A 72,089-nucleotide genomic window follows, 5' to 3' on the forward strand; every position below is an offset into this window, starting at 1 on the left:
CGCCTTCAGACTGACAGACTGAGGATGAAACCATTCTTGCCCCCCCCCCCCCCCCCCTCCCCCCTTCCTCACATGTGCTCCACCAGCAGCGCAAAACACTCCCACTTTGGTGTCAGCGGCTTTGGGATGTAATCAGTAGAATTGGAAGCAGCTTACCAAGCCTCTCTCTAACAACTGCGGACTTTCAGGACTACTTTACATGTCCCCTGCCCTGGGATGGATGTGGCAAACCCGGACTTGGACACGCTCACCTTCAGCGAAGAAGTAGGCAGTTTTGGAGTGTTGTGTTGCAGTGTTCTGTAGTCCAGGGTACCGGATCCTCATCAGGTTGTGCAGGACCATACAAGCTTTGACGATGAGTTTGATGGTGGACGGGACACACTGCATGGTAATCAGCAAAACTTGGAATCTGTTGGCAAGGATGCCGAAGGCATTTTCTACTACCCTCCTGGCTCGGGAAAGCCTGTAGCTGAATGAAGTCTTCGTTACGGAGTTCCACCAGAAGTTGGTCATACAAGCCAAACTGCCGTCGCCTCCCGATCCATGGTCTGACCCAGACCCTCCTCCGTTGACCTCGTCTCCTCCTCCTATTTTCACGTATCTGGTAAAGTGTCAATTGGAGGATATCATGCTGATGTTGGAGAATGGCTATTTCGTCTTGGTGCAGTCTCTCAGAATCCTTCACCTCCATCTTCTATGATGTCTCCATCAGAAGTGATGAGGAGGTACTGATCGGGACCCAATATGTACAACGCCCCCCCCCCACCCCCCCACCCCCCCCCCCCCCCACCCCACCCCAATGCCTGTACTACGCTAGCTGAACGTTAGAAACACGTTTAATAAGTTATACTGTCGTCAGACATACGTCTAATATGCCATATACTTTGGATGCATACGTTAGTCATGCGTTAGAAGTAAGTTACGCATACGTTATCAATACGTTAGGTGTACAGTACACCTCATCCAACTTATGTCGACGTATATCAGCGTATGGGTTACGTATATCTGGCGTATGTAAAAGCATGTAGAGCGTACCTCTAACGTATGCCTAACGTATAATTCATCCGTTCGCTTACGCCGAAAATGTTGTGCATGCACAAAAATGTTTTTAACCCTCGACGTACCACAACGTATACCAGCGTGCTTTTAACTTACACCTAACTTAACCATAGCGTGTTTCAGCGTTGCCGGCGTTTTAGCAAAAAATCTCATACGTCGCCATACGTGACTGCCTTACGTTTAGTGTGACAGGGCAATAAGGGCCATTACTGTTTTATATTTTCTTGTTATTTCTAGATATTAATTTGAAATTTCAAGATCCCATGTTAAAATTCCAAGATACTGAATTGAAAGTTCAAGGTATATACAAAGTCGAACTTTTAAGATAATGATCTTGAAATTTCAAGACAAGAAGTTGAATTTTAAGATTTTAACTTGAAAGTACAACGTATGGATCTTGAAATTTCAACTAAGTATTTTAAAATTTCAGCAGAGCATCTTTAAATTTCAACTTACTATCTATAAATTTCAAGGAAAAAGGAACCCAAACAAGAGGCCCTAAAATGCTTCCATAGGTCATGTGTTTGGTTGAAAGCCACTTTGAACAGTATTTCAGTGAGATCATAGATTCCTATACAGTTTACACGAAGAAGGTTTCCCTAGTGCCGCCAAGTACTGCTGGTGTAAGATTATGATATTCGACGTGCAGAGTTGCGTCCCTTAAGAAGTGTCAGGATCCAGTTGTTCCTTCGAAGATTCAATCGAAGATTATCAGGGCGGCTCTAATATTCGAACCCACGATCATCGGATTCTGGCACGACTAAGGGACGCAACTCTGCGAATTGCGGCGTCTTACACGTCACTCATGCCCCCAGCTCTAAATAATTTGCAGTGCACGCTGTAGAGTAGACTGTTACGTCTTTTAGGGTTAAGTCATGGGACTCACAGCAGGATCGCCTCCGTGGTCTGGTGGTAGAGCGTCCGCCCGGAGAGCGGAAGGTCCGGGGTTCGATCCCCGGCCGCGTCATACGAAAAGACGTTAAAAGATGGTACTTGTTGTTATCCTGTCTGGAGCTCGGCATTAAGGGGCTAAAACAAGGACTGGTCGGCTCGGAGTCAGTACACTGTGTCTGAGTGGGGTATTCATGTTAAACTGCGGCATGGTATCTCAGTGGGCTAGCACTAAACATCGGCATCAGTCCGGACTAGTAAAAGCAGCCAGACACACACACACACACACACACACACACACACACACATGTACATGCACGTCGCTATAGAAGTGCAATAATCTTGGACGCGACGTTAAACCCTATTTCACCTCGCCTCGCAGTGCAGATAATAGTACCTAGTATTATCTCCGTCAATTTACTATCTTCTTCTTGTTCAGTCGACGGTAAGGTTGTCACGCTCCAAGGTCTGGAATCTTCATTGGCGGCGCTGGAGAACCAGGTGACGGGCTACAACAGTAAGTTTTAATTCATTCTATTCCTGTTTGAAGACAAAATGAACAAATGTAAGAGAACGGGTTCTTACTGACTCGAAAATAAAACAAGGCATTAATAGTCTGTGAGTATGGTTTTACGCCGCTTTAAGCAATATTCCAGTAATGTCACGACGATGGCTTCATACATTGAACCCATGTGGGATATTAAACCCGGGTCTTCGGCGTGACGAGCGGACCACAAGAACCACAAGAACCGCAGCTGCTTTGATCAAGTCTACCCAAACTATTTTCTTTCCCGATTGCCAAATAGCGAAAAAGCCGCTTTGTCAAAAAGAAAATTGCATTTTATTGGACAACAGACCACCGAACAGTGTTCCAACTTTTACTGGCTTTGTTTTCGTTTCAGCTCAGATCAATGACCTATCCAACAGCATAGCCAGCGCGGCCTTATCATCAGATCTTGTAGAGCTAGAAACTAGCATCGGCAACCTGGAAGGACGAATTGCTTCAGCTGAAGGTATGGATTCTCACATGTTGCCACACACATTATATAAACGTGAAATCTCTGAATAAACTCTGATTAGTAATGTGTAGATACATAACTAGACCGCAACCCAAACCCACCATTTTCCTGAATTGCCACAATATTCCCACTAGAGTCATGTATACATGAGTCCTATGCCTCTAGGTAACTTAAAATGATGTTAGGGGCACTGTGCAGAGTTGCGTCCTTTGTGCTCGCCTGAAATCTATGGTTGTGGGTTCGAATCCCGGTTCGCCCCGATTATGTTTGTAGGTTTGTTAGCACCATACCCGTGCTCGTGGGTTTCACCAAAGCGGTTAACGTCTGAGACCTGCATCACTTCGGGCTTTCCTCCCACATTAAGCTGACGCGCCGTGATATTACTAGACATAACTGGTGCTATTTCCATGACGGTAGTCTGGATTTCCACCAAACTGTTTTAGGTAATATACATATACTGGTTTCTCATTATACCCTGTTTGACAACAGAATGGTGAACTTATTTGTGTATGAGAACAAGGAATATGTTTAGACTATCATAATCGTATAAACAAAAGTGTTCAGTAACTTTAAATGACAGATGTTTGCTACTCATTGTTCAGATTCACATTTGTACTTGACCCGTGAAGATCCGGGATTTATTAGATCTTCAGCAACCAATGCTTGCCATAAAAGGCGACTATGCTTTTCGTAAAAGGCGATTTACGGGATCGGATGGTCAGGCCCACTGACTTGGTTGATGCATGTCATCGATCCTAATTGCATGGATCGATGCTCATGATGTCAATCACGGGATTGTCTGATCCAGACTCGATTATTTACAGACCGCCGTCATATAGCTGGACTATTGCTGAGTGCGGCATTAAACAACAAACAAACAAACAAATTTGCACTTACACTCGCACTTGCACAGACATGTACACTTCAAGACAAGTGCTTGCACGAGGAATACTAGTTGGCTTTTCTGCTAGTGGACTGTCAGAATCGTATTTTCATGGTTTCAAATCCCAGACTTCCTCTTGTTATGCTTCTTGGTTTGTCAGCACTGTAGCCATTTTCTTTGGTTTCAATTAAAACGTAAACACCTTTAAAACATCGGCAGCCCTTTCCCCGAACAAGAAACCGACATGACATATAACTGCAAAAAGTTTCAAAGCAGTGTCAAACCTTATTCCCTCACACAATTGTGTGACTTCACAGCCTTTTTTGGAGATGTCATTGGTAACAAATGTCATCAGCAGGCCGAAACCAGGGTAATATCCCTCTGCAGATAGATGGTTCTATTGGTTTTCAAAACGTATTAATGACTGACGGCTGTCCAGATGTTCACGTTAGAGTACTCGTACATGTTATGTGGGAGGGATCCTCTTGACTGGATTGCCTGGCGCAGACTCGATTATTTATATGTCACTTTGATATAGCTGGACAATGTGTTGTATATGTTGGTGTTCGCTAACACATGGTGTCATCACTGATTTCAGTCAACCATCCGTATAATCTTCATTACTATTTTGACTTTTGCGCCCAATGGAATCTGTTTCGTCGGATAATCGAGACTGATTATTCTCTAGCGTTGACGTTGACACTGACGTTGGCATTGACGTTGACGTTATTTATTAAACAACAAGGAATATCGAATTTCGGTGTTTTATTCATCTTTTTATTCAACAATTAATAACCATTTATAATGTTTTTAGGATGCTATATTGCTTGCAAGGCTACAAAGTTCAGGTTCCAAAACCAATTATTCCACAGACTCTCGTCTGTAACCAATCTGACTTTAATCAACTTTAACAACATTTCACAACTTTTGAGATACGATCAAAACTTGTTTGTTCGTGGTTTCAGCAGCCAAGGCCTCCGTAAGCTTTCAAAGGTTTTATGGTAGAAACTCGTTCTGGTCATTTGACGCATCGGATGACCAGTCTTATATCCGATGCAATCCCCCATCTTGACTTGTTTGTTCATGTGAACACTTAAATTTCCTTTGGATGTGTTGGGGACAAGTGCCACCGGAGGGGTAGGATATGCTCACCTTTTCGCGAACAGCTTCTATCATCACTTTTTGATAGCGAATCATAAACACGCCCTTTTTCTATAATCGGACTCGTACAATGGTCTCAGTTTTAGATTTCTAAATATACTTTTATTACCAGACAGCGCTATTCTATATTATGTGAATCTATGTTTCAGAACAGAATACGGACCAAGTGAGCCAGTCTGTTGTAGATGGCCTGGAAACACGTATTGGTGACTTAGAAAATGCTCTGAGCAGCATAGGTACATCGGGGGTCGAAGGTGAGTGGAGGAGAGGCGGAATGGAGGACCGATAATTTCATAGTGTGTGTGTCTGTGTCTGTGTCTGTGTATGTGTGTGTGTGTGTGTGTGTGTGAGAGAGAGAGAGAGGGAGAGAGAGGTGTATGTGTGCGTGCAGATCCGATAATTTCACAGTCAGGTGAAATTTGAAATGTGTTGACGAAAGTTTCTTTTGAGTCAAAACAAGTGCATTAAAACATTTTCGACACTTCTTTCAGCGTTTTACAGGCCGCGACAGACTATGTCATAGTTAGTTGTGCCCTTCTACACAAGACTGTATCACAAGAGGGATGAATTTCCATTTATGTCGAGCAATATTCCAAGAGCTCCAGCCTGCGGTGTCAACATTTCACAACTATTAAAGAACAATTTTCTTCACATCAGTGTCAAAAGGGACAGCAAATTAATAAAATGATAAAAATGGATTGGACAGGTCTGAGGCTGAATACGGGGCTATTCAAAATAATGTTGTATTAATCATTTTCCATGACGCCCACTACATATACATAGTCGTACCATGGATGGATATCTGTGTCAAAAACACAAGCATGGCGCCCTCTACATACTCTGGGTCGTACCATTGATGGATATCTGTGTCCAAAACACAAGCATGGCGCCCTCTACATACTCTGGGTCGTACCATTGATGGATATCTGTGTCCAAAACACAAGCATGGCGCCCTCTACATACTCTGGGTCGTACCATTGATGGATATCTGTGTCCAAAACACAAGCATGGCGCCCTCTATATACTCTGGGTCGTACCATGGATGAATATCTGTGTCCAAAACACAAGCATGACGCCCTCTACATACTCTGGGTCGTACCATTGATGGATATCTGTGTCCAAAACACAAGCATGGCGCCCACTATATACTCTGGATCGTACCATGGATGGATATCTGTGTCCAAAACACAAGCATGACGCCCTCTATATACTCTGGGTCGTACCATTGATGGATATCTGTGTCCAAAACACAAGCATGGCGCCCTCTATATACTCTGGGTCGTACCATGGATGGATATCTGTGTCCAAAACACAAGCATGACGCCCTCTACATACTCTGGGTCGTACCATGGATGGATATCTGTGTCCAAAACACAAGCATGGCGCCCTCTACATACTCTGGGTCGTACCATGGATGGATATCTGTGTCCAAAACACAAGCATGGCGCCCTCTACATACTCTGGGTCGTACCATGGATGGATATCTGTGTCCAAAACACAAGCATGGCGCCCTCTACATACTCTGGGTCGTACCATGGATGGATATCTGTGTCCAAAACACAAGCATGGCGCCCTCTACATACTCTGGGTCGTACCATGGATGGATATCTGTGTCCAAAACACAAGCATGGCGCCCTCTACATACTCTGGGTCGTACCATGGATGGATATCTGTGTCCAAAACACAAGCATGACGCCCTCTACATACTCTGGGTCGTACCATGGATGGATATCTGTGTCCAAAACACAAGCATGGCGCCCTCTACATACTCTGGGTCGTACCATGGATGGATATCTGTGTCCAAAACACAAGCATGGCGCCCTCTACATACTCTGGGTCGTACCATGGATGGATATCTGTGTCCAAAACACAAGCATGGCGGCGAAATCGGAATTAAGAGGATCGAGCCACTCAATCATGTCGCTGAAGTTACCATGTTTGTGCCAAAATTGGGCATCCCATGAAAATGTGATGGACAGTCTCATTAAGTTCATTGCGTATTCTACATATCATATTTACATTCGGATGCAAAATCACACATTGACGGTTTCAAGTGGGAAGTGACTGGTTCTGAGAAGCAAACAGAAATCCTGTTCCACTTTTCAGGGCAAAATAATTCATCCAAGCGAAGGACTTTCCAAGGTTGCTGTACATCTCAACACTCTGCATATGAACTCGATGCAGTGGTCGTTCAGATAGCCTCTCCTTGAAAAACTGAGCCTGGGCTTATATGATATGGCGCTCCTTTTGGTTGACACTCATTTCCGCACCGTCCAGCAGTACAGAACCATCAACAAACACAACATTGACATTGCGATTATGTCCCACATCTTTGGCTCGTTTCCAAAATCCGTGGAATGCCTTGTTTTCATCATGAGTCTTGTCATGCTTCACAAGAGGATCATATGACAAATAGATGTGTGCACGTTAATCAAACCACGCACTCCAATTATGATTAGTAAAAATAAGCGATTGAGGGAAGAGCGAGGGTGGTGGGATTCATTGTCTGACATGATTCTTCGTGTGAAGGTGTCAATACCGTGAATTTCTTGTTTCGGCCAATGAATGACACTAAAAGAACATGAAAGGACGGATAACATAAGTATTTGTGGCTTTAACTTTATTGCGAGCGTATATATATATATATATATAATTTCTTCTCTCTCCTTCCTTTTCTTCTTCCTCCTCTTCCTCTTCTTAACCATCTCATTTATTATATATTACCTTTGAAAGTCACGATATGGCTGAAAATTTGCCCATGTGATTTAAATTTTAACTCAATCACCCACTCTTAACCATCTCCACAGTTTATAACCTATCAATGTACACAAAACCACCTTCCCCGTCTATAACACTGCACATTAAACCAGAAGAAAGTTGCATGTTGTGAAGCAGATACAAATTAATATCCTGGATCTAACACACACACACAAACCTGTAAAAAATTCAATGGTGAACCCCCAAGAGTTGTGTCTATGAAGCGATTATTAAATCCGTCCTGCAATACAACTTTCTGTGATATGCTCATTTCTTTCATCTCACAGCTCATAAAGGTTTTTAACATTGATGTTGCAGACACCAGCTGTGAATCGCCATGGTCGTACCGGAGCGGTCCTGCCACTTGTATATACGCTGCACATGATGTCAAAGCTTTATGGATCGAGGCCAAAGCTTGGTGTGAGGCCATTGGTCCACAGTATCGTTTCTACATTGTCAACGCATTTCAGAAGCACAACGACCTGAACTCTTATATAAACTTTGAATTGTGTAAGAACCTGTTCTGATTCTCTGGCAGACAAAGTTGTCTTTCAAAGTTTGTTTCTCCTTGTATTGTACGGCTATACGTTTAACGGAACTCAACGAAAACGTATGGCAAGGGTGTGGTAACCTCAAAGGAACTGACGATAAATTGTGTAGCGCTTACTCTGACTAACCAGACAGAATAGGGCCTCAGGTCTTCTGTGTCCTTAGGCGGGCGGTCGGGTAGCCTGGTGGTTAAAGCGTTCGCTCGTCACGCTGAAAACCCGGGTTCGATTCCCGACATGGGTACAATGTGTGAAGCCCATTTCTGGTGTCCCCCGCCGTGATATTGCTGGAATATTGCTAAAAGCAGCGTAAAATCAAACTCACTCACTCACTCACTGTGTCCTTAGAAGTGACTACACTCACTGGACGCCGAGTGCTGTTGCTGGCTTCTTGTCAACCAGGGGGACATTTTTCAAATATTTGTTGCCTAACTACCATATCCAATCCTCGATTATCAACGATTTATATTGTATTTAATTTTGATACATACCCTGGGCTCATTCTCCAAGTCGAATAACATTCTCGTGAGCGGGAGAACGTCTGTCCTGAGTCGGAGTCTACAAAAGTTGGTGACGTCACTTCCGTGACGAAATGATCACGTGTGGGCCCAGGGTATTTATCAAAACAGAATAGAGAGACAAAATAGAGAGATAATATATTGGATAATCGATATGTACTTATCCTTTTGTTTTCACATCTGGCCAATTCTGATTGTCTTATTATTTCAGCGGACTCCTCCAACGACTATTACATTGGCTTCTCTGCGTTAAATAATCAGAATTACAAGTGGGTTGATGGCTCTTCAGAATTCAGTAAGTGGGCCTGGTGTTGGGGGAAACCCGACTTAACGGGCATTGGCTGCGGCAGCATAAATAACGCCGGCGGCTTCTGTTTGGAAGACATGTCTTGTGAGATCAAGCAAAAGTTCATTTGCGAGAAGGTCATATCATAACAAGGCGGCACCCTTGGAGAGGCATTTTCTTGTAAGATTTAAGGAAAATAAACTTAGATCTAGAAGATACATACGTGAGTGTTATTACATAATGCTGGTATCAACTCGCCACAATCATGGTGGAGACGCAGGGCTCGAAGTTGCGAGTGATTTGCAACGAAATATTTTACAGCACTTATCTCTTTGCCAGTACGGAAAATCATGAATTTAAGGTATAATTGGCTATATTACCGGTCAGTAATTATTCTTTTAGCTCTTTTCGAAATGCAGTAATGAGTTAGTCGGCAAAACTATCGACAAAAGCGATGTTTACCGATGATTATTTCTAAGGGAAGTAACTCTAGTTCATTTCAAATTATCCAGCCACGCAATGTCGTTCTCAGAGTATGGATAAAAGGTTTCCCACAATCCCTTGCGTTAGCAGACGCCCAAACATGGCGACTCTTGTGAATTTGAAAGGTAAATTAAAAGGAAAACGAAAAATTACATCGTACATCGTTAACGTGACTGAAACATCAAACGCAACTGATAAACCTGTCACCCCAGAAAAGAAACCAAAAGTCGAGAATGTTCAATCACAACGTGTTCAACGTGTGTTTAAGGAGTCGTGGTTGCTAGACTTCGACTGGTTGCGATACCACAAAACGTCAGATAGAATGTTTTGTTATTTTTGCAGACACGCATGTGTAGCTGGAAATACTGATTTCGTGAATGGTAGTCAGAAGTATAAGCGGGAGAATATTAGAGCACAAAGTGATTTTTTACGACATAGAAAGTGCAGAGACGATGTTTTATGCAGTAGACAAAAACTTCCATATCTCAATCCGCTATTGCGCAACAATGTCGTGCACTGGATACAGAAACTGATAAAAAAAGTGAAGAACTGAAAATAAAATTCAACACGGCATATTGCGTTGGTGGAGAATTGTCATTTACAAAGTTTAATACCTGTGGAGATCCGGGGTAGAATAGGTCTTTAGCAACCCATGCTTGCCGTAAAAGACGACTATGCTAGTCGTAAAAGGCGACTAACGGAATCGGGTGGTCAGGCTCGCTGACTTGGTTGATGCATGTCATCGATCATAATTGCGTGGATCGATGCTCATGATATTTATCACTGGATTGTCTGGTCCAGACTCGATTATTTACAGACCGCCGTCATATAGCTGGAATATTACTGAGTGCGGCGTTAAACAGCAAACCAACCAACCAACAAAATTTAAACCATTGTTAATAGTACATAAAAAGAATGGTCTCCTCATTACACACATCTATGCCAATGACGTGAAATGTGCAGAAATATCAACAGTGACAAGTACAATTACAGCAAAACCATCCAAAACATTAGATGAAGTCAATTACTTTTCATTGATGATCGATGGGGCTACAGACAGCTCGGTTTCAGAAAACGAAGTTAATTATGCAAGGATTGTAAAGAATGGTGTGCCTGAAAACAAGTAACTTGAACTTACACAACTTGAACATGCCCATCCTGGTGGTGTGTTATCAGCTATTAAAGTTGCACTTTTAGCCAATGGCCAAGAACATTTTGAAAATAAACTTATTGGCTTTTGTGCTGATGGGCATCCGTGAATGTTGGTCAGAGAAAAGGTGTGGTTTCTAAACTCAGAGAGATTGCCCCTCATCTGATAGACTTCCATCGAGTGGAATTAGCACTGATCATGAAACTCCACAGAGAAAGTCCCATGATTGAAGTAGTTAGTGATTGTCTCCATTTAATCTGGAAACCTACCACTTTAGTCCTAAGAGTAAAAGGGAACTGAGAATGGTCGGTTATGAAATGGATGCTAGAATTTACAGCGCCACACTTTTCAAAGGATCAAGATTGGTTCCACATGTTGACAGGGCTCTGCGATTATTCCTTCAATGAAAAAAGGATGGGAATCTTGCCAGCGACAATGTTCAGTACACAGCAGTTTGTACTCACATGGAGAGCTTGGCAGCAGCCAGCAAGAATACTGATATAAAGAGTAGAGGCAAAAAATTCCACAAGCAAATGAAACATTAAAGTTCGCAGCATTTGCTCATTTTATGGCTGACATGTTTGGGGAAATTACATTACTCAGTCTGAAACTACAAACAAGAACAATTATACTGCCAATTGCAATGTCAGCTATTCAAGACTGCATTGGCACAATCAACAGTATGGAAGATCAACCGGTCCCTGGAGGACTTCATGAGTAATGTCAGCTGTTGGTGGAGGACAAAAGGGAACAGGGCCTAGATTTTCGAAACGATCTTAGCTAAGATAAATCTTAACAACTTACGTGCAAAGATAAGATATCTAAAGCTAAGATAAGATAGATTTTCGAAACTATCGTAAACCTGTCGCAGATCGTTCAGAGTTACGATACCTGTCGTAACTCTGACAGAGAACTCATTTGTGTTAGAGATTGAATAAACGCTGATGCTTTAACCAGACATGTGTACAGCATACACAGCACGTAACATGGTGGCAGCAGGTGACTTTCTCACTCCTCAATGATACCACGACCTATTTATGTCAGTTTTATGTCTGAAATGTTATAATGGAAGCCGAGGTGTTTCAGACCACGTGCGTTCGTCTGCTATCATTCAAATGTCACTCGCTGAAATGAATGAACACTTGAATCTATTAGCTTAATTTGACCTGATAAGTGACATTCTGCACACTCGAGAGATTCCTGTCTGCATTTGTCGATGTCAACTAGCTACAAGTGTGTAATGTCTGTGAAGATAGTCTAGCCTTGCTTCAAGTCTGCAAATATGGTCGACAATCCTCCTCAAGCTCAATGGCCTGTTAGTGGTATAAAACCTCCATCACCCCTTGTTATTGAATCCAACATTGCTGAAAATTGGAAAACATTCAAACAGAAATGGACCAATTATTCTATACTTGTGAACCTGCCAGGATATGGAAGGCAATATCAAGTAGCTTTGCTCCTAAACACACTTGGTGATGAAGCCTTAAAAGTTTTCAATGGATTCCATTTTCAAACACCAGAAGCTGAGAGAACTGTCAAAGAAATTCTAGACAAATTCGAAGCATTTACTATTGGTGAAGTTAATGAGACATATGAGAGAGACGTCTTCAATCTCAGAAAACAGAAGGAAGGATAGACATTTGAAAATTTCTTAGGATCAATCCATTCTCTTGTGAAAACCTGCAACTATTGTCAGAATTGTATCTCTTCAATAATAAGAGATAGCCTCATCCTTGGAGTAAGAGATCCCGACACTCAGCAAGCACTGCTCAAAGAGAGGGACCTCACTCTAGAAAGATGTATCGACATCTGTAAAGCAACTGAAAATGCGTCAGTTCAGTCAAAGTTGATCAGACCTGAACCTATCAATAGAGTTGCAATAGACTCTTTGAGATCAAGGCAAAAGAAGCCTCTTCGTTCAAGTCGAAAGATGAATTCTCCATCAAGAAGTCAGAGACCCCAATCTCAGCATGAAAGAGACTGTAAATTCTGTGGTTATTCTCATATCATGGCTCGTAAAAGTTGTCCTGCATGGGGAAAAAAGTGCACGAAGTGTCACCAGCTGAATCATTTTGCACCAAAGTGTCCCAGTAAGAAACAATACAGCAAAGCCTGCTAAATGTAGAATGACCGTGGAGGGAAGAGATGTCGTCTTCACTATTGATCCTGGTGCTGCTGTTAATATCATTCCGTCTTCTATTGTCCAGGACAAGTTGAAGAGTCTGAAACCTACAACTAAAAATTTGAAGATGTGGAATGAGACTGACGTCACTCCTCTTGGTTGCCTAAACATTCTTGTTCAGAATCCTGCTAACAAGAAAAAAGTATTCTGTTGAATTTGTTGTTGTGAAAGAGAACTTTGCACCTCTTCTAGGTGTCAAAACTGTTACACTCATGAACTTAGTCACAATTCATGAGCAGAATATTGAGCGTGTTGCCAATATTGAAGTTACTGAAAAGTTCAGTGATGTGCTGGATGGTAAACTTGGTACTTTTAGTGGTGTTGTTCATCTGTCAGTTGATAGTGCAGTGAGACCAGTTGTGATGCCAAACCATCGTGTTCCTGTTGCCCTGCGCTCAAAGTTGAACACTGAGTTAGACAGACTGGAGAAGTTAGGTGTGATTGCGCCCATCAATGAGCCAACCCCCTGGGTAAACCAAATCGCAATTAAGCAAAAGAAATCAGGTGAACTTCGAATTTGTTTGGATCCGCAAGAACTAAACAAAGCCCTTTGTAGAGAGCATTACACTCTGCCTGTGCTTGAAGATACCCTACATGAGCTAGGGAAGTCGAAAGTTTTCTCAAAAGCTGACTTGTCATCTGGATACTGGCATGTCCAACTCGATGAGGAGTCAAGTCTTCTTACGACCTTTCAAACTTGGTTTGGTCGTTATCAATTTCTCAGGTTGCCATTTGGACTTTCTGTGTCGTCAGAAATCTTCCAAAAGAAGTTGATTCAAGCCCTTGATGGTCTACCAGGTGTCGTCTGTATTGTTGACGATGTGCTGATTCATGGTCGGAACCTAGAAGAACATGATGCTCATCTTGAAGCATTTCTAGCAAGATGTCGCGAGAGCCATATCAAGCTGAACCCATCAAAACTTGAACTGCGATTGAGTGAAATCACCTTCATGGGACATTTGATAATCTACCTGGAACAGCTATTCCTATTGCTGATACACTTTCAAGAGCGCCATTGCCTGACAAACCTTCCTCTGAAACTGTGTATGTGAATAACGTCTATCATCTGCCGATCAAGGACAAGCTCATGAATGACATTAGAGTTGCAACTGCATCTGATGAAACCCTCACCAAGTTTAAATCAACTATAATGGAAGGATGGCCAACACATAAGGAGAATCTGTCCTCTGAGCTTACTCCTTACTTCAGTTACAGAGACGAACTCACCATTCAAGATGGGATAATTCTTCGTGGACCTAGAGTTGTCATCCCACTTGCATTGAGAGATGAGATCAAGAGAAAACTTCATGTTGGTCACATGGGGATAAACTCTTGTCTACGCCGTGCAAAGACACTTGTGTTCTGGCCCTTGATGTCAAGTGACATAAGACAGTATATCGAGTCATGTGATATTTGTGCTCGTTTCTGTGATAAGCAATCACCAGAACCTCTGATTATGCATGAGATTCCTGATCATCCCTGGGAAAAGGTGGGAACTGATATTTTCACCATTGAAGGTAGGAATTACCTTGTGACTACTGACTACTACAGCAATTTCTTTGAAATTGACTTTCTGCCTGAAACCACTTCTGATGTTGTGGTTACCAAGTTGAAGCACCACTTTACTCGTCATGGTATACCTAAAGTCGTCATCAGTGACGGAGGGCCTCAGTATACCAGTGAGAAGTTCAAGAAGTTCAGTCAGTCTTGGGGTTTCTCTCATGAAACTTCCAGCCCTGGTAACAGTAAAGCTAATGGTGCTGCCGAAGCTGCCGTTAAAGTAGCTAAAAGGATGATGAAGAAATGTCTAGCTGCTAAAGAGGATCCTTACCTGGGATTGCTGAATGTGAGAAATACACCTACTGAAGGCGTACAAACAAGTCCAGCCAAGAGACTATTTGGTCGCCGAACACGTACTCAGGTTCCTTGTACGTTAAAGACTATTCAACATGATTCTGGTCCGGATGACAAGCAACAACTTGAAGACAAAAGGATGCTTGTAGTTGAGAGACATAACCGGAAGTACTCTGGAAGACCTCTCAAACCCTTACGGGTTGGTGATACTGTCAGAATGCAACCCATTCAAACCGGCAGGAAGGAATGGAATGAAGCTACTGTGACAGATGAGATCAAGCCAGGAACCTACTCTGTGAGATCTGATAATGGTCACTGTTTCAAACAGAATAGACAACAACTTCGTCTTGCCAGAAAGTCTAGAGTTGAGGATGATGTTAATCTTGAGATTCCAACATTCCCAAACTGCCAGTCGCCAAGAAGATCTAGAGATGATGAACTTATCCAGGATAAGCAATGTGTTCAGTCTAGGGCTAACCTCTCTAATACTCAGACTGATTCTGTCATTCCAACAAGAGATGTTCCAAAGAATACCTCATCTCCAAAATCTGACATGTTCAAGACAAAGTCTGGGAGAGATTTTAAGCCAGTTAAACGGCTTGATTTGTAATTCTTGGATGTGTTCTTTAACAGTTTTCCAAAGACTGGAATAATAATGTGTTTCTGATGTTGTTTAGTTAAAACTAATAATTTTGTCATTGCAAGTTGACAGCGAACTTTAATTCAGGAATTATGGGAAAGTGCTTTAACGGAATGTTATAGTGAACTGCATACTGTATCCCAGTATATGGACCGACTCGGTAATGTCACTCATTTCTTGGATTAATGTACCTGTAGTTAAAGGTTTAATTACTTTATTTGTTTTCCTCAAAGGAAGGGAGATGTTACGTGGTATGCACTCTTGTGACAAGAGTTAATTCCCTTGGCGTATGTCAGCCATGCAAGTTCTAATAAACGTTGATGCTTTAACCTGAGTTGGCTATGGCTATCCAGACATGTGTACAGCATATTCAGCACGTAACAGGGTGTTTCCCAGTGACGTCACAGGGATTTCCCAGCTGCTGACAATAACAACATGAATAAGTGACAGGGAATTCATGATCACATTGTCAGGTCACATTGTTTAACATGCACATGTTTGAGTGAAATTCTGTACAATCCTACATGTAGACGTTTTGTTTTTATGATAAATGATGCCATGACAACCCGAACACAAAAAGCATTCGTGTGTAATGCAATAGCATTTTTCAAAACCAATAAATGTTATAATCAATAAGGGGAGTGTTACAACACTTTAGCTATTAGAATTGAAATAATGTGCCAAAAGATACTTCACTATTTTCTCTTCAAATGGTCCTCTCGTGAGCGCGCAGAACGTTATGATATAAACACATCGTGAACAAAGTCACGGACGAAATTAAGGGACGTTATTCTAAATGACAATGACGAGACCTTTGATCGAACAGCAAGCGCGTTCAGCATTTAACATGCCTGTTCAAGTCTGATGTAAAGTGATGTATACTGTATATTTTTGTGTTTATGTCAAAAGTGAAGTTTATATTAGTGTAAACACCAACATTATACGTGGAAACACTCAAATATTTGATCACATGTATCTCCTTGTTAAGTCAATATATACTACACTGTAAAGTTAAAATTCAATTATTAAAACCACCCGTCCCACACGGTTTTAGATGTAAAAACTTATGCGAAACCTTTTTGGTTTTTTTTACATATGTAGATTGATATAATATTATAAAATGCTTTATAAAGTAAAGACTAAAGCATTGACACAAATGCGATCCAGAAAATAGAAAACAGCGGAACTGCGCTTTATGAAAACTGTAACATTGAGCAAGGCGTCCCGGGCGACAAGCTCCTCACAGCGATAGCCCGTTCGCGGAGCTCTATTTTACCGAGAGTGTAACGAAGGTGTCACGCGCTGGGAAGGAGCTTGCCCGGGCGAATGCAAAGGGAAACCACTCAACTAGAGTTTCAACTAAGATTACCTCCCCCTGAGTTATCAATAAGGTCACGGTCATTACTGTAGCCTGTCGACACCTTCCGTTTTTATCCTTCCCAAATTATCGAAAAGGTACATTGTTTCACACTTCTTCAGCATGGACTCGAATAGAAATATATTGTAAACTATCGACTCCACAGTTATGTGGATCGATATCGCGATTAAGAACATTTTTGACGTGAAATCCTTGATAAGTTCTTCGTGTTTTCGAAGTGTATTCCTGGTATCACAATCCTTGTTCGTGCCAAGAATGTTCTGAAAGTACTAGTACTAGTTTGAGGCATGTCAATAAATCGTATGTGTTCATCACGTTGTGGACGACGCATCCTAACCACTTCACAAATACTGCATTAAAGCAAGAGTAGAGTCTATTTGAAAATCAACACTACTAACGGCTCAGGGCGATCTGACAACCACTTCACTGAAATACCCAAGAACGACACTCTTCCCACCTGCACATTAGGTTTTAGTTCCGAAACCGTTATATCTCTGGCTGTCATTTTTCAAAGCTGAACTTTCAGACAAGCGTTCAAAGAAGCATATCTGATTTCTGTATCTCAGAAACGAATATAATCGGGGAGCTCCGAATATAAAATAATAAAGTCACGCTGTTATATTGTTGTGGATAATGTTTCCATCTTGTCGTGTCTTCGCGCCATGGGATCTACACTATCAATGGCCTATTTGTGTCTTGTGTGGGTTTGCTCAGGGTACCAGCGATCCACGCAATTGGGATGCGATGACATGCATCAACTGATCTCGTTAGTCGCCTCTTAAGACAAGCATGGTCGCCTTATACGGCAAGCATGTGTTGCTGAAGACCTAATCTACCCCTGATCTTACCATTATGTTATAATAGGTTTTGGTTTGGTTTGTTATTTTACGCCGCACTCAGCAACATTCCAGCTATATGACAGCGGTCTGTAAATAATCGAGTCTGGACCAGACAACCCAGTGATTTACATCATAAACATAGATTAACCACTTTGGCGAAAGTATCCAGCATGGGTATGGTGCTGACAACCACTTATCTCAAACAAACCTTAAAATTATTCTCTTTAGCCCTGTGGGAATTCCTGTTAGGAAAAGGTCGGTCCCCGGCAAACGGCGCTGGACTAAATGGATTGAGTGCCCAGGCTTGGTGATGATGTGTCATACCTAACGGTGTGGTACGTTGCTGACACTATCAAACATTTAATTGTCTCGTCCAAACTGTGTTATTTACAGATCACCGTTATACAGCAGGAATATTGCTCAGTCTGGCGTTAAACATCAAACAAACAAAATCCTCCACTGCAACAACTTGAATCTCTATTTGTGGATGATTTGAAACCTAAGATATATTTTCACTTTATGCACTTATTAAAAAAAATCTTGTCACGGCGTAAGCATACTGAATTGTATGTAGCATTTGCAGATTTCAAAAAGGCTTTTGATTCTGTTAATCGCTTAAAGCTATGGACATACATGTAGCTGTTTTTCGTTGGAAAATGTTTACTATTCTAAAATCAATGTATTCTTATGTGAGATCATGCGTTTGTTATGGGGATTGTGTAACAGATTTCTTTGATTGTCCTTTGGGCCTAAGACAAGGCTGTATTTTGAGTCCGATCTTATTTTCATTTTTCATTAATGAATAATATTACGAAATAGCTGCCAATAGTAAATATGGAATCCGAATGTTTCCAGATTTGATAGAAATATTAATGCTACTTTTCGCAGACGATGTCATTTTAGTGTCAGATTTTATTGTTGGTCTACAAAGGCAATTAAATACCCGTGCAAATACATACCCGAATGAATGGAAATTACCAGTAAATTTGGAAAAAAAACTAAATTTGTGATCTTTAGAAGAGGTGGTCTAATAGCGTCGAAAGAAACGCCTTTGTAGTTATTCTGATGACAAAGAACGAATCTATTATATTAAATCTTTCTCTACATATTAAGCATGCATTAGCAAGAATGAATTAATCAAAAACCTGTCTATCCAAATGATTGTATCTACATGTGTAACACTCTCTTGTGTATGGACCCCAGGCCTTTTGTACAATACACTTCTTTTGACTTTGATCACCCAATATGAAAAGCATGCATACCAGCTAAAATCATTGTTGACACATTTTGAGAGATACATGATGAACAGAGCCGTTTCATGTAATGTGTATCCCGTAGCCAAAATGAAATCTAAGCAGCTTACCCTCAGTTGTTCTGTCGGAGCCAGTGACGTTTCCTTAGACCCTGCAAGATGGTCTTCCTATCGTCTATGTTGTCCTCAATGTTTGTTAATTTGGCGCGAGTGCTCGCTTTGCTTTTCGCCTATTGACAACAAAATGCCTGCATTTGACAAAAAACTCCTGGACCCGTCGGAGACGATATTTGAAAGCGGAGGAGGAAGGAGAAAAAGAAAGTGAAGAACGGGGAATTGGGTTGAAATTGCTGCCGCTAGAGCATCAGAAAGAGAAGAATCAACACCAGGAGTGGAAGCCATGACACGCGGAAGGTTTGCAAGAGGAATACTGAGATAAAAGTCTTCCAAGGCGCCATGTTGACAGCTGCATGCCGATACATGAAGGTACCTGCTGCCACCTTATCCTCATCGCATCTCCAATTCTCAGCTATCATCACATTGATCTGAACTTTGATACAGACCAGAACTATCAGTTCCTATATCTGCTGACATGACACGCTACCCCGTGTACGAAGAGAGTTATCTGTTCCAGTTGACATAGTATAACTATCAGTTTTCCATTGAGACGATACCCTGGAAGGTATTGAAGACATTTGCACTCTATTTAGGAGCTGTCTGTTGACAATGAACAGTCTTAGGGACCGACCATGTCATATTCGTTTGAACAAACCTAGTAAATGGTTCCCAACCGGTTTTGGTTTCTGCACACATAATTACGTTCACATGCTGTCTTATAACTGAAATACATTCCACAAAGTTCCATGCAAGCGATTTTGAGCTCCCCCAAACAATGTTTTTTGGCTTTTTGTTTAACGCCAACCGTGAAGATCCGGGCGAGAATGTATCTCCCTCACTCACTCTTGTGTATGGTTCCCTTGGACTAACTGGGTTTGTATTGTGATTGCCTCGGATTAGATTTGAAGCATGTTTAAAAGAATGTTAACATCGTGAAGATATCATGCAACCGTATTATTTTTTGAGGAAGACCAACCTGTTGATTTCCTTTGTATCCAGAAGCAAAGAACATATAAGGGTGTATAATGTCTGCCGGAAGTTAAAGAAAACTGTCAAAGCAATACACTATGCAGAACCATAAACCGCCGCATGAAACGGTATGAATCATACATTACATACATTGAACTACTTGAAACAATACTGTGCTCAACTATACACAGCAAGCACCATACATGTGATTATGAAGACAACTATTTACAAATTTCTCATATCAAATCCGTTGTTTTACATGTGTTGTTTATTAAACAAAGTCATACTTTATAGAAGCCTGGTATTTAATCGTGTTGAACAATTCCTTACAATAGTAGTATGAAGTTGTAAGATTGAGTGCGCGTTACAGGATTGACCTAAATTACTCCCTGGAACCTTTCTCGATAGCTGCCTGAATAACATACGATACATTGCAAAGGTTGTGCGCAATAGAGCTGTTCGGGTAAGGGAGATAATCACTCACTCTCAGTGATACAGCTTGAATAAGATACGATAAACAGCATTGCAAGGTTAGTGCGTGATAAAGTTCTTTACTCCGACTATCGCTGAAGGAGATATTTGCTCAATGCGCAATAGTTTATTCTTATTCTCAAAATATAGACCGGTTAACTTTTGCGAAATGAGATATATAAACCCCTTAACATTTTAACTTTAAATTTGTTCACAAAATGAACAAATTACATGGGTTATCTGCATTACGAAACGTGACTAAGTCTCAGAATAGCAAGACGATCTTGAAGTATCTCTTATTGCTCGAAAAGAATAGCATCAACATTTCACGCACATGATTTATATGTTTCGTTTCGGTAACTACGTGGCTTGAAATTTCAAAGAAACCAACATGTCGACATACATGCTATAAAATCAACTTTTCCCGTATACTCCCCCGCCTTCAGGGCGGGGAAGAATAACTGTCAGGCCGAAAAGTCGTGTTCCAGTCCTACATTGGTAAATTGGTATTTATTGATAAAAACGACTTACAACCATAAACACTCAATTTGTGTTCAATATGAGGTGTTTCGTTGAGAATATATCATTGGCCTTTCAGTACCCAAACATATGGTGTGCAGATCTTCACTGTCGATAGATTGTTACGTCGATCTGTTCAGAAGGGATTAAAAGTTTGTAATCCTAGTGCTATTTATTTGAGTTACTATGGCACGACCAATACAAGTAGAAGATACAGAACATGATATACGTACATTGATCTTCATGATATACACAGACGCATACCACATCCAGCATGGCAGCTTTAGATCATGCAACCTTCACAATAAATCAACACGATTCAAATATAGAATGGTGTAATGTTAAGTATTGGATGAAACAGAGCGATAATAATTCAAGATTGCAGGTCAGTGGGTTAGTGGTGCGATCTTGGTGCTCATGAAATCTATTCTGTCAAGATGGAAGATTATAGTCACATGTTCTTATCTGCCTGACGCATACTGAAGTGTAGTTTTGCGTGATCACATGGAATGACCGACTTAGTTCGCATTCATACAGATGATGTTATAACAGTCAATCACTGACACTAATCCATTTACGGTTTTCAAAAGTGTGTCCACACGATAGTTCCTTCGTTCGCATTAACCAAACAATGTAGCACCCAATGGTTCTTGTTTCTACCAGAGTAAGATGGCCCAGTGGGAACTGTCGGGCAGGTCGAGGGTTCAAATCCATGATTTCCTTGCATATTATCCTTGAGCTGTTGGGGCCACACTGGTGCTTGAGTTTCACAACAATAAGTTTAAAAAAACCTTCGACGTGTCACTTTGTGCCTACCCCTGAAGATAAACTGAATGTCGTAACTTGACAAGAATACCGCGCAAGATGAGGGGAGGGTCGTCCATTTAATGTTGTCATAGTTTCAACTGAATAATAGGTTTTACTAGTTTAAATGCAAAGTCAAATTTCCTTTGATGGACAATGCATATATCATCTTGTGTTGGTATGACCGAACTGCTTTTGAATACGACGTTAAGAATGTGCTCCGGTTTATATTATATGTTTTTGAATTTTCCTCAGATGGATGTTTGCACATCTTTATTATTGAATCTGTCCAAATGAAAAAAATGGGACACGAGAGAATCAGATCGCAGTATCATGACGATAATTCCCACTTTGTTTGATATAAAACGCCGTATATATGACATTTGACTTTCAGTCGGATTCTTAGTGTCTTCAGCTTCGCATCGGAGATAGATATACTTACATTTGGTCGGAAAAGACATTTCCACTCAGGAGAGGTGATGTTAAAAAATCATACTGGCTGACATCCTTAAAACATAAATCAGATATTCCATCAGTATTTTATCACTGACTGTGATAGTATACAAGGTAGACACAATTTATTGATAACAACTTCTTAAATACTGTGAAAAGCGACGTTTCGGCATAGATCCTTGACAACGGTATAAGGATCTATACAGAAACGTCGCTTTTCACAGTATTAAAGAAGTATTTACCCATACAATTGTGTCTACCTTGTCATCCGTCAACTTCTAAGTAATGCCTATCAAACAATTTGTCATAGTATACGTCATCAACATGTATTACCTGTAGAGACAAGGATACCATTGCAAATATTTTCAGTAATTCTTATTGAACTTTCGACTTCATGTTGATTGGCTATTGCATTGTTCCATTGTCCCATTATTGTATACACGTGGAGGGCAATTCCAAATTTTACACATCAATGACAACAATAATGTCTGATGCAATTCCCTATTTTGATTTGTACCATACTCCGTGTTTTGTCAGATGAACAATTGACTTGCCTTTGTATGTGTTTGGGCATGTAGGTTCACCTTTTCGCGAACCCCTGGCATCATCATTATTTTATAGTGATTCATAAACACTTGCTCATGATACGCGGCCTTCGCCAATGTGTCGTCATATGGACACAGTGTCACAATGGATTAAAGAGCCATTGTCCCAGTAATATATTGAATTAACTGATTTTCAACATTTACACAAAAGGAGTATTGGTAGCAAGCATAACAAGTTCTAAGTCAACATTATTTTCCCTTGAGGACGATCAGAGTTTTCTTCTTCAAAAACAGGCCGACAACTTTTTATGGTGAAAAATATGCGCTTATCCGTATCTGTTGACAGTCTTGGTATAGATCCTCAGCAACCCATGCTTACCGTAAAAGGTGACTATGCTTGTCGTAAGAGGCGACTAACGGGATCGGGTGGTCAGGATCGCATGTCATCGTATCCCAATTGTGTCGATCGATGCTCATGTTTGTCAATCACTGGATTGTCTGGTCCAGACTCGATTATTTACAGACCGCCGTCATAGAGCTGGAATATTGCTGAGTGCCACGTTAAACAACAAATAGACTAACAAACAAACAGTTATGGTGAAGAGAGAACGTCTTGGAAACATTCACTTTCTCAGAATAAACGAAGATGAAGACGATAGGTTGTGAGTGAGGTGCCAGAGGGGCAGACGAACATTTCCGTGGGACTCGGTTACTTCGTTTTTCATCGCAATGTTACGATGCCGATTAATTCTGAGTGATTTCTCATTTCACTATTCGGGACAGAAGGGAACGTCCTACCAATATGTGGTCCCTGTACCGATATGTGGTCTCTATACCGATAATCGGTCTCTTTACCGATATGTGGTCTCTAAACTGATATGTGGTCTCTATACCGATATGTGGTCTTAAAACCGATATGTGGTCTCAACACCGATAATTGGTCTCTGTACCGATAAGTGGTCTCTATACCGATATGTGGTCCCTGTACCGATATGTGGTCTCTATACCGATAATCGGTCTCTGTACCGATATGTGGTCTCTAAACTGATATGTGGTCTCAACACCGATAATTGGTCTCTGTACCGATAATTGGTCTCTGTACCGATATGTGGTATCTGTACCGATACATTGTCTCTGTACCGATATGTGGTCTCTGTACCGATACATTGTCTCTGTGCCGATATGTGGTTTTAAACCGATATGTGGTCTGTATAATGATATGTGGTCTTAAACCGATATGTGGTCTCTGTACTGATATATGGCCTCTGGTAGTATTTAGTATTTTCCTCCACCCGCGGCGACTCCGCGACCCCAGCAATCCCTACTTGTGGTGGGAGGTGATCAAATAGAACGTGTGATCAGGCTCGGTTCATTGCATGTCATCAAATCCAAATAAGCCATTTTCCAGTTCAAAGTTCGAAAGAAGGCCTTGTTATTTATTTACAGATCTACTTTTCTGATGTCATGATCAGTCTACCACTAAATGAACACTCACATACACCAAGCCAAATAAACACACACAGCCATATACACACACACACACAGGGCCACATATACACAAGCATATTCACTCAGACAGTGCCAAATACATAGACAAGGTCCAATACACACAGACACAGAGCCAAATATACACATGAAAGACACACAGTCACATGGAGTCAAAGGTACAAACAGAGCCTAACACACAGACACAGGGAGTCAAATGTACAAACAGAACCTAACACACAGACACGTGGAGTCAAAGGTACAAACAGAGCCTAACACACAGACACAGGGAGTCAAAGGTACAAACAGAGCCTAACACACAGACACAGGGAGTCAAATGTACAAACAGAACCTAACACACAGACACGTGGAGTCAAAGGTACAAACAGAGCCTAACACACAGACACATGGAGTCAAAGGTACAAACAGAGCCTAACACACAGACACAGGGAGTCAAATGTACAAACAGAACCCAACACACAGACACGTGGAGTCAAAGGTACAAACAGAGCCCAACACACAGACACATGGTGTCAAAGGTACAAACAGAGCCCAACACATAAACACATGGAGTCAAAGGTACAAACAGAGCCCAACACACAGACACATGGAGTCAAAGGTACAAACAGAACCCAACACACAGACACGTGGAGTCAAAGGTACAAACAGAGCCCAACACACAGACACATGGAGCCAAATGTACAAACAGAACCCAACACATAAACACATGGAGTCAAAGGTACAAACAGAGCCCAACACACAGACACATGGAGTCAAAGGTACAAACAGAGCCCAACACACAGACACTTGGAGTCAAAGGTACAAACAGAGCCCAACACACAGACACATGGAGCCAAAGGTACAAACAGAACCCAACACATAAACACATGGAGTCAAAGGTACAAACAGAGCCCAACACACAGACACATGGAGTCAAAGGTACAAACAGAGCCCAACACACAGACACTTGGAGTCAAAGGTACAAACAGAGCCCAACAATCAAACACATGGAGTCAAAGGTACAAACAGAGCCCAACACACAGACACATGGAGTCAAAGGTACAAACAGAGCCCAACACACAGACACATGGTGTCAAAGGTACAAACAGAGCCCAACACATAAACACATGGTGTCAAAGGTACAAACAGAGCCCAACACATAAACACATGGAGTCAAAGGTACAAACAGAACCCAACACACAGACACATGGTGTCAAAGGTACAAACAGAGCCCAACACACAGACACATGGTGTCAAAGGTACAAACAGAGCCCAACACATAAACACATGGAGTCAAAGGTACAAACAGAACCCAACACATAAACACATGGTGTCAAAGGTACAAACAGAGCCCAACACACAGACACTTGGAGTCAAAGGTACAAACAGAGCCCAACACATAAACACATGGAGTCAAAGGTACAAACAGAGCCCAACACATAAACACATGGAGTCAAAGGTACAAACAGAACCCAACACATAAACACATGGAGTCAAAGGTACAAACAGAGCCCAACACACAGACACATGGTGTCAAAGGTACAAACAGAGCCCAACACACAGACACTTGGAGTCAAAGGTACAAACAGAGCCCAACACATAAACACATGGAGTCAAAGGTACAAACAGAGCCCAACACATAAACACATGGAGTCAAAGGTACAAACAGAACCCAACACATAAACACATGGAGTCAAAGGTACAAACAGAGCCCAACACACAGTCACAGATCCAATTACACACATGAACAGAGCCCCGCAGACACACAAGAACGTACTTACAGACACAGAACCACATACACAGACTCACAGACTCATGGGTGTTGTAGATTTAAGTTGGAGGTCATCCAAATGGGGACATTCGTGGATATTAGAAAATATTTGTTTTCATGTTTTAGAGTTAATTGTAGTGTCAAGCTCCCAAAATAGATAATGCTTCTCGTACAATCCCCCACACATAGCAGCATGTCAACATCGTGACAGATGAAAGAAAAGATAGTTCTCAACTGTATGGTCTGATTTCAAAAGTTTAGATTTATACGATGATAACTGAGAATTGGAGATCCGAAAAGCAAATAATGCCAACGAAAAAGATTTCCATTCCGATATGACACCGTATAAAGACAGGACAGAATTGACCACAGCAAATCCACAGGATTCCGCACACAATAGTCAACATGGCTTCCGCACAGACCTTCACTCTTGGCCTCTGTATTCTTCTGGCAAGTCTTCCCCATGGCATGGCCTTTCCTCCTAACTTAGCGTCTACTCTGGAAAGCGCCGTATCAGGAACTGCTCCGTCTCCGTCTTCATCTCCTGCTCTTGCTATTCCTTCTTCTTCTTCTTCATCTTCTTCTTCTTCTTCCCTTTCTCCTGCTGCAGCAGCTTCTCCAATATCGGGACCAGGCGGCACTATAGCATCACCTTTTGCCGGTCAAGGCTTTACATTGCCATCAGGGAAAAGTAAAGACAGTACTTCTACCAGAGTGCAAAGAAATGAGGACAGCATAGGAGATATGGAAACTTTCCTAGAGGAACTGCAATCCTCCCTAACAAACATCACCATCAGCCAGAACAGTACCGCGGGTAAGAAGATTTCCGTATTAGAATTAATAGATATATTTTATGTTTTCAGATTTGTTGATTGTATCTGTTATTTGATTCCTGGAATATTCATTGAAAACGACACACTGTTTACCATGAATTACAGTTTGAGTTTTCCTGTTCGAAGCTCATTTGTTAAGGACATCAAAACGCTTAACATTTAGCGATTATGTATCTTAGATTGTGCCGTCGTGTTGAGAACTGTGTGGCCTCCTGGTGACTGTAGTGGCGTGTGGTTTGCTGTACCCCTGTTCATGACTATTGTCACCCCATCCCAAGATACATATATCTTGGGGTGGCAATAATTATTAGCATGGGTACATATGATCTTTTGGAAATGGCTTAAACAATGCATACAACGTAGTATATTTGCCAGTTCTAATAAAAAGAGTATCGCACCAGTGTTTTAGATATTAAATATATGATCAAATCATTTTAACGTAAAACCATTATGATGTTTCAAACAAGTATGTGATTTGAAATACTCGAGTTTCAAAGTTCGATAACCTTGAGGTACTCTGGAAAATGTTCGGCATTTTACAAAGCCAAAAAATATTTTTATGCTTTTCAATACCTCGACTTCTTGTGCTATTCATTATATATTCAACCAAAAACGACAGTATACTCACTAAGACTCGCATATTAGTTTATTTCATATCACTATCTGTCAAGGAAATTGATCGCAACTACAAATACACCATGTTACAGCACGATAAGTGGAGTTAAACTAGTTCGTATGTCATGCCAACAAAGTCATGCTCCCTATGGTGACGAAATCGCGTGGGACAAGGAATGTCACACTTCACCCAAATCATGCAAATCAGTGTTAATAATTGTGTCAACAATTTGCCCATATAATGCTTGACAAGTTCCTATTATCGACTCACTAGTGATATTCCCCATTTTGATTGAGATAGTCCGCCAATCACCAACAAGCGCCTGCTGGGGGTTTGTAGGCGGAAGTGCCCACCGACCAAGCCCACCCTTAAGGTGTTCAATTGAGGTTAAATCTGTTGCAAATGCCGACCACATAATTACATTGACACTACAGGCAAGAGTCACGTCAACAATCCACAGATATGTTTTGGATGATAGCTCAGGAAACATAAAATAGATAGATAGATAGATAGATAGATAGATAATATTAAATGAGTTTTTAAAGAGCTTTGGTTATGATTAATATGATATGTGTAATATATGATTGTGTAATGTAATGTACTATTCATATATATCTGGATATGGGTTCAATATAGATTCCTGCTATATCGTTTCGAGATGCCCTGTTGGACTTATGGGTGACTTGTCTAGGTCCTCTAGGTCGTTCTGGTTAGATATGAACCTCAATAGCATGGACCACTTGACGCCCGTCGGGAACCGACCCTGCATAAGCAACAAATTGTATTTTGAAAAACAAAATATATTTCAGTCTTATTGGACCTCATCTGTCTTTCCAGTCGATGTAGCTAGTCTCTTTAGTGATTTGAACTCACTGCAGTCCCAGATGTCTTCACTTACTTCAAGCGTAACGACCATCCAGCAGGCCAACGCAGCTGCCCCAGGTGAGATCATTGATGTTCTTCTCTTCGCATACAGTTAGAGTTGTAGACAATTTCATTAGGCCAACAATGTGGTATTTTAATACGACATACTTGAAAAGTGCATATGTACACATTATGATATGGAGCAAGATTTATGTAAGCATCATGGTCTGTGAATACATATGTAGAATAATATCAACAAGGCAACATGGTCACATAGTCAACTTACACATAGTCACATCTCTATGGTTAACTTTATCATTATGTCGAGCAAATATGTTCTAGCAGCTCAAGCCTTTGAGGTAAACTCGAGCATTGTCTTTCTGCAAAGATTTCAAATCACGTAAGATGACTCTTGCCCCTAAGTGCCGCTGTAGATTCCTGGTTAGAATTGTTCCCCCTAACTTAAACTGGTCGTACGGGGCGGCATAATGGTCCAGACTATTAACAGACCACCGTCGTCTAGCTGGAATATTGATGACAGCAGCGTTAAGCAACACACGCACTTACACACACACTTGCTTGACAGTTCTTTGAGCAGAATTACAATATTCAGCGCTTCAGTAAAGCTTTCGGTAAAGTTTTACAGTAAATGTGGAAGTCATTTTCAGATGGAATGTATCAGTAGTGACTTAAAGGATGCAATTCCCTATATATTTTTTCACCATATGATCCCGTGCTGGTTCCCCTGTGTGAATACTTGACTTGCCTTTGCATGTGTGTGATGGGACTCACTGCTGGGGTAGGATACGCTTATCTGGCGAACACCTGGGATCATCACTGTTTGACACTTTGTGGGGTAATACACCATGTTGTAGACATGAGTTGGGCAAAATGACGAGTCACATTATGCCTGAGGTATTCGCATTTTTGCCTTTCATAATTAATAAATAAAGCTACAAGACTATTTCCATATTAATCATAAGAAATCTCCATTCCACAATTCCGACTATGTCATAAGCATTGATTTAAGAATCTCTATCAAAAAGTGATAAGACCAGGTGTTCGCATATTAGATGAGCGTATCCTGCCCCACTGATGGCAACCGTCACAAACACACGCAAAGACACGTCAATTGATCACCTGCAAAAAAAGGTAAACGTCAAAATGGGGAATTGCATCGGACATTGCATCAAATATAAAAATGCCCTCAACATCTCTACCATAAACTTTTTGAAGGCTTTACAAATTTAACCCTTTGAATGTTGTAACCCTGATCAAACATCTTTTGAGCACGATTCATAAATGCTCTTTGAAACATCATGTAAAATAGTATTTCAAATTGCATTTTTTATCACCCCTGTACAGCCCCCGGTTCGGATTACAGTGCTGATATTCATGGCTTGACTACAAGCGTGGCTGGTGTTGAAGGTGAACTTGCAACTGTGCAAAGCACCCTGGAAGCGTCCATAACAGATGGTAAGTACATCACAGAGATTGCTCCCTGACGAGGACCAATGGTATTTTACCATATTTTATAAATCTAATGGCGTGGGGAAGGACTGTCCAAGCATTTCTTCTATACAGACATGTTACAAGTGAGATAACGTATGTAATAATAACCTAATTACAGATGGAAAAATAATTGTATGCCACATTATATGAACTTGGTCAAACGGACAAAGGTGTGAACGGTTAAATCTGAATATTTAGATGATGAAAATTAAATAGCTAAAACCAATAAATTTGTCTGAAATGGAAAAGGTATTTGTTTTTCCATTTAAATAACAGTAGCCACATATATTTCAAAACATCTGATTGTGACAAGAAAACAAATGATGTGTAGCAACCCATTGGGACTTGTTCGTGCCAGTTAATAAGAACTGAACCCTTGTGAACATATGTAAGACCACATGTTTTGTATTGTACTCTTGGCAACGAGGCCTCCATTAATGTAATGAAGAATCTTGAATCTTGAATATAAGACCCCATGGTACTTTAAATTTGTTCATGGCAGAGATTTGAAACATAGTCATTTTGTATTGAATAAAATTCATGTTCTTAAGAGACTTTTAAAGGCCACAAATAGCCACGCAGAAACTTACACACATGTACATGACAAGTTTCATTTAGGTATCACTATCAGAACTTTGCCTTCGTTAAATACTTTCGCAAAATATTGGTTTTTGGATCTTATGATTTATATATAATAAATCTTTGTACATCACTGTAATTCCTTAAACATTTCTAAATGGGTTATCACTTGTCTTCCAGTATATATTAAAGGTAGACAGTGATTGAAATACTGAAGGAGTAAGTACATACTCCGAAACGTTGTGTTCCTCATAATAAAGAAGTTGACATCAATAATTTTCTTCCTCATATGTATCACTTCTAAATGCCTTTCAAAGACAAGACTCAATACGTTTGGATGGGCACAATGATACACAGTAAAAAGACTCCTACATATAAATCAAGAATGGCATAAGGATCAAAATTGAAGTGTTGGGAAAACAATAGATAGCTGACATGTGGGGATTTCGGATAAGAAAATAAGCAGCCTACATGTACGCTTGCCTTAAGAGGTGATTAAATGGATTAGGTTGTCATGCTCGGTGATAGGTCACTCCATGTCGTCGTATCCCAGTTGCGTGGATAGATGTCCAGTCTCTATTAATTAGTAATAATTATAGGCCGCTGTCGTATAACTATACTATTGCCTTGTGTGGCGCTAAACAACAAAACAAACAAACAAACATGATGAAATGTTTACTTTCGTGTCCTTTGGTTCCTCAATACCAAGAAGAGGAAAATATTAATAGAAACATAGCTCGAAAAGGTGTCGATCATAAAAAGTTAAAATAACAAATATTCAATCATTGTCTACGAACCTATGTTTTTTCCCAATCCAAAATTTGTAAACAAAGTAATCTTCAGGTCTGTAGGGACTGACAAAGCAGATCAGATAACGAGAGGGAATTTGATTTAACCATACAGTGAAGAGAAACTGCGAATGATTAATATTGAAACTCCATGAAACTGAAATTCAGTTCAGAAAACAATTTCATACTGGCTCGTGTATTTATAGGCTTTGCATAACTGATAAAAACTTCATTGACTACGGAAAATATACTTTGGGGATTCTTGTGATAAATTAATCTTTCATTTATTCGAAGAGATGATTCCGTCAGTTTCACGTATTGACGGTAAAATGATGGCAACGTTATTTTTTAACTGTAATAACGTACTGAGAAATATAACCTTTGGGCGCAAAGTTGGAAATTTATGAATTGGTGAAAATCCTGATTTTCGTTGGATGGGATGAGGTGAAATGGGGCTTAACATCGCGTTCAAGATAACTGCACTTATATAGCGACGTGCATGCACGTGTGTGTGTGCTTGAACTAGTCCGGACTAATGCAAATTGTATAGTACACGCCAACTGAGATACCTAACCAACTCAGACACAGTATACTGCCTCCGAGTCGACCAGTCCTTGTTTTAGCCCCTTAATGCCGAGCAGAGTAACAAGTACCATCTTTTTACATATTTTGGAATGACGCAGCCGGGAGTCGAACCCCGACCTGCTCTACGGCCAGCCGCTCTACCACCCGTCCATGGAGGCAGTCCTTGTTAGAAATACACGCACAGTCATACACAATGAACTTTATACTCTTCTTATTCAGTCGGAGCTGATGTTACCACGCTTGAAGACTCGCTGGCAGACCTGGCATCATCAGTGACTGGGGTGGAAGATCTGGCGATGGGCTACGACAGTAAGATAGAAACACAATTAACAGTGGCATTTAAGTAGACCCTCGCTGTAAAGTAAATATATCTAGTAGTATGCTTAGTAAGGTGTGTGTCGGGGGGGGGGGGGGGGGGGGGGGGGGGGGTTGCTTCTTAATGAAATATTTTGTATTGTCAGTTAAACCACTATATCCAGGGGTAACTGCATTAACTAATGTATTTTCCATTCCTTATCGATAAGTATTATTGTCTCTTGTAAGAGCTCCTTTTTTTATTTTAGCTCGGATCAATGCCCTATCCAACAGCATAGCTAATGTTCCTACACATGAAGACCTTGCAAGTATTGAATCAGACATCAGCGGCTTCGAAGCACGAATTGCTTCAGTTGAAGGTAAACATTTCAACACGCTAAAACACAAATAAATATCAGCTTCTGAATTGAGCAAAAACTTTATAAATGTCAAACGTTTTACTTCTCTTGGCCTTTCTTTCGGGAAGAGTTGAAGGAAGTGATTCCTCAACCGAATAACTGTTCAATTCGTTGTAAGCATATTAGTGACTGTTTAATTATGTGATTTTACACTAATGATGACATATGTACCTTGAATGTTTGAACAAATGGAATAAGCTTTTCATCAGAAGCACATTTAATCTGAAGAACATGAGCAATCGACCAAGTTACGGAGCCTGAGTTCCGATCCCCGAGGCGCACTTTACGACCAGCACATGTTGCTGGGGAGGAGTTCTAAGCCAGCCTCTTGGATTCTTGTAACAACCATGAATGTTTATTCTGTAGTAAAGTTATTTGAATGTCTCGTTCAGGTCAAAGTTCAAACCAAGTGGTAGATGACCTTGAAACACGTGTGAGTGACCTTGAATCTGCTCAGAGCACCGACTACACATCAGAAATCAATGGTGAGTGGGTTGTTACATCACCTAATAATCCTGGACGGTAAACGGAACGGTCATTTCAGGTCGAAGTCATAGGAAGGGGACTGTAAACCTTTGGATACAAACCATGTCATTTTCTTTCACTTGAAATGCCAGATATATGTTTTTGCAAATAAGTTTTAGAGTGGGATCTATTTTAAAAAAGACGGTTTCTTTTCAACAGTTAATCAGTGTCTGAAACATGCTGGTGCTTTCCCAGCTAACCCCCAAGCGTAGTAAGTGCTGGGTCCCTCAAAGCTTCATGTCATTTCTTACCTTCGCGAATGTGATGTTAATGTTTGATTAATTCAGTTACTAGTTAAACGAAACTGATTCGCCATTCAGTTTCTAGTTAAACGAAACTGATTCGCCGGATCCTTTCATGCCCATAGCTGTTTTGAAACAAAACTCATGGTTCCTAACCAAATTCTATTTCCTCAGCATTACAAGAGAGAGCGAATAGCTTGGAGCAAACCGTTGCTGGTGTTGACGCAACTGTTCAAAGCCTGGACACAAGTATTTCCGACCAGCTCATCGAACAAGGTAACTCTAAACCTCATCCATTTCAATTTGATACGGGAAAATGAGCGTTTGAGCGGCATTCTTGAAGTTGGCGTGTAAAGAGGAAAACGTATATCTTTATGAATAATAACTTTTGGTTTATTGCTTTAAGCGGCGTTTCATTGTGGATTCTTACACCGCTAGCAAACTTTAAAACACATAATATATGCCTCTGACTATTTTCGGGAAGAAGGTTATCTGCACTTCCGGGTTGATGACGTCACTTTTGGTTTGCAACAACGCATGTCAAAGTACATCTTTAAACTAGAGAGTACCTCGACTCAAGATGCTTACCCACATACTATGAAACAGCTGTATTGTTTAACTTAATAATCATTCGACTGTAGAATCACAACTACCAATTCGAATCTTATACGGGTTTGTGGGGTAGCCAAGTGATTAAAGTGTCCGCTCGTCACGCCTACGGTCAGGGTTCGATTCCCTACATGGGTACAATGTGTGAAGCCCATTTCTGGTGTCCTCGGTCGTGATATTGCTGGAGTATTGCTAAAACGGCGCATAATTATGCGCGCTCACTCACTCACTCACTCACTCACTCACTCACTCACTCACTCACTCACTCACTCACTCACTCACTCACACCCACCCACCCACCCAGATATGTCTGAGATACAACACAATGCTGCGCTTGCTAACACATCAGTGATAATCTGTGATGACATGTTTGTGACAAAGGATTCACTAAGTTTTATGACGCTAAAGCATATCCTATAAGTTTTCAATGAACGAAAAGTCTCTTCTGTTTATTTTATATATGTCCAGAAGTGAACACAGCTCCAGTTGCTATTTTCCAAACGCGTTTACCTTGTGATTGGATGAAAATCTTGGTTTTTCAAATTGAGTTGAACCGTCAGGAAAATGATCACCCCCTTCAACGTCACGCATAACATCATCTACGACGTAATTATCGTCTCCGCCAGTTCTGCTGTTTAAGTCTCCAAACACCAAAACGGTATCGCTGTATACTCTTCGATATACTGCACACTAAGAAATAAATGAAATAACAGTTCCACTCGTTTTCGGCAGCCTTTGTCGCCATGTCTCCACAACAAGCCGACCACCTTTGAAGTAACCTCTCTTGCCATTACTTGATTTCTCCAATTCTGAATACATCGCTGTTCGTGATTTTACTTCGGCAGCCACTACGTTTGCTCATTTGGCCACAAATTTCTGACTTATTTCACGTCATTTTTGCGAGAACAGACTTAAGCAATTCCATAGCGATATCAACAGGTCCTGGGTTATGCTCGATATCTCCAGCACACAACAGAAGCTTAGATACGATGAAAGGGTTTAGGAAGGGCTAGTCACGGCGTACAATGATGTGAGGTATAAAGGGTGGTTCTCGACAATGGCATCCGTCGTGCAAGTACCGCACTCATTTGAACAGCTTTCACACGAAAATGACAAGATTTTTCCACGAGTCGGTTCACCACATACCTTGCTGGTCACACTAACACAAATCTCACCACTAGAAACACGATAGGCATTGCAGCGAGGCGAACCATGTAATCATTGAAGGGTGACCATCTCGACGTGGAGTCACATTTCTCAACATTCACGCCTCGTAACGTAAAATGCTGTGTAAAGGTTCCTATTCTCATTCTCCATCCTCCACTGTCCACACACATGATTGTAGTCTTACACCAAGTTCTATATGAGTTGTGATCAATAAGCTCACTGTGTTTGGAAAATATCATCTCAACCGTCAACACCCGCCTACGGCAGCACGGCCGCCATGTTTCTCATTTTTCGATACACATATATCAATACATTTACATTTATATTTAAATTTATATTTCATTTACATATAGGTTTTACATTTACATTTACATGAACAAATATCAAACAGTTTGTATTTCAAGTTATATCGACATATGACATACCATCAATCTTTCAAAGAAATGCTATGTAAAATTTAACTCATTCACTATAGCTATACTGTGTGTTCCTTGGATATGAACGTAAATATTGAAAGCTTTATGTAATGTCATATGTGGATATAACTTGAAATACAATAAGTCCAATGAAATCCCTTAGACAGAGCAGGATCCGCTAGTTATTAACTTTCTGCACCTTACCCGCTCCCATAGGTAATAACTTGCAACACTTTGGGGTTTGCTCCCCTATTAAGACCCCATCCCACGATGTAATACTGAAAAGCTCCTTCTTTAAAACAACGTTGCATATGTAACTGATAATTTTTTTGCAGATTTGAAACACGAAGAAGCTTCAGCTTCCATCGTAGATTTAATGACGGAGATGGCTGATCTACGGGCTGACATTGGAGTCTGTCAAAGAGTAGGAGGTAAGAAAGATACACCGTCAGCCATTGGAGTCTGTCAAAGAGTAGGAGGTAAGAAAGATACACGGTCAGCCATTGAAGCCTGTCAAAGAGTAGGAGGTAAGAAAGATACACGGTCAGCCATTGGAGTCTGTCAAAGAGTAGGAGGTAAGAAAGATACACGGTCAGCCATTGAAGCCTGTCAAAGAGTAGGAGGTAAGAAAGATACACGGTCAGCCATTGGAGTCTGTCAAAGAGTAGGAGGTAAGAAAGATACACGGTCAGCCATTGAAGCCTGTCAAAGAGTAGGTGGTAAGAAAGATACACGGTCAGCCATTGAAGCCTGTCAAAGAGTAGGAGGTAAGAAAGATACACGGTCAGCCATTGGAGTCTGTCAAAGAGTAGGAGGTAAGAAAGATACACGGTCAGCCATTGAAGCCTGTCAAAGAGTAGGAGGTAAGAAAGATACACGGTCAGCCATTGGAGTCTGTCAAAGAGTAGGAGGTAAGAAAGATACACGGTCAGCCATTGAAGCCTGTCAAAGAGTAGGAGGTAAGAAAGATACACGTTCAGCGATTGGAGTCTGTGAAAGAGTAGAAGGTAAGAAAGATACACGTGCTGACAGTGGAGACTGTCAAAGAGTAGAAGGTAAGAAAAATTCACGTGCTGACAGTGGAGACTGTCAAAGAGTAGAAGGTGAGAAAGATTCACGTGCAGACTTTGGAATCTGTCAAAGAGTAGGAGGTAAGAAAGATACACGTGCAGACTTTGGAATCTGTCAAAAAGTAGGAGGTAAGAAAGATTCACGTGCTGACAGTGGAGACTGTAAAAGAGTAGAAGGTAAGAAAGATTCACGTGCAGACTTTGGAATCTGTCAAAGAGTAGGAGGTAAGAAAGATACACGTGCAGACTTTGGAATCTGTCAAAGAGTAGGAGGTAAGAAAGATGTACGTGCAGACTTTGGAATCTGTCAAAGAGTAGGAGGTAAGAAAGATTCACGTGCAGACTTTGGAATCTGTCAAAGAGTAGGAGGTAAGAAAGATTCACGTGCAGACTTTGGAGACTGTCAAAGAGTAGGAGGTAAGAAAGATTGGAGTCTGCGTCATTGCTTTTGGTAAGCACTTAAAGTCAATCAATCGATTGTTAAATCAGTTTCCGATCAATGGTATCGATTTCAGTTAGGAATATCGATAGTTTCGATTGTATTTACCATATCACAAAACATGAATGGTGAAAGCTGACAACAGCTTACCAGTATTATTCGAATAATGTTATACCTCTGTCAAGAATCTAATTTCATTGGTTAATCCATATGTCGTGGCGAAACAATACACCTCAATGTTGTCCTAACATATCGAGATGTTACCCGTAATGGCTGGGTCAAATTACGTGACAGACACGACCACGAAATTTGACTCGTCACATGATCGTTATTGAACTGGCACGTGATCAATATTGATTTCGTCTGCTTGAAAACATTATCGCATCTATGAATGGTAATTGACATGGTTCTCTGATTTTTCTTGAGGTCTAAACTGAATTGTTTTAAAACTACAAAAAGGCGAAATTAAGCACTTTTTAGCGAGAACCGAGGTAGTCACATCTCAGGGGAATGGTCGCCGCGTCTTTGTTTTCACATAATGTCCTCACCAAGTGTAATTATTTGTATGGCAATAAGAGATATACACATTTGCACTGTCTTACAGGCTGCGAAGACATCCATACAATGATTGAAACTATGCAGAATCAGGCTTCGGAAATCCAAGTTCTTGTGGACTCAATACAAGGAACAGCTACAGAAAATGCTGGTAAGTCAATAACGCGGATGGCTATGGGGGTCATTGCACTATTGAGATCGTATTGTGATAGTTACATTGTTGAACTTTTGCAACAGTATGATGAGGACATAGTTAACTCCCCAAATGCAGATTTTCGGTTTATTTAACATAATAGCATGTACTACCATGTTCGCTATTTTCCGGACTTAATAGATTCCAGGTGAATATTTAAATGTTTATGATGGTCTTATTTATGGGTTCCTATATAGGTTGAACGGATCTGCATGTCATTTCAAACAAGTTTAACAGCATATGTAATTTGAGTACTATGTAAGCTATAGACACACATGCAGTCATGTTAGGTCTCGGGGTACATTCATTCTTGTAAGGTTGTTGAGAAATGCTCAATATATTGTTTTCTTCTTTCAGTTTTTGTAAGCGACTATACGGTGAAGTTCAATGGCATGGAAACAACAATTGGAACTCTACAAAGTCATCTTGATGCACGTAAGTGTGCAGCAGTCAGCATTTTGCTAACAATGTTTTTTCTATAATATTATTCTGTAATACTTAATGAGGGTATAGAAATTTGATAATAATGGCATCAATCCACATAGAAATGAACAATCTTACAGAATACAGATACAGTAAAGTACGTTTATAACGAACACGCTTATAACGAACTGACCGATATAACGAACTTATTTTTTAATCCCGACCATTTGTTGTATACATGCTGTATATATGCCTATAACGAACTACGGTTATTACGAACTAAAATTAGTGGTCCCTTTGAGTTCGTTATCACCGTAGTTTACTGTAGAATATTTGTATCATTGTACCTGATACTTTGTCTTCGGTCCATCGACAACAAGCTTGTCCAGAGCATGTGTCACCTTTTCACAGCCCGCCTTTAAATCAAGCGACCCGTGAAGATATACGTTAGAATGGATTAGGTCTTCAGCAACCCATGCTTGCCGTAAAAGGCGACTATGCTTGTCGTAAAAAGCGACTAACGGGATTGGGTGGTCAGGCTAGCTGACTTGGTTCCAAAGTGCGTAGATCGATGCTCATGATGTCAATCACTGGATTGACTGGTCCAAATTCGATGGTTTACAGACCGACGACTCGACCTTATGACCACATTCCATTTTAGTCGTCTATTCTTCGAATATTCATACAAGACGTTGTTACTCTAGTGTTTTCATGCGAGGCCAACATGTATCACATTTGGAAACTTGTGGCCATGGCTTCCTGTCGGCGGCTCAAGTTTTAGATATTAAATGAGATGTAACTATATTCATTTGAATCTGGATATTCAGGATGTATTTATCAGGTTGTCGCTCACGTGTTCTCATCAGGACACTTCCAGATGGTTTATAGAAAATAGAGTCTTTGGTGCAGTGGTAGGTATCGTCGTGTCCGTTACTGATTTCAGAGGCCATAAGTGTGTCTGGTATCGACTCTTTGAGCACCACAGTGGATGGCATTGCAGCTGATCTTGCCGACCTTCAAACTGTTGGTAAATATATACGTGTTCACAATTTAAGGCTCATAATAATAATGATAATGATAATGATAATGATAATAAAAATAATAATAATATGTAGACGGCGTCATGGAAAATGATCAATAAAAAAATTCTTTGGAATAGGCCCATTTACGGCCTCAGACGTATCCAGGCCAACAAACCTGATCTTGTCCTTTTTGATAAATCCAATGAAATCATTTATATCATTGAATTTTCTGTCCCTTTTGACACTTATGTGACTGACAAGATTGAGGGAAAACATGGCAAATATGCAGACCTCACTTTCGAAATGTCACGCTTGCATCCCAAGTACCAAGTTGTCGGACTCCCAATTGTTCTCGGTGCCTTACGTTTGGTACCTCCAAATCTGTTGGCTGACATCGGGGTTGTACCCGGGTTTACTACCAGGAATACAGCCCTTCTGACAATCTGGGAAATGCAGAAGGCTGCAGTGTTGGGGAGTCTTTACATTCTCCGAAAAGTTCTGTCTGGGTTTGACTAGGCAGCGCTTCCTGGGAGAAGTCCCATTCGCTGTCTTGGCTGCGTGTAGAGTATCATTATTGAATCGTCCTGATGGCAAATAGAATCAGTGAAAATAAATATTCACTTAACTTTATATTTCAGACATAACATTTATTTGTTAAACTGAACATAATTAAAAGTGTACACGTGTGTAGACGCAGATATATAATAAGCTAAATCAGTTAACATTAACGAGAGGACAAGGCATATTCCAACTTGCTTCGATCGGAACAAAAGGCATTTTTCAACAAACTTGTCATTGCCTATTAGGAAAGAGCTTGCATGATTATGAGGAGATGCTTATAACACATTTAAGGCGTACATGAACTTACGATTAGTAAACGCATGTAAAAGATCTTCAGTTCTTAAAGGATATTGTTCCTGTTCTGTATTCTTGTCCCAGTGAGCCCGGTCTCTACCCAAATGCGCATCGACCATTCCTCTTTGTCTATTGGCACCATTACTGCAAACTAACAAACGTTTATGAATTAAATCCTTTTTGGACTTCTTGCCCACATTAGGCTGCCATCACTTTTCAACGCCGTGTTAGTTACCTCAGTCTCGTCCCTGTCTCGCATATGTCCTTCCACACCTCTGTAAGCTCCTGGGGCGGTCGGGTAGCCTAGTGGTTAAAGCCTTCTCTCATCACGCCGAAGACCCGGGTTCGATTCCCGACATGGGTATAATGTGTGAAGCCCATTTCTGGTGTCCCCCGCCGTGATATTGCTGGAATATTGCTAAAAGCGGCGTAAAACCACATTCACTCACTCACTCGTAAGCTTCTGTTTTATCGCAGGGTCGCAGACAGACTCGGCAGTTGCTGATGTTCAGGCCAACGTCGCGGACCATGCCAACTCCATTGGAACTCTACAGAGTATGTATTCCACTCTCTGGTGATATGCAACAGATTCATAAGTAATGTATCATCAACAGTGGCATAAGCTCTCCGCGAAGTGCTGGATTGTTCAGTTCATCCACCAAGAGGACACGGGTGGCCTAGCCGCCGAAATCCGTTATGCAGATCTACGCGTTTCAGCTTGAATCTGACAGTTCTCTTATATCACCAGTCATACTCCTGCCTGTTCAACTGGGCTCTCCAGCAACATTACGTGGGCATGCTGTAGTATAACTGAAATACTGTTCAAACGACGCGAACCCAACTCATTTACTTGCTCTCCTTGGAGGGGTGGTAGGGTAGCCTGGTGACTGAAGCGTTCGCCGATTCGGTTCCCAAATGGGTACAAAGTGTGAGAGCCCACACCTCGTGTGCCCGCAACTCACTCCTTCCCCTTATAGTAACGACTTATTATTGAGATCGCCATCATCAAAATAAATGTCGACCTCAGTAAATTATGTTTTGATCATCTGACCAAACATCAAATTAGCCTTTCTTTCAGTATTGGTTGTTCAGAGACTCTAGGTCTCAAGCGCATACATGTTGCAATGGAAGGTTAATTTTTACTTTCATTGTAGCTTAACTAAACTACACAACCTATTGTTTATATCCTTCTGTAAGTTGTATATATTTATTTGAATAAATACATTGAACGGTAGATTCACTTGTTCATGTAGCATATACTCATGAAAAAATATACCTTTAACTAAAACATGTGATATTGTGTTGAATGTATATTTTAAGCCACGAGGCAAGATTTACTGAATAATCTGATAACAAACTACTGAGACAGTTCTTAACGTTCCGACCCGTGAAGACCTGGGTTAGAACAGGTCTTCAGCAACCCATGTTTGTCGTACGAGGCGATTAACGGGTCTTTGTGGTCAGGCTCGATGACTTGGTTGATGGACCGATGTTCTGGATTGTCTGGTCCGGAATTGAGTATTTGCAGACCGACGTCAAGGAGTTACCTTATTGCAGAGTAACGCGATAATCAACAAACAAACAAACAAAAATCTTATTTACCCAATATATTCTATCGATTATGTTATATACAGATATTAACACTTCTACACGTTTCTTATCTTTTAGCTGGAGTGACGGGTCTTCAGTCTAGTCTGGATGCCTTGGTTGCGGAAATAGCCACAGTCTCATCGGATTCAAGCGCCAATCGTATGTCAGTCCATTGAATTTCCTCTTTAAGCAACACATCAGGAACAAGACATGTTCGGGTGGAGCTTCTTCCAGTCGTGGCGTTGAAGTTAAGGGCTGGAGTTTTGCGGTGTTTTAAATATGCCATGGAAGTACAATGTTATTGAAGTAAGGTGTGAACTAATTAGTTTAGAATAAGTGTATGAACGTAAGTTATTCAGTTAAAGATGGCAATGTTTGGTAAGAAGTAAAAGTGTCCAACTATGCCCTTGATGTTAAGGGATCAGTGTATGACTATTGGGACAACCCCACTAGTACTTCAGATAACGTTTTAATCCTTGAAGATCCGGATTAGAATTAGTCTTAATCAACCCATGCTTGTCGTAAGAGACGACGAACGAGAATGGGTGGTCAGGCTCGCATTCTTGGTTGATGCATGTCATCTAATCCCAGTTTGGTTGCGTAGATCGATGTTCATGATGTCAATCACTGCATTGTCTGGTCGAGACTCGGTTATTTACAGACCACCGTCATATATCTGGTACATGGCGTTAAACAGCAACAAAAACAAACAAAGATTATGTTTGAATTGTTTTAAATGATGACTTTATCACATATTTGTCAAAACTTACTTAATGTGACAGCATTACATATACAATAAAAATAATTCTCTTGTAAAAGACACCCGTGAAGATCCGGGTGAGAATAGATCTTCAGCAACCCATGCTTGCCGTAAAAGGCGAATATGCTTGTCGTAAGAGGCGACTAACGGGATCGGGTGGTTAGGTTCGCTGACTTGGTTTGAAGCATGTCATTGATCCCAACTGCGTGGACCGATGCTCATGATGTCAATCACTGGGATTGTCTTGTCCAGACTCGATTATTTACAGACCGCCGTCATGTAGCTGGAATAATCCAGAGTGCGGCGTAAAACAACAAACCAACCAACTAACCACCCAAACTATATCGAAGGATTCTTACCATCGTTTCCTGGTTACAGAAAACGCACTGGAAACACAGGTCGGAAATCTGCAGAACCAACTTGATGATCTAAGTGACGTTGTCGACAGTATGGTCGAGGACATAGGTCAGTTGTTCGTTATTCGTTGTTGTGGATGTGTGTTGCTGCTTTATTGTTATGACTACACTCTCCCACGCCGTATAAACAATGTCTCACTGCTGGCCACACTACCATGCCGTCTCAACCATCTCTCACCTCTGGCCACACTACCAAGCCGTCTTAACCTTCTCTCACTTCTGGCCACACTACCATGCCGTCTCAACCATCTCTCACCTCTGGCGACATTACCAAGCCGTCTCAACCATCTCTCACCTCTGGCGACATTACCAAGCCGTCTCAACCATCTCTCACTTCTGGCCACACTACCGAGCCGCCTTAACCATCTCTCACTTCCGGCCACACTACCATGCCGTCTTAACCATGTCTCACTGCCGGCCACACTACGGAGCCGTCTCAACCATCTCTCACCTCAAGCCACACTACCAAGCCGTCTAAACAATATCTCACTTCTGGCCGCACTACCAAACCGTCTTAACCATATTTCACTTCTGGTCACACGACCAACCCGTCTTAACCAGGTCTCACTTCTGGCCACACTACCAATCCGTCTTAACCATATCTCACTTCTGGCCGCACTACCATTCCGTCTTAACTATATCTCATTTCTGTCCACACTACCACGCCGTCTAAACCATATCCCACTTCTGGCCACACTACCGAGCCGTCTGAACGATATCTCTCTTCTGGCCACACAACCATGCCGTCTAAACCACGTCTCACTTCTGGCCACACTACCATTTCCGTCTGAACCACGTCTCAATACTGGCCACACTACCATTCCGTCTGAACCACGTCTCACTTCTGGTCACACTACCATGCCGTCTAAACAATGTCTCACTTCTGGCCACACTACCAAGCCGTCTGAACCATGTATCACTTCTGGCCACACTACATGTACTAAGCTGTCTGACACAAGTCTCACCTCTGGCCACACTACTAAGCCGTCTACCCCATCTTTGACCTCTGGCCTAACTACTAAGCTGTCTAACCCATGTGTCACTTCTGGCCACACTACCACGCCGTCTAAACCATCTCTCACTTCTGGCCGCACTACCATTCCGTCTTAACTATATCATATTTCTGTCCACACTACCACGCCGTCTAAACCATGTCTCACTTCTGGCAACACTACCATGCCATCTGAACCATCTCTCACTTCTGGCAACACTACCGAGCCGTCTCAACCATCTCTCATCTCTGGCCACACTACCATGCCATCTGAACCATCTCTCACTTCTGGCCACACTACCGAGCCGTCTCAACCATTTCTCACCTCAAGCCACACTGCCTAGCCGTCTTAACCATGTCTCACCTCTGGCCACACTACCATGTCGTCTTAACCATCTCTCACCTCTGGCAACACTACCGAGCCGTCTCAACCATCTCTCACCTCTGGCCACACGACCATGCCGTCTCAACCATCTCTCACCTCTGGCCACACTACTATGCCGTCTTAACCATCTCTCACTTCTGGCCACACTACCATGCTGTCTTAACCATCTCTCACATCTGGCCACAACACCATGCCGTCTTAACCATCTCTCACTTCTGGCCACACTACCATGCCGTCTGAATCATCTCTCACCTCTGGCCACACTACCATGCCGTCTGAATCATCTCTCACCTCTGGCCACACTACCATGCCGTCTGAATCATCTCTCACCTCTGGCCACACTACCATGCCGTCTGAATCATCTCTCACCTCTGGCCACACTACCATGCCGTCTTAACCATCTCTCACATCTGGCCACACCACCATGCTGTCTTAACCATGTCTCACTGCTGGCCACACTACCGAGCCGTCTCAAACATCTCTCACTTCTAGCCACACTGCCTAGCCGTCTTAACCATCTCTCACTTCTGGCCACACTACCATGCCGTCTTAACCATCTCTCATTGCTGGCCACACTACCATGCTGTCTTAACCATCTCTCACATCTGGCCACACCACCATGCCGTCTTAACCATCTCTCACTTCTGGCAACACTACCATGCCGTCTTAACCATCTCTCATTGCTGGCCACACTACCATTCCGTCTTAACCATCTCTCACATCTGGCCACACTACCATGCTGTCTTAACCATCTCTCACATCTGGCCACACCACCATGCCGTCTTAACCATATCTCACTTCTGGCCACACTACCATGCCGTCTGAATCATCTCTCACCTCTGGCCACACTACCATGCCGTCTGAATCATCTCTCACCACTGGCCACACTACCATTCCGTCTTAACCATCTCTCACATCTGGCCACACTACCATGCTGTCTGAACCATCTCTCACATCTGGCCACACCACCATGCCGTCTTAACCATCTCTCACTTCTGGCAACACTACCATGCTGTCTTAACCATCTCTCATTGCTGGCCACACTACCATTCCGTCTTAACCATCTCTCACTTCTGGCCACACTACCATGCTGTCTTAACCATCTCTCACATCTGGCCACACCACCATGCCGTCTTAACCATCTCTCACTTCTGGCCACACTACCATGCCGTCTGAATCATCTCTAACCTCTGGCCACACTACCATGCCGTCTGAATCATCTCTCACCTCTGGCCACACTACCATGCCGTCTGAATCATCTCTCACCTCTGGCCACACTACCATGCCGTCTTAACCATCTCTCACATCTGGCCACACCACCATGCCGTCTAAACCATGTCTCACTGCTGGCCACACTACCGAGCCGTCTCAAACATCTCTCCCTCTGGCAAAACAGCCTAGCCGTCTTAACCATGTCTCACCTCTGGCCACACTACCGAGCCGTCTCAACCATCTCTCACCTCTGGCCACACTACCATGCCGTCTGAACCATGTCTCACTTCTGGCCAAACTACCATGCCGCCTGAACCATGTCTCACTTCTGGCCACACTACCATGCCGTCTTAACCATGTTTCACTTCTGGCCACACTACCATTCCGTCTTAACCATGTCTCACTTCTGGCCGCACTACCAAGCCGTCTAAACCATATCCCACTTCTGGCCACACTACCGAGCCGTCTGAACCATATCTCACTTCTGGTCACACTACCATGCCGTCTGAACGATATCTCTCTTCTGGCCACACAACCATGCCGTCTAAACCACGTCTCACTTCTGGCCACACTACCATTTCCGTCTGAACCACGTCTCAATTCTGGCAACACTACCATGCCGTCTGAACCACGTCTCACTTCTGGCCACACTACTTAGCCGTTTAAACAATGTCTCACTTCTGGCCACACTACCTAGTCGTCTTAACCATGTATCACCTCTGGCCACACTACCAAGCCGTCTACCCCATCTTTGACCTCTGGCCTAACTACTAAGCCGTCTAACCCATGTGTCACTTCTGGCCACACTACCACGCCGTCTAAACCATCTCTCACTTCTGGCCGCACTACCATTCCGTCTTAACTATATCTCATTTCTGTCCACACTACCACGCCGTCTAAACCATGTCTCACTTCTGGCAACACTACCATTCCGTCTTAACCATGTCTCACTTCTGGCCACACTACCGAGCCGTCTGAACCATATCTCACTTCTGGTCACACTACCATGCCGTCTAAACCATGTCTCACTTCTGGTCACACTACCATGCCGTCTGAACCACGTCTCAATTCTGGCCACACTACCATGCCGTCTGAACCATCTCTCACTTCTGGCCATACTACTGATCCGTCTAAACCATGTCTCACTTCTGGCCACACTACCAAGTCGTCTTAACCATGTATCACCTCTGGCCACACTACATGTACCAAGCCGTCTGAACCATGTCTCACCTCTGGCCTAACTACTGAGCCGTCTAACCCATGTGTCACTTCTGGTTACACTACCAAGTCGCCGAAACCATGTCTCACATATCGCCACACTATCAAGCCGTTTGAGCCATGTCTCACTTATCGCCACACTATCAAGCCGTCTGAACCATGTCTCATTTCTGATCACACTACCACGCCGTCAGAACCATATCTCACTTCTGACCACACTACCAAATGTCTTAACCATGTCTCATTTCTGATCACACTACCACGCCGTCAGAACCATATCTCACTTCTGACCACACTACCAAATGTCTTAACCATGTCTCACTTCTGACCACACTACCACGTCATCTAAACCATGTCTCACTTATCGCCACACTATCAAATGTCTTTACCATGTCTCACTTCTGACCACACTACCACGCCGTCTGAACCATCTCTCACTTCTGACCACACTACCAAGCCGTCTTAACCTTCTCTCACTTCTGCCACACTACCGAGCCGCCTTAACCATGTCTCACTGCTGGCCACACTACCGAGCCGTCTTAACTATATCTCACTTCTGGTCACACTACCATGCCGTCTTAACAATGTCTCACCTCTGGCCACACTACCGAGCCGTCTCAACCATCTCTCACCTCAAGCCACACTACCAAGCCGTCTAAACAATATCTCATTTCTGGCCGCACTACCAAGCCGTCTTAACCATATTTCACTTCTGGTCACACGACCAACCCGTCTTAACCAGGTCTCACTTCTGGCCACACTACCAATCCGTCTTAACCATATCTCACTTCTGGTCACACTACCACGCCGTCTAAACCATGTCTCATTTCTGTCCACACTACCACGCCGTCTAAACCATGTCTCACTTCTGGCCGCACTACCAAGCCGTCTAAACCATATCCCACTTCTGATCACACAACCATGCCATCTGAACGATATCTCTCTTCTGGCCACACAACCATGCCGTCTAAACCACGTCTCACTTCTGGCCACACTACCATTTCCGTCTGAACCACGTCTCAATTCTGGCCACACTGCCATGCCGTCTGAACCATGTCTGACCTCTGGCCACACTACCAAGCTCTCTGCCCCATGTCTGACCTCTGGCCTAACTACTAAGCCGTCTAACCCATGTGTCACTTCTGGCCACACTACCAAGACGTCTGAACCATCTCTCACTTCTGGTTACACTACAAAGTCGCCGAAACCATGTCTCACATATCGCCACACTATCAAGCCGTTTGAGCCATGTCTCACTTATCGCCACACTACCAAATGTCTTAACCATGTCTCACTTCTGACCACACTACCTCGCCGTCTGAACCATCTCTCACTTCTGACCACCCTACCAAATGTCTTAACCATGTCCCACTTCCGACCACACTACCACGACGTCTGAACTATGTCTTACTTCTGGGAACAGTACCAATCCGGCTGAACCATCACTCACTTCTGACTTCTCTTCCAAACGCGTCTTTGCCGTTTCATCAAACTTTTCGGCCCACTAATTAATCTCCCTACATCTTACACGAAACTACATTTTATCTTTTACACTTTGAAACTTTAAAACTGGCCCAATTCATAATCCTACATGTAAGAGATACGCAGGGAAAGGTACAAAACAGATTAGAAGACATTATGTTGTTGCGAAACAATGTTTTAACTTAAATCACACTTCATGTTAAAGGTGTACAATAAAGATGTTTGTAATTTTCAGACACCAGCTGTGATTATCCATGGTCGTATAGAAGTGGTCCCAGCACTTGCATTTACTCGGCATATTGGGTCAAAGCTTACTGGATTGATGCAAAGGAGTGGTGCGAGTCCTTCGGCTCAAACTATCGTCTCTACGTTGTCGACACGTATGCCAAAAAATCCGACCTGGTCAGCTACATCAACTATCAGTTATGTAAGTACACCACCACCAAATAGTTACCACAGGATTAGACAAAATCTCCTCTGGGCCAAGGTCTGCTAGAAGCAGTAAACCAGTCTGTCACATTAGAATATGTTCTTGTCTAATCGTGTAGATGTTGAGATGAAACATTCTTATTTTCCGTGTTCTGCTTATATTGGTTTTAACGGAACACGAGACAACCTTATGTAAACAGGAGGGACTTTAAGGCCTAGGGTACCATACTATCTTCAACTGATGTTGTTGTTTTTAAGGACAGAAGATAACATACTCATTTGACTTCTGAGGTGACGACACTGGGTCCTTAGTAGCATCAAAATAAGTACAATTGTTGGACGAACGACTACATACATAAAACATAATTTACATAAAAAAACACAATCGAGGGCATCTCTGGTACTTTTTCAATTGTTTATATTTTCAGGGGACTTCACGAATGACTATTTGATTGGCTTCTTTGGATTTGAAAGTCAGAATTACAAGTGGGTGGATGGTTCGAGTAATTTCGATTACTATTCGTGGTGTAGTGGGGAACCCAACAACTGGGGACATGGCTGTGGCAGCTTGTGGAATGGAGCCGGCCTCTGTTTGGATGACGTCAACTGTGACGCATACAACAAGTTTATTTGCGAGAAGGTCATCTCATAAGTCTCTACACGACACCTTCACACAGAGAGATGAGAATAAAATTTGCAGATAACACATATTCTTAGCATTGTTGTTCCTCATTAATGTCATCAGCAGTAACCACCACAATGTGGGAGTTCGATTCCCCACATGTGTACAAAGTGTGAAGCCCATTTCTGGTGTCCCCCGCCGTGATATTGCTGGAATATTGCTAAAAGCGGCGAAAAACCATACTCACTCCCTCGCTCACATGTGCACAATTTGCAAAATCATGTGGGGGTCACACCCGAGGATATACCAAGCACGTTTTCAAAGAGTGTCATGCGACACTCACGATTACAACTTTCAAGGCCTCAGTTAAGCTTTCAGAAGGTTTTACGGTGGAGGACATATCCATACTAGTATTTGACGCATCAGCGATAATAATGATGTCCGATGCAATTCCCACTTTGGACTTGTATCATATGCTTTCAGGGGAAAGATTACACTGCTTGGCGAGTTTTAGTGATGGGTGCAACGGGTGGGGCAGGATGCGCTCACCTTTTCGCGAACACCTGGTATCATTTCACTGTGTGATAGTGATTCATAAACACACGCTCATGATGTAGTTGTACAATCGGCTCGTATAAAAGTTTTTTGTCGCTAATAAATTAATTACTTAAAAATTGCTAAAAGCATTTATCTTTGGTTCTCAGGGCGTATAATACGATTTATTAAAGTACTGATACAGGTCCTTTTAAATAAAATTCAATGTGCAGCAGACATAAGACTATGATAACAATGTGGTATATTCACCGTACAAAACGACTATGGGTGATATTTTCACTGCACTGAAATTAAAGTGACAAACTCTTTCCTTAATACTAAGCAATCTCCCCCGAGTCGATTCTACAATTCAGACTATAACAGAAGCGTGTGTTTATGACTCTCCAGCAATTAGTGAAGATACCAGGTATTCGCGAAAAGGAGAGCTCATCCTCGTGTCCCATCGGTGGCACCCGTCACAAACACATGCAAGGACAAGTCAATTCTTTATCTATAAAGGACACGGGAACATGTGATACAAGTCAAAATAGGGATTTTACATCAGATATAATCTTTGTCACTGATGCGTCAAATTTGGAAGTGTCAACCATGCATCTTTTTGAGAGCATTACGCCTTGATTGTTGCAGCCTTCATCAAACGACTTTTGAGCAAGAGTAGTAAAACATTCTTTGAAATCTTCGTAGAAAGTGCATGCTCGATTGCACCTCAAAAGTTGTGAAATGTAGGCATCAAAGACAGAAGCTACTGGAATATTCGTCGACATGCAGGGAAAGTTGACAATTGGAAAGTTGAAGTCCCTCTTGTCATACAGTCTTGTGGTTGGATTCACTGGTCTACTTTATTTCTAGCTCATGTGGGTAAATCAGTCGAAGGGTGATTTCACTATTATTGATCGATATCACATCAGCGATGTATCTGAAGCTTAAGCAAGGTAAACATCTTGGCCAAATTCCCTTGTTTCGATATTTACAACACGAGGCTAAATTCTAACTAAACAAACGTTATAGAAAGTAATAAACTTTCGGGATACTTTTTACCGGAACACACTTCATCCAGAACAGCTAATTTCCACTGTGAAAGGCCAGGGTCAGAGTTCAAGCTGTTGATCGAGTGAAAGTTTCATATTTTAACAAAGCAGCGAGGCACTATCCCCGCCAGGTCTTTACAAAACGAACCGAGTGTTTGATGTTTTGTTTGGTTGGTTGTTCTTTAACGCCGCACTCAACACCTTTCCAGCCATATGAATTCGACTGTAAATATTCGAGTCTACCCCAGAAAATCCAGTGATTGACATCATGGGCATCGATCTACGCAGTTCGGATGCGATGACATGCATGCCTGACAACCGGATCCCGACAAGCTTACGACAAGCATAGTCTTCTTCCCCTAATAACACCAACATTCATGACAGCTTTTCACTTAGCACAACTGTTTGTTTATTCAGTTCCTTCATAAACAGCATCCATGCATATTTCCACCATTTGGGTCCTTTTATGATATTTAAAGCAAGTCGATGGAGCCCCTAATGTCGTAGGTAAACGTTCCTGCATGGATTACTCAAGTCATTTTATTAATGTAAATGCACACACACCGTCTCGATCCCGTGAAGATCCGTGTAGAGAATAGGTCTTCAGCAAATTTGCTTTTTGCATAATCGGAAGGCCGAATGGCCGAAGAATCACATCCGTATAACGTTGTGCCGTTAGGTTCCCTGTAACTTGCACTAAATATGTCCTACCAGTGTATGAGATTTCCGCCCAAATCATCACGCTACCACCACCAAGTACATGTATGTCCACTTCCTGTACGCGGTTTCGGGTATAACGTTCCCCGAGACCCTTGTAAACACGACATCTTTCATCCGCCCGGCGAGGCATAAAACTTGCGGGAATGACCAATTCATTTTGGTACTATTTTAGTGTGGCAATACGCAACACTACGACTTTACTACTTATGCGGGTTTATTTTGCAGAGTATATATAAATTGCGAACTCATTGAGCGAGAACGGTCAGGGTATCTGTTCCCATAACTGTGCTTGTAGGCCTCTGCAACTTTGTTGTGTTTTTTTCAGTTTATTTTAACAACATATTTTATATAGTAGGAGGCTCAAAAGCTCAGAAACCGTTTTTGGGGAAGTAGTCCGCGCACATCCTTTATCAAAGTGAGTTTAAAATGGCTGAAGGTATCCTGTAAACCTTGCTGTGTGTCACTGTGTCACTGTGTCGGTGTTTGAGACTACATTTCGTGACGAAAGGACAATGAAGTGGCCAGGCAGACACTAAACAAACGTGATGCATCATTCGCTGGGTTCCGGCGCTAGCCCGATTAGACATCGGGACGAGTGATCACGGGAACCAGCGAGGATGCCTTATAGATTAGAGTAGCTTCCCTTTGATAAAGGACAACCACTCCAGCCGGCGGTCTGACAGATTGCCGCGTTACACGATCATTGACATTGTCTTTTCCCCAACATGGTAAGTACGCCCCTAAATAGAAACAAGTTTCATTTGGAACTAGTAGCGGGAAAAAGTAACTTTGAATCATATAAAGTTAAAACAATGTATTTATTCTGGAATTAAATAATGCATGCGAGTTTGTTCAGCATGATACTCACACACGTGTCTGTTTAATGTGACAAGCACACAATGATTCATAATGCTCATAAAATCACTTTTGTTTAAAAGTAAATAATGCCTACACAATGCCACGGCTTGCCATCTACGCGCGCGCCATGGGTATTCTCCAAACAGGAATGACGCAAAACGAAGTTGCCACACATTCTAATATTGATTGAAACACAACATCATCTCTTTGAAGACATTATTTACAGCAAGGGAACAGAACAAACCAACCATATTTGGTTGGGGCAACTACGGAATCGACACCTGAACTGAACTTCTATTTTACACCAAGGCCACTAAGAGGTACAAAACCATTTTATTTCACAGCTTTCTGAAAATCAATGTCTATGCGCCGCAGGTACCCTAACGAAAATGGCCCAAAACAAAGTTGCCAGACATTTTATTGTTCATCGAAGCACACTACCATCTCTTTGGATACATTATCTACAAGAGGGCAACACTCATGACATTCAGTACATATTCATGAAGATATCTCCTCGACTTTAAGGTACGCGTATGTTCATGCACGGCGCATAATTTGGAAGTTTACGTGTTTGTTGGGATCAGTGGTTTTTTTTATGTGAATACAATGATTGTCAGCTTTCAGGTTCTCATAAAACACTTTCGATTAACCGTAAATATCGCTTTCACAATGACACGACTTCCTGAAAAACAACGTCTATGTTGAAAGGAGGAATGGCGCTAAACGAAGTTGCCACACATTTTAATGACCATCGAGACACAATATCAGCTCCTACTGGACGTTATCTACATACAGCCGGTCGTCCACGTGTGATGTCGCGTCAACAAACCCACTATATTCGGCAGATGCATCAACGAAATCTATACCTGACTGCCACATTGACAAATCGGACCATTCTTGGATTGAGACCAATAAGGGGAAGAACTGTATGCAACCAGCTGAGGGAGCACACCACCCGACTCAAACGTGCAGCGATACACCAAGTTTTGCTTACACCGCTAAGCACGCCTAGCTTGGTGTAGAGAGCATCTGAAGTTCAGAAGACAAGATTCGGACAGTATACTGTTCCGACACAGTTTCATCTGGTCAGCTCTGGTGATCGTGAAACAGTATACGGTCACCCGAGACGTTTTAGCGGCGGTTGCCTTACTCAACGTCGTCAGTTTGGGAGTGGAAGTGTAATTGTATGGGGTGGCATCACAACTCGTGGGAGAACACAACTCATCATTCTTATGTGGTAATCTCATGGGCGCACTCTTTGGGCAAATGCAGGGACATAACGTCACGTTTCAGCAGGAAAATGGGCGCCTGCATGTTGCACGTGTTGTAACGTAACAGATTTGTGGAGGCAGCATCACATGACCGACCCTTCTCCAAAACTCTCCTACATAGGACATGTCTGCGATGCAATGGAACGAAGCCTACGACAGGATCAGAAATAGCCGGTAACGCAAGATCAGCTGGTACAATCTATGGTTGACTTTTGGAACAACATGCTTATTTCAAAACATCTGGTGTCTTTAATGCGTCGCAGCTGCCTCGACTGTATCAATGCAAATGGTGGTCACGCCTGACATTCACATTGTTACTGTTACACCGCTTTTAGGGCGTGTCGCCCTGTCTGCTGTTGCCAGGTATGTCAATGAATTGGTTATGATAAAGCAATAATCGAATGGAAGACCAACAATAATTTATTTTTTAATAACATAACATTTACACAACTTTGTATGAAGCACAGTTACTTTTTTTCGTTAGTATATATTGCCTGTTGCCATTGTCCGACCTTTGAGGCGATCAGCTGTACCAAAGTTTGTGCTTTTTTGGTTATAATTATTTTAGATATGTATATTAAAGCTGCAACTAAACTAACACCATGTTAGAATATATTATTCATGATAAAATAATAGTTTCACTTACAATTCTTCCGATCATTGCATCATCAAAAGTCAATCAAAACATTGTGAGAAAACGTTTGTACAGCTGATTGCTGTTTCAGGCTTAGTTTTCGAGAAAATACCCACGGTAATCTTAATCTCTGCATATAAAACATTGCCTAGTAGAACTTTGAAATACAATTTAAACGATAAATCATCATGTCTAGTCATGTTTTATCTCAAATTTCAAATTTGTATTGACCAAGTTTATCACCTGTTCGTTTACCTGACTTTGCTGAAGGAATACGATGTAAAACATTCTGCTCATAAAACTCGATTATTGTCCCCCCAAAATACTGAATACCCTACAGGCAGGTACTCATTATACAATAGACATATCTGTATAAATAAAAAGGTATTATTAATTGTTTATTGACCTGTTTGCACGAGAGTAGCAATGCTGTGGTGCATATCTAAAAATAATTCACAGATTAATCCATTAAATCCCATTCAGTACTCTAAGTGTACGCTTTAGTTTTGTCTTTGCTCCTATATTGAAATGAGTACATACTCCCGATGCTGAAAGATTATCTGGAGCCCTGGTATTTAGCTCACCAAGGCTCGCTTAATACAACGTTTATTCATAACACATGGCACCTGCCATCCGAAACACACTAGCGTGATAACCTCTGTATAATACTAGTAAAATTTGGACCCATGTTGAGTCATGTTCTACCCAGCTGCCAAAAGTCTTGACCAGTTGTTTCACCTGCCTACCCTAGGCGTACATGCTGGCTGTGATGATACGGAGGTCCAGTCACACGGTGGGTGTGTCCAGTCACACGGTGGGCGTGTCCAGTCTCATGGTGGGCGTGTCCAGTAACACGGTGGGCGTGTCCAGTCTCATGGTGGGAGATGTCCAGGAACATTGTGGCGTGAACCAGACATGGAGAAGTTTACCTGTACAGAGAAGACGTCCTCTCTCTGATGATACGTCCTCCTACGTAGAAGAGGCTTCCACTCACATAGCGGAGACGTCCTCTCTCTGATGATACGTCCTCCTACGTAGAAGAGGGTCCACTCACATAGCGGAGACGTCCACTCTCTGATGATACGTCCTCCTACGTAGAAGAGGCTTCCACTCACATAGCGGAGACATCCACTCTCTGATGATACGTCCACCTACGTATGAGTGGCTTCCACTCACATAGCGGAGACGTCCACTCTCTGATGATACGTCCTCCTACATTGAACGTAGAAGAGGCTTCCACTCACATAGCGTAGACGTTCACTATCTGATGATACGTCCTCCTACGTAGAAGAGGCTTCCACTCACATAGCGGAGACGTCCACACTCTGATGATACGTCCTCCTACGTAGAAGAGGCTTCCACTCACATAGCGGAGACGTCCACTCTTTGATGATACGTCCTCCTACGTAGAAGAGGCTTCCACTCACATAGCGGAGACGTCCTCTCTCTGATAATACGTCCTCCTACGTAGAAGAGGGTCCACTCACATAGCGGAGACGTCCACTCTCTGATGATACGTCCTCCTACGTAGAAGAGGCTTCCACTCGCATAGCGGAGACGTCCACTCTCTGATGATACGTCCTCCTACGTAGAAGAGGCTTCCACTCACATAGCGGAGACGTCCTCTCTCTGATAATACGTCCTCCTACGTAGAAGAGGCTTCCACTCACATAGCGGAGACGTCCGCTCTCTGATGATACGTCCTCCTACGTAGAAGAGGCTTCCACTCACATAGCGGAGACGTCCACTCTCTGATAATACGTCCTCCTACGTAGAAGAGGCTTCCACTCACATAGCGGAGACGTCCACACTCTGATAATACGTCCTCCTACGTAGAAGAGGCTTCCACTCACATAGCGGAGACGTCCACACTCTGATAATACGTCCATCTGCGTAGAAGAGGCTTCCACTCACATAGCGGAGACGTCCACACTCTGATGATACGTCCATCTGCGTAGAAGAGGCTTCCACTCACATAGCGGAGACGTCCATTCTCTGATGATACGTCCTCCTACGTAGAAGAGGCTTCCACTCACATAGCGGAGACGTCCACTCTCTGATGATACGTCCTCCTACGTAGAAGAGGCTTCCACTCACATAGCGGAGACGTCCACTCTCTGATGATACGTCCTCCTACGTAGAAGAGGCTTCCACTCACATAGCGGAGACGTCCTCTCTCTGATAATACGTCCTCCTACGTAGAAGAGGCTTCCACTCACATAGCGGAGACGTCCACTCTCTGATAATACGTCCTCCTACGTAGAAGAGGCTTCCACTCACATAGCGGAGACGTCCATTCTCTGATAATACGTCCTCCTACGTAAAGAGGCTTCCACTCACATAGCGGAGACGTCCACTCTCTGATGATACGTCCTCCTACGTAGAAGAGGCTTCAACTCACATAGCAGAGACGTCCACTCTCTGATAATACGTCCTCCTACGGAGAAGAGGCTTCCACTCACACAGCGGAGACGTCCACTCTCTGATCATACGTCCTCCTACGTAGAAGAGGCTTCCACTCACATAGCGGAGACGTCCACTCTCTGATGATACGTCCTCCTACGTAGAAGAGGCTTCCACTCACATAGCGGAGACGTCCACTCTCTGATGATACGTCCACCTGCGTAGAAGAGGCTTCCACTCACATAGCGGAGACGTCCACTCTCTGATGATACGTCCTCCTACGTAGAAGAGGCTTCCACTCACATAGCGGAGACGTCCACTCTCTGATGATACGTCCACCTGCGTAGAAGAGGCTTCCACTCACATAGCGGAGACGTCCACTCTCTGATGATACGTCCTCCTACGTAGAAGAGGCTTCCACTCACATAGCGGAGACGTCCACTCTCTGATGATACGTCCACCTACGTAGAAGAGGCTTCCACTCACATAGCGGAGACGTCCACTCTCTGATGATACGTCCACCTGCGTAGAAGAGGCTTCCACTCACATAGCGGAGACGTCCACTCTCTGATGATACGTCCTCCTACGTAGATGAGGCTTCCACTCACACAGCGGAGACGTCCACCCCCTGATGATACGTCCACCTGCGTAGAAGAGGCTTCCACTCACATAGCGGCGACGGAGAGGAGGCGTCAAGTATGTATTATATGTAAATTTGATTATGCGTCTCTCTTATCTGGAGGTGCAGTATCATATCCAAACAATTCAAAGTCGTTTGAGAATAACTTAGTAATACTTTTGATAAGTTTCAAAGGAACGGTTTTGTACGCCCCGATTATTGCCTCCTTTCTCTGTTGTTTCCATGCCCTCCTTTCCTCAGCCGGAGTTTGACGATATACTTTCAAAACATACGCCTTAAACATATCTCCATTAAAAAAGTTTTGGGACATTCTGGTTAAAATGCTCTCGGCGGTTTCTTCGATAGGGAGGTAGCCATTCAGTTGAAACACTTTCCATAACCTCCTGGCTATGTCTACGCTTGATGTACAGTTCCAATAAAACCGGAGTTTTGCACATATAAGAAAATTATAATCTATTAGCATACTAAGTTCTTCTTCAACTTGTGCATTCTGATCAAACTCATTCATAATCCACTCCTCTCCGATTCCCTGCAAAATATACCTGGAATCATCGCCAAACGTCTCTTGCTTTCCGATGATGTTTGGCTTAAACCGACACGGGTCGCATCTGTACTGAATAGGCTGCCAATGCTCATTCATGTTTTCTGGCGGAAGAGAGACTACGTACTGAAGGAACTCGCTGAAACTCACATCACTGCCACACTTCCTAGCTTCGATTGTTGAGTCATGTCGTTGTCTTGTTATATGCAGTGCAAAACTTCTCCAGAAGTCGGGAAGAAAAAACTTATCAAGGTATGCAGACCACAATCTCGAATAAGGATCACGGCCAAACATGAAACGGGTGTAATTGCCAAAGATGGTCTTCTTGGTAAATTCATCCAGAGGAGAAACCTGTGTTTTGTTTTTCTTTCCATAGTGCACGAATGCGCGAGGGATGTCGAAGGGAGACTTCACAGGAATTATACCTGTGTCGTTATGCAAGAAGAGGAACACTCTCTTCCAGAAGGTGCTGCCTACCTTGGCTACAGGACAGTAGGCTAAATGCAAGTTGTCATGGCGGAATATGTTCCCAACGAAACCTTCGCTAGAATTACGACATTCACGCTTTACATGCTCGCGTCTTTCTTTGTATATTTGATCTTTAGATACTCTGACCCGTCTTGAATCTGGAGAATCTTTGGGAGGAGCTGGTTGTTGTCCTAAAAAACAAAAACAAATATTCGATTTTATAAATAATGTGTTGCCTCTTCAAGAGCCATTGGGACTACACAAAGTAAGAACAAAACTTTCCTTTGTCTCTTTGAAAGAAATTTACATTTAACTCTTTAAAGACTGGGGATTTTCTTTGCATATTTGATGTTAACGGACCAGTCTCCAAACTACAGAATCCTTGGGTCTTTATCGAAGAAAATAAATTGTTCCAGAAAATGCTTGAAAAATAATTATGCTTCAGACAAAAGGGGAATTGCCTCCCATACAAAATGCTTTGTTTCAAGATGGGGGGTATCTAATGTTGCAGCTGTAGCTGAATGAATATCAAGGCTTAATATACATTTCGGCTCACTTCTCAGAATATCAAATGATCTGTACCTAAGAATACAAAACAAGATACAAAAGAATTTATGTTATGTTATATTATTGGTAAATATTGTATATAATCTTCTCTGATATTATGTAGAAATTCACGTAAAGTATCTTTGATACCAACAACTGACAAATTAGCCCAATCAGATGCCTTAATTATCATGTTAGATCTGCTGTATGTGTATGTTAATGTTGTCACTTGTGGATCACTTGTACACACCCACCTTTTCACGAACATATGGTATCATTACTATTTGATAGTGATTCATAACCACATGCTCTTGATATAGTCAGAATCGTAGAATCGACTCTGCTTTTGGCAGACATTTCTTTTGCCTGACTGTGGAAAGGGTTTTGTCGCTTTTATTGCTGTAGTTGGACTATCGCTGGCAGCTTCAACAAACATTCACTCACACTTACTGGTTTGATGAACATGATGGAATACGGCTGTGAGGTTCAGTCCAGCCACCACCAGGACAAGCACCAGAGGGATCACATAGTACCTCATGCTGAAAAAAATGCACTTCCTTAATACAGGTTGCGGTTTTAATTACGACATAATAGTTAAATTTGCAGTGTAATTCATTGTTATACAGTGATTGTAACTGTATTATATTGTTTATGTTGAGATTCAGTAGAAGGTCATTGCATTGAATTTTGACAATGATTAGTTGTCAGGAATGTAGTACTATTTAATGTAAGCAGTGGTGAGGAAGTTAAATGCTCAAATTATATGTAAACTTCCGGAATAGCATGTATGGATGTCAAGCGTTATAGAAACATGTAGAATATTCTATGATGTCCTTGTGACACTGGACTGGTCTCGCAATGTGTGGAAAGTGCTGAAGGCGTCCCTGTCTCTCTCTCGTTTCATCTCACATTTCATCTGACATTACATCAAGACCAGCTTTCGTGTGAAGATCATTTATCAGCCCGGATTCCCAGCCTTGGCCTATCTCGGAAGCTTGACCACTGCTACGGATAGGTGAATATTAGTATCATCATATTTTGTATTTGATACTGTCACTGAGTATTGTGCTACCATTTTATTGTTCCCTGTCATTGTAATTGCTGTGAAATAATTTGTATTGATTTGTAAACGTAGTTAATTTTGTAATACGCTCGTTGATTTTCTACCATTTGTTGGTTGTTTGTTGGTTTCACGCTAAATTCTTTTACGTACAGATATCTGGGTTAACTAATTGTTTCAATCGGGAATCGACACTTATGGAGTTAATAGAACTATTGTAATTATATTTTCACGCATATCCTAAATTGTTGATGTAATAATAATACAATTATTAACGTTACACAAAATACTATGTTAATTGACGGTATTATAGTAATGTCCTGAACAAAGATCATTGTTAAATGTTTGTCTTGTTCAACCATTAAAACATAGGTTGAAGAATAAATAAAGGTTTCCTATTTGTCAAGTAATTTCCTATCGTATGTGCCAAAAATATTTGACAGTGTATGTAAGGATTTTCTAGAATTTTTTTTTTTTTAAATTCTACAAAAAGGGAAATGAGTGCGTGTACAAAGTATCTGAAACAAATCCGTACCTCTATTCCGCTAGTCTGGTCTCTTCATTCCACAATGCCAGCGACCACTTGTCTATTTCCGATTATATATCAAGTTGACAGTGTACTTTTGAACACCCAGGTCATTCGAGGACGAGCCGTATGGAGTGTGTAGACACTCAAGGGTAGTGTGGACAGCTTGGTTGGATGTAATGTCCACGTAGCAATGCTATGCGATTAATATACACACGACAACCCGTTGCAATAACACATTATTGATCAGAATTATTAATTCTGTGACCTTAACAGTTGAACCCAATTTTGAAGTTAATAAAGCACGACATATATTGTGGATAGACAGATTTCAGTGGTTTTAGAAAGAAGCAATTGTCTGATATTCTTCTGTCGAGCGAACGTAAAGAAGACAATGTAGTAGATGTGAGGATCAAATGCAGTTGTAACAAGAGGACAAAATCATCAAATCCCCCGCCCCTTTGCATATGTGCATCAAACCGCAAAGGGCGTTTGCATGTGTTTGTGACGGGTGCCACCGATTGGTCAGGATACGCTCACCTTTTTGCAAATACGTCATCAGTGTTTGATAGCGATTTATAAAAGCGTGCTAATGATATAGTCGGAATCATACAATTTAGAGTTTTCATATGACAATAGAAAGTGTTTTGTCACTTATCTTTATTTATCTATATCCTTCCAATGATGTGATTTAGTAATATCACTTTTCAGTACACGGATTTTTCTATTTGGTGGCAACGTTACATATAACATTTTCAAAGCTCTAAAATAAAAAAATATATATAAAACAAAATAGAAAAAGCACTAACCATTTCCTGATTGACGTATGTTGCTTGTTTTTATTAACACTACATTATGAACAACGTCCACCGCTGGTACAATGTCACACAATCAACCAAGACACCATGTCAGACCACCCTATTCAATTAGTCACTTGTCAACACAAGCATAGGTTGGTGGATACCTATTTCACTCAGAATTTCAACAGGGTTATAAATATGATGTATGTTTTCGGACCTTCTTGCAAAGTTTCATCAAGAAATGCAAGGCAAATTTAGAATTAAAGGCACAATACTTGATTACAACACGCTCATGCTATATATCAGTAAATCATGGAAAAAAGCAATAAATGGCAGAGCTTGTATCACGGCTAATTTATACATAAATAACATTTTGAGATTTATAAGAACAAAGGGCTCAAGAGAAGTTTATGATAAACTCATAGCTACAACTAACTTTCCTCTGATGTGTGATAAATATAGAATACTAAACGATCTCCCGTGTAAAACCAAATTTTATGAAACTAGTGAATAATTCTAGTGTCTGACGAGTGAAAACGAGTCAGATACCACAACTATTCACGAGTTTCATAAAATTGGTTTTACACGGGAGCGAGGTAGTATTTTATATATTATTTGCCATTTATAACGTTTTTAGAATGATACTGTTGAGTGTGAATAGGCTGACACCTACACGATCCACGGCATAATTCAATTGAGTTTTATGAGAATAATACTTCAAACACGTCAAAAGTTGAAATTTATGAATTTAATACCATACAACGGTCCACCTTTAGAATTCAGGCAACCGTTCCACAAACTTATCGTAGCGCTAAGGTTATCGCAACTCGATACTTTAACTTAGACTAACGACTGTCGTTGCGCTACAATACGATCGCCTTGTGGAACGGGGCCTTGCATCTCAAAGTTTTCAATCACGTCACAATACCCGATGACGTAATTTGTGGAATTTCTTTGCAAGATCCATCGGCGAAACAATGCAATGTGACGTCAGCCCAGCTGCATAAGCTCCTCTCAGTGATCTATCATCTCCACACGCAATGTCGTTGAATAAGCCAAGGGATGTTGAGAGCTTTCAATATTTGTTCGTGAAACGTGTTCCGAGAGTACTTAAGCATGCGTCTTGGAATAACAGCTGCATGTTTATTAAACGGGTGATCTCTTCACGGGCAAGTAATAAATGGGGAAATGAACTTAATCAAAGCATATTACGCAATAATGATTTTACAAACTGTAAAATGCGTACCAATGATGTTAAACTAATAGATTTCCAGTACAGATTCATAAATAGAGCTTTATTTACCAAAATGGAATGAAGTTAAGAGAACTCTCTTTTCAAACATATAATTCTTCTTGCAAAAAAATACATTCACCAGTAAAGAAAAAAGAAAACTCCATTATACTTTCCTTTCTTCATAAAAATATTGCAAGATGTGTGTAAAATATTTAAAAAACTATTACAATGAAAAATAGTAGCATGAATAAGTTTGACAGAGAATGGAAACAATTAATAAATATTATCAGCCTACTTATTATAATATATGAGTCAATCAAATACATGTATAGTACCCATATCTTGATAATGTTTTAAGATCCTATGACGTGCTACACTTGTATACCTCATGTACCAATGTTACAGATATATGTCTACTGAATTAAAATAAAAATATGTTTAAAGAAACAAACGTCTCATCATGAGATATTGAATGATTTTGGGGTTTGTTCCGCATAATGAAACCCTGACTTGAACCCAAATCCATGGAAATAAAAGCGACAAGATCCTTTCCATATTCATAAAAACTTTGCCTGCAGGAAGCAGAGCTTTGCCTGATGGGAATCCAAAGAAATAGTGTAAAGTTAAAGAGTCACAGAACTGAAACAAAACCCAACCTTCACCTCAACCGATGACCGACTTGTTTGCCTGGACGGAATTACGGGGTCCGTTTCTATATTCCCTGCAAAACTCCGTTTGAATGAGGACAATAATGTACACGATACATCAAATCTCGATTTTACATTAAATCAAAAACCGTTTCATTCTCTTCACCTTTTAATTGAACAAGCTTTCATAATTACTCCCGACTGGTAATCTCTTGCCAACGTGTACCAACATAATCTACATCAAGAATGGTTCTAACAGTATTCAGTCTACCACTGCACAAAGCCAGCTTCCTGACTGACATGGACTTTCAGCACCTTCATCCTGAATCCCATCCAAGTGCGGACAACCTGCAAAGTGTGCGTAAAGAGAAGTATATTCACATCTAAAGGAATGTAAACAGTGAGTCAAAAGCAATTTCTATACATTTCCAATGTGAACTGATCCAGTTCATTAATCAACCATATGGCTCAATAAGAACGAGGTAACATTCGGAGAACGATACTGGTTTCTAGACAATAAACTCGACAGCTGTTTATAGATTTAACAGATAAGCTTTCCGAAGTATCAACCAAATGTGTGTATATAAGTTCGGTCAGGGTTCACTCGTGGAACAAAACACTTACTGTGTTTGACAAAGAATATAACAAAACATATGTTTAGACACAAATGACACAAATTCATCAATATGTACAAGGTTTGTGGTCATAGGATGCTTCACTTCCTTTGAGGGGCAGTCGGGTAGCCTAGTGGTTAAAGCGGTCGGTCGTCACGCCGATGACCCATGTTCTATTCCCGACATGGGTACAATGTGTGAAGCCAATTTCCGGTGTCCCCCTGCTGGAATATTGCTAAAAGCGGCGTAAAACCGTATTCACTCACTCACTCTCTTTGAATGAATTCAGACACAATGCAATTTGCAGGCAGTCTACGTTTCACTACCAAAGGCGTTTCACGTCACAAACAGAGCATCACAGCCACAAATAGGCATGACAATAAATATTATGTTAGGAATATGGAGAAAAACTAAAAAGAAACATTCTTGTTCTTACATACTAAACTAATCAGTAGCTTAAAATAACTCGATTTACCTATCAGAGGCTGTCCAAAAAGATGACAAGTTCACAATAAAGAAGCATAAAACAGGTGCCAACCAGGGCTAAGCTCTCAACAATATATCCAAAAGAAATAAGAAATGGGAGGTTTGGGGTGCATAAAATGTCCAAAAAGGATTTCGACGGCATTTGTGATAGCAGGCGAAAATTCAGCTATGTGTTTGTGACCAGTAGAGTCTGGTAAATGATGGCCAGTAAAGTCTTTGGGTGTTTGTTGGGAGCATGATATCTTAAACGTGGTTTGTGAATGTGAACAACACATACTGATTGCTTGCTTTCAGGTGTTCATACAAAACGTGTTTAACCGTAAATAAATGCCACGGATTGCTGACAATCAACGTTAATGCGCCGTTGGTATTCTGCAAACAGGAATTGCCCAAAGCGAAGTTGCCAGACTTGTCAACGAAACACAATATAATTTTTTTGGAGACGTTATCTGCAGCAGGGCAACACTTATGACATGCCATGTCTACATGTGACGTCATGTCATGTATATATATACTGATTCACTCAGGTTACAATATATGGGCAATTCAATAAGGAGAGAGTTATTTGATTTAAACAATGATACGATGATTTTATCAAAATTTGGACGATTTTCTCAATGTTCCTAATCGTGGATTATTGAAAAGTAAATTCATGTTATCCATAATGTTCAATACAGTAAAATCTGTGTAGAAGGATTTACTTTCGTTTTCTAAAGATGGACAAATTAACAAATAATAGAATTCCTCACCAGTTGATAGTTTACAAAGTGGGCAATTTCTTTCGGTTAAAGCAATATACACACTTCAAAAAAGGAAACGCACAGGAAGATGTTTTATTGTACCTCATAAAGTCAATATTTTAATTTAATATCATAGATACAAATCTGAAATTGTGGAGCTCGATAGTCACATGTTGTCGTTGTACAAAGGGATTGGAAACTGTTCATTGTCATGTCACATAAGGCCACAAGGTTACGCCCAACTCAATATCTCGTGTGACCGCCCCGTGCAGCACTCACGACTCTGCATCTCCTCGGCACTGACTGGATAAGTGTACGAATTCTCTCCTGCGGAATTCTGCGCCATTCTGCTTGTAACGCGTTGGCCAGTTGTGGGAGTGTCTGTGGTGTGTTCTGACGTTGTACACGTCGATCGAGTTCATCCCAGAGGTATTCGATTGGGTTAAGATCTGGAGAAGATCTCGACGGCCATGGGCAAGGCGTTGGTGTTGGCATTATTAGGTAGTCTACCGTGACACAAGCTGTGTGCGGTAGAATACGTCCTATGGCGATGTTCCGATCGGCAGCGCTGAGTCTCGGCACTTTCGAACTTGAAAAATGTTGACCATTGAATGATAAATTATTGACTTATGCTTGCCTTTTTATAGCCACTACTACAAGTTACCATAAAGTGTGAAAACAGTGCCGTTTAAGACATTGCAAATCGACAGTGGCTGCGTTGTGACTCTCCGTTTGTCGAATATCAGACCACCAACATTTTCCAATAACATATATCCAATTAATATACCGGATTTTTTTGTGTGTAGTCAGGTTCAATGAACTACATACTACCTGTGCGTTTCATTTTTTAAAGAGTTTATATATATATATATATATATGTGTGTGTGTGTGTGTGTGTGTGTGTGTGTGTGTGTGTGTGTGTGTGTGTGTGTGTGTGTGTGTGTGTGTGTATGTGTGTAATTCATATGTATACAATCTCCTAATAGTTCATTATTAAACAATAATTTGTATACAATGAAGGATAATTTAGATGATTTCCTGGAGAGTACGTTTGAGAGGTTACATAAAACAAACTGCCACATAAACAAAGAGGTCGATTATTGGGTTGAGAACAATTAGTGGCAAAACCGAGCACAACCGGCTGGAGGAGCACAACATGCGGCCCAGGCGTCCATCGACACGCCCAGTTTTACTTCCACGTCACCACAAGGCACGCCCACATTAGTGTAAAGGTCTTCTGAAGTTCAGAGTGAGAGAGTGAAGACAAGACTGGATAGTAGACAGTTCATGGATGAATCCAGGTTCCATCTCGACAGCTCTGATGGTCGTGCAAGGGTCTACAGGCGTCAAGAATGTTTTAGCGTCGCTTACGTTACTCAGTTTGTGGGTGGCATCACAACTCATATAAGAACAGGACTCATCATTGTTAATTGCAATTCGAATGGCGTACTCTACCGGGACGACATTGTTGGAGGTCATGTTCCTCCCGTTGTGCAAATGCAGGGACGCAACTACACAGTGCAACAGGATAATGCCCGCCTACATGTTGCTCGTGTTGGGCCTTTTGACAAAGCATAACATTGCCGAACTGCCATGTCTGGGATGAGATAGATCGACACCTATCATGGGGGCCCAGAACCAGTTGGTAACGAGAGCTCAGATGGGCCAATCTTTTGGAACAACATCCTCAGGCTGTTTTCAATCATCTGGTGTCGTCAATGCACCGCCGCTGACTCACCTGTGTCAACGCAAATGGTTGTCACACCCGATGTTGACTTTGTTAAGTTGTTACACCACCCCTCTTGAAAACTCATTGATATTTTCAAATGACATTACATGTTCACCACGTAAAATTTATAAGGAGCACAGTTACTTCTTTCAGTTAGTATATATATATATATATATATATATATATATATATATATATATATATATATATATATATATTGTCTGTTTTTTGTTTAACGCCGCACTCAGCAATATTCCAGCTATGTGACGGTGGTCTGTATGTAATCGAGTCTGGACAAACCAATCCAGTGATTAACATTATGAGCATCGATCCACGCAACTGGGATACGATGACATGCATCAACCAAGTTAGCGAGCATGACCACCAGATCCCTTTAGTCGCCTCTTACGACAAGCTGAGTCGCCTTTTACGGCATGCATGGCTAAACACCAATTCTACCCCGGATCTTCACGGGTCGAAAGATGAAGTGGGGGTAAGGATATATACAAATATATTGCATAATATCAATATTGGTAACCACCGACACATGAGATGTTAATGGTATGTAGACAAACAAACAACTGTCCAAACATATTTACACATGATTTACATGTATTTACAAACAAACAAAAGAAACAACTTAATTATGTCCACAGATTTCTGGTCTGAAAGTATCATTAATCCTTTTGATGTAATGATAAAGTCAGACACAAACTGACAGATTCAGAAAACAGTTGTCACTGGCATTTGTTTAGACCAGAGTCACTGTTGATAACTTTCATGAGTCATTCAGGTTGTTCCGTGATGAAAACTCGTCTATCGTATGTCCACGATGAGCAGATTTGTTGACTGGGCCGTAGATCTCGTGTCAATTTGTAGATTGTACTACGATGTTTAGTAACATCATCGTTTATGGAGACAGAGTCTGTCGTGTTTCTCAGACATCTAGAGTTAGTCAGTGCCCACTTTTGTCTTAATAACTGACAAACTTAACCAGTATCTGCCTTTTCCCATCTGAAATACGCCAGCCCACCCGGTCAATGTGGGCGGGTTTTACGTCGTGGTGAACATCATTTAGTATCTTTATTACCGGCAGTTTAGCACATAAAAGAGGAAATAGTTTCATATCATAAATCATATTTATTTCAAAATTTACAATCAAATTCTATGCAAACACTTCTCCCTTTTTGACGAAGGGTTCACAAACAAACGTTCTCACGAAATGTTCAAGCCCTGATGACGATCGAGTGGTAGTTGCTTTTGCATAGCACAGTATGGTTCTTAACCTGATGGTGATAAAAGATGTCAGTCATGGCAATACAAACTGTCATCATCCCAGAAACAGACCCTACAGATGGTAGACCTCATCGCTGGGCTTCTACACATGGCCTCGCCTGATGGTTAAATCGCCGATGGTCTTATTCCAAAACAGCTGTGAAGCCAATTTGTGGTTTCCCCCTCCCGTGATATGGATGGAATATTGCTAAATGCTGTGGACAGCTCATTCACAACCTGACTAGAAGACATTCCCAAATAAGCACCACTATCAACAACAAGGCCTAATATAACCACCATATCACGAATACACCATGCCATTTAGAAAGTGGTCAAATGTAATACATGTTATATTTGGCATTACAGTTTCTTAGAAAATTACAAATTTGAGTACATTTTTGGGTCGAGTCCCATCCGGGATTCGAACCTACACTCTCAGGGTGAGGTACCTAGTCGCCAGCACACAAAGTCAGCGATCTAACCCACTCAGCCACCGATGCTTCCACAAAAATAAAAATCTGATAACATGTAGTCTAGATCATGTACTTTGTGTACCCCTCAGAATTGGACTCAACCCCAAAAAAGAACTAGAATGAGTACTCTACTAAGAAAGGTTATCCCAATTATAGTATTTGTGACACTAGATCACCACTTCAGTCGTCTCTTATGATACATGAGGAACATTTATGACCTTATAGCCAAGTGGTAAGACAACTCAGTGCCGATTACAAACACGAGCATGATCAGCTGAGTTTGATTTAACGCTGCTTTGAAAATTATCTCAGTCAAGTCACAGCATCTCAGCTTGTAGGAGGAAAGTTCGAAGTGATGCAGATCTTACACATGCAAACGAATGCAACGTACACTTGGATTTCACTTTGATAAATGTATACCACGTGTAAATTTGATTATGCGTCTCTCTTATCTGGAGGTGCAGTATCATATCCAAACAATTCAAAGTCGTTTGAGAATAACTTAGTAATACTTTTGATAAGTTTCAAAGGAACGGTTTTGTATGCCCCGATTATTGCCTCCTTTCTCTGTTGTTTCCATCCCCTCCTTTCCTCAGCCGGAGTTTGACGATATACTTTCAAAACATACCTCTTAAACATATCTCTATCAAAAAAGGTTTTTGACAGTTTATTTACAACGCTCTCGGCGGTTTCTTCGATAGGTAGGTACCCATTCAGTTGGAACACTTGCCATAACCTCCTGGCTATGTCTACTCTTGATGTACAGTTCCTATAAAACCGGCTTTTTGCAATTAAACGAAAATTATAATCTATTAGCATACTAAGTTCTTCTTCAACATGTGCATTCTGATCAAACTCATTCATAATCCACCCCTCTCCGATTCCCTGCAAAATATACCTGGAATCATCACCAAACGTCTCTTGCTTTCCGATGATGTTTGGCTTAAACTGGCACGGGTCGCATCTGTACTGAATGGGCTGCCAATGCTCATTCATGTTTTCTGGCACAAGAGAGACTACGTACTGAAGGAACTCGCTGAAACTCACATCACTGCCACACTTCCTAGCTTCGATTGTTGAGTCATGTCGTTGTCTTGTTATATGCAGTGCAAAACTTCTCCAGAAGTCGGGAAGAAAAAACTTATCAAGGTATGCAGACCACAATCGCGAATAAGGATCACGGGCAAACATGAAACGGGTGTAATTGCCAAAGATTGTCTTCTTGGTTAATTCATCTAGAGGAGAAACCTGTGTTTTGTTTTTCTTTCCATAGTGCACGAATACCCGAGGGATGTCGAAGGGAGACTTCACAGGAATTGTACCTGTGTCGTTATGCAAGAAGATAAACACTCTCTTCCAGAAGGTGCTGCCTACCTTGGCTACAGGACAGTAGGCTAAATGCAAGTTGTCATGGCGGAATACTTTATCCACTGAACCGTTTTTAGAATTACGACATTCACTCTTTACATACTGGAGTCTTTCTTTGTATATTTGATCTTTAGATACCCCCACCAGTCTTGTATCTAAAACTTCTTCGGGAAGAGCCGGTACTTGTCCTGAAAAACAAAAACAAATACACGATTTTAACAACTGTTTTTGTTTCTAAAAATACTGGGGGGGGGGGGGGGGGGGGATATTGCCTCCAGCTTGTAGTGACGGCATGTAGTTTTTTATGAGCTTGGCGTGTCCTAGTAACACTTGAAGCTAACATGAACGAGTCAGTGGTTCCATTGATACCATTCCTGCTGTTTCAATTAGTAGATTATTGGAATGATTTCTTAAACACATCCTTCCCATCCAAACTGACTTTGACACACATGTTGGCACAAGAATGTTCATCTTTTGCAAGAATAATAGTTCCAATGTTGTTTGAAGCATCACAAAGGAAAGGAGTGTAATTCTTCTGGGAAGAGAAGAAGTACGTTCCGTTCATTTCTATCAGTTTCTAGTTCAGGCAACTGTGCGAGAAGCCTGTCCTTTAGAAGAAGTCGTCTCTGCTTAGTTTTGTTTCTCAGTTCGAGAAGACAAGCTCTTTCTCTGTGTGACAATCCTACCAGACGAGCAAGGGTGATACTTTAAATCCTGTATCACAACATCCCAACCACTGTGTATTGCGAGAAGTCTTCCATCACTGAGATTCGTGGCGCATTCATATCGTCTGTGATTTAGTTGCATGGTCATAGCTTTTCTCAATAAAGATGTTCGTACAACTTTCTCACATATGAAGCGTTTAGATGGTTTAGGTGAATCACATTTTAATATTTTACTGGAAGATTGCCCTTTCCTTGCCCCTTGCACCTTGGTAGTATTACACATCAGCTGCAGCTTTCATGATATTTTGCTCTTTTGTCTCGACGTGTCTTCCATACCACCACCGTCATCTGGTCCGACTGGATCAAGAATTATTGGTAGAGAATTCAAAGCATGTAAGAATGGATCATTTGTGGCAGTCTTGTAACCATCCTGCTCTATACTGTTCATGATTCATGGCGATGAAAGACATCAATATTGTGCTGTTGATAAAGGGAATATTTGCTCCAATCAGTTTGCCATTTAGATTCCACTTTAGAAGGTTTAAGATGAGAGACTGATGGTTTATCATTTTTCCCACTTTTCACCGAATACACTTTTAAATATGGAAAACAACTAGGCTCAAAGAACTACTCAACATCTAGTCCGATGGGTCATCCAGTATCACCCATGTCCCGTGCGATCTGTACACCATCAGGAAGACTGAAGCCCTGTCTTCCTTGGCACGACTCTCCCGTGCCGGCACATCCTGTCAATTCAGCCGCAGCTATCTAACCAAATGGGGCGGTTAAGTTCGCTTTGGGACACTATATAAATTGTATAAATCAGCTAACACTGAACCCCATGCTGAGTCAAGGTAGTCCAATAACATTAATATTCAATCTTTTATCATGTACCTAGCTTCAAACTCTTACTGTTTTGTACTTTACTCAAAGCATTTTCAGATAAAAGATTTATTGCTGGTTCACTGGTGATTTACACCAGGAAAAGACCTTGTTTGCCCGTAAGTCTTAAATACAACAAAGATTCAAGGTACCAAAATGCTTAACTGTATTAACCCTTGCAAAACTAGTGTGGACATACTAGAAAACATAAATCAACTCTGGGATGTTTTAAATCGGATAACTGTGTCAGTTTCTAAGAGGTAAACATTAATTTATCTTGCAACTGGCGGCCATCTTGACGAAATGGCGGCCATTTTGGATTTTCACGTCGCCAACGCTTTTGGCCTGAACAAGTAGCCCAAGGGGACTATTCATACAGATTGTGTTGCTTGTATCACCAGTTGGATGAGTCTTACGCAAGCTTTGATCTGCTCAGCTATGCAGAATATTAAATGTTCGGTCCCTTTTGTGTTTGCATCAGTCATTTGGCAAGTTTTATCTGTACTAAATTTCGAGCAGTAATTATTAGATATAATAGACTTATTACAGATAATAGTGGTGATCTGGATATATATCATGTAACTGTGTTAAATGTTGATAGTATTTTACAACAGCAGTGCTAGGTCTTATTCGTCAGATTTGTTAGTGGAGGTAAGTAGATATCAATGCAGATATGTTTCAGCTACAGCTAGAAAACCAGATACTTTTTTACATTTAAAACTATTAGCCTGAATGTTTGTTAAAGTAAAAAAACATCTTGCAACAATGTAATTTTTTGGCA

General features: G+C 41.5%; 4 protein-coding genes across 5 annotated transcripts in view; 2 read left to right on the top strand and 2 right to left on the bottom strand.

The window, feature by feature from the left end:
• The first annotated feature begins 644 nt into the window (after positions 1 to 644).
• On the top strand, positions 645 to 9,297 carry LOC124147208. Its single transcript, XM_048381450.1, has 6 exons — positions 645 to 714; positions 2,390 to 2,467; positions 2,853 to 2,963; positions 5,163 to 5,267; positions 8,089 to 8,280; positions 9,048 to 9,297. Exons 1-6 carry the CDS (start codon positions 645 to 647, stop codon positions 9,269 to 9,271), a joined length of 780 nt encoding a protein of 259 aa, XP_048237407.1. The 3' UTR covers positions 9,272 to 9,297.
• A 17,125-nt stretch (positions 9,298 to 26,422) lies between these two features.
• On the top strand, positions 26,423 to 49,233 carry LOC124147170 (C-type lectin domain family 4 member F-like). Its single transcript, XM_046517784.2, has 16 exons — positions 26,423 to 26,848; positions 28,321 to 28,425; positions 29,713 to 29,823; positions 32,031 to 32,120; positions 32,375 to 32,485; positions 32,917 to 33,009; positions 33,466 to 33,567; positions 35,819 to 35,914; positions 37,597 to 37,698; positions 38,098 to 38,175; positions 39,107 to 39,190; positions 40,518 to 40,595; positions 41,709 to 41,789; positions 42,769 to 42,855; positions 48,330 to 48,521; positions 48,952 to 49,233. The coding sequence occupies exons 1-16, from the start codon at positions 26,440 to 26,442 to the stop codon at positions 49,173 to 49,175; spliced, it is 2,043 nt and encodes a 680-aa protein (XP_046373740.2). The 5' UTR covers positions 26,423 to 26,439; the 3' UTR covers positions 49,176 to 49,233.
• Positions 49,234 to 57,310: 8,077 nt separating this feature from the next.
• Positions 57,311 to 59,347, bottom strand: LOC124147178 (carbohydrate sulfotransferase 12-like). The gene is made up of 2 exons (XM_048381451.1): positions 59,260 to 59,347; positions 57,311 to 58,454 (listed from the first exon to the last, which is right to left on the bottom strand). Exons 1-2 carry the CDS (start codon positions 59,345 to 59,347, stop codon positions 57,334 to 57,336), a joined length of 1,209 nt encoding a protein of 402 aa, XP_048237408.1. The 3' UTR covers positions 57,311 to 57,333.
• Positions 59,348 to 68,328: 8,981 nt separating this feature from the next.
• The window catches only part of LOC124147177 (carbohydrate sulfotransferase 11-like), a 12,798-nt gene continuing 9,037 nt past the window's right edge, over positions 68,329 to 72,089 (bottom strand). For both annotated transcript variants that reach the window (XM_048381479.1, XM_046517792.2), the window contains exon 3: positions 68,329 to 69,949. In XM_048381479.1, coding sequence (XP_048237436.1) covers positions 68,829 to 69,949 — 1,121 coding nt within the window. In that variant the 3' untranslated portion in view covers positions 68,329 to 68,828. The remainder of the gene's footprint in view (positions 69,950 to 72,089) is intronic.

Source organism: Haliotis rufescens, unplaced genomic scaffold, assembly GCF_023055435.1.
Source record: "Haliotis rufescens isolate VD_foot unplaced genomic scaffold, xgHalRufe1.0.p SCAF_39, whole genome shotgun sequence".
Classification (NCBI taxonomy): Eukaryota; Metazoa; Mollusca; class Gastropoda; order Lepetellida; family Haliotidae; genus Haliotis; species Haliotis rufescens.

Bases quoted from the DNA above. Each gene is read 5' to 3' on its own strand.
- LOC124147178 (XM_048381451.1), bottom strand. From the start codon at position 59,347: ATGAGGTACTATGTGATCCCTCTGGTGCTTGTCCTGGTGGTGGCTGGA. The intron at 58,455-59,259 runs GTAAGTGTGAGT...TTTGTTTTTTAG, and splicing joins CCATCATGTTCATCAAACCA to GACAACAACCAGCTCCTCCC.
- LOC124147208 (XM_048381450.1), top strand. From the start codon at position 645: ATGGCTATTTCGTCTTGGTGCAGTCTCTCAGAATCCTTCACCTCCATC. The intron at 2,468-2,852 runs GTAAGTTTTAAT...TTTTCGTTTCAG, and splicing joins CCAGGTGACGGGCTACAACA to CTCAGATCAATGACCTATCC. The intron at 5,268-8,088 runs GTGAGTGGAGGA...TTGATGTTGCAG, and splicing joins AGGTACATCGGGGGTCGAAG to ACACCAGCTGTGAATCGCCA.
- LOC124147170 (XM_046517784.2), top strand. From the start codon at position 26,440: ATGGCTTCCGCACAGACCTTCACTCTTGGCCTCTGTATTCTTCTGGCA. The intron at 26,849-28,320 runs GTAAGAAGATTT...CTGTCTTTCCAG, and splicing joins CAGCCAGAACAGTACCGCGG to TCGATGTAGCTAGTCTCTTT. The intron at 33,568-35,818 runs GTAACTCTAAAC...ATTTTTTTGCAG, and splicing joins CGACCAGCTCATCGAACAAG to ATTTGAAACACGAAGAAGCT.